The following is a 72,089-nucleotide window of genomic DNA, read 5'->3' on the forward strand; positions in this document are numbered from 1 at the left end:
TATTTATTATTAACCTAATGTTTTCTCTTTCTCCTCACTCATGAATAAGCCTTATTAAGATATGGAAGTAATCATAGTACATTGTAATAAGCCAAGTTAAATATTAGAAAACTATCAAAGATCAAAAAATAAGGTTCCATAATATTAATACCATCTCTTATGAGTGACAAAAAACAATATTTATTAAAGTTATAGCTATTAATGCTAAATACAGTAGAATGGCAGAAAAAATAACGCACCAGACCAAATTGCAGTTTTTGGTTTCAGTCCCTCAATGTTCTGAGCTCAAATCATTCTAGTATCTATCAACAATGTAAATAACAGCCAAGCTCAGTTCAACTGATTAAAACTCCTCCACTTTTGTTCCTCTGCATTAACAAGCTGCATATTACCTTGAAGCAGAGAACAGGCTGAGTACATCATATCTCTCCTGACAGCATTAGTAAAATAAAGCAAGTGAAAGGAAAAGCTGCAACCAAGAATCAAAATCTGGGAATGGTGTTGTCTGGTTGCTCGCACTGATTAAACTAATTGGCTACACTAATGCACATCAAATCAAGCAATTGTTGTGTTTCCTTCTCTTTTTCTTTTGAAAGTAGTCAATAAACCTTAAGTAAATTATACTGAGTTCAGATCCCAAAGGAATTAAAACTGTTTTCCATCACTTCGTGATAAATAGTATAAACATTAGCACATTCTGGGGTGTATGTTTAATTGGCTGTATCCCTTCCATACAAAACAATTGGTTTTGTGTTGCCTTGTCAACAGAAATCAATAATAACAGGGAGGATTTCTAATATATAGATTGTTTCTTTTGGGTTTAATGAGAAAGGAAATCAGTTGTTTTAATTTGTGCTGTTCCAACAAGTCCAACAGGTGGTAGCATGAATAAGTCATAAACTTGTTTTACCAAAATATCACGACACCTGTACTTGAATTTATAATAATGATTTTTTTACACTGTCACAGGCTCAAATTAGAAGGAAAGGGATAGAGTCAACTGAACCTACCCAGGCATATACCTGTTAATTATTCTCATCAACTCTAATTGGGATGAAAGGCAAAGTCAGTTCTAGTAGATTTTGAAATTAGAACATAATAGGATGAAACTATATACTGCAAATGGATTTAGTACAGCACTTAAGCACTTTAAGGACAGCTGATTGCAGAGTTGGATTACCAAAAGCTTACAATTAAACTATGACAATTAGCACATGAAATTTTAGTAATAATTTCTTTCAACATGGCACAAGGTCACCTTTTGTAGGTGAATACCAATTGATTGAAATAACAACACCAGTAATGCTGGTAGTTAGTTTATCAACACAAGAAGGATTAAAACTAAATTGATTCTGGAATTGTTTAAACTGGTGAAACATCCATATTGGTACTGCATCAATTTTCCATCAAGCCTGTAATGAAGTCTTTGTGCAGTTGCTCGCCCTATTATCTTAAAAATAGTTCAATATATTTGATAACTCACTTGTGAATATAATTTACCCAAAAGAAATATAGGATGGTCTAGGTTGGAATACTAATTGGATGATAAAAACTATACATCAAATGTAGGAAAATGAAAGTGATGGTAGTGCATAAAATAAGAAACAAAATATTTCAAAGGATAAGTAGAATCCCAACAATATAAATATTTACACATATAAATAGACAACACAAAATAAAAAGCACTCATGAAATAAACCCAAAAACTACTGAAAGACAAACAGAAAAGCTGGAAATCAAAACATTATCTTCTCACATTAAAGTCTAGCAGGGAATTTAAACAACAAATGTAGACATAAGAATTTCACACATAAAATACAGAGAAACAACCAAAGTAACATATATATGCTGTATAAATAAACAGCAAAAAATTTAAACCCACTGCAATAGAACTAAAAAAAATTAATGGAACTATAAAATGCCTTTACAGAAAAAAATGAAACAACAACACAAGACCTCTCATACCCCATTAGGGTTAAACTGACTAATCAATGGTGGAGGCCTCATAACATACATAAAATCATGCATCCTGTAGATACCACAAACAACCCTTGTTTATTAAGGGGTCAAGACAACAGAATAAAAATGCACGCATCCAAAATAAGACCTCAAAACAAAACACATTAGCATAATAAACATATATACCACCTGCATACTTACCAAACATTTCAGGGAACATACCACAACTACAGCAGTGTAACACACTCCCAATCACTATCATTGGGGAGAATTCAATTCACATAATACCCTGGTACAAAAACAATATAGATAATACAAAAAGTGATATAATGTTGTCAGTACTGGACTCCCTTTACATCCTAAACTATCTATGCCAACACACCGACGCACTTCAATAAGCTGACTACAACTTCACCACAAACATCATCACCTGCACTACACAAAAACACATAGTGAATTTTTTTTTTTTTTCAGTTTTCTTCTGTTTACCTGTCTACCATGATTACAACAAACTCACACACCAAAAAGCAAAAAGAGAAAAAGTAAAAACACCTTTATAAACTTGAAAAAAAAAAAGAAAAGCAAAAGAAAAGTAAAGACCACAGTGGAATTCTATCCACTAATAAACAGAATCAAGGTCTGTAGAACATAAAAAACAACATATCAATCACTGCACTGACAGCTCAACAAATTAATTATAGATGCTTCAGCGAAAAGAAAAGCTTATCTCCCAACCAATTTTAGACACTAAATTACACAACTAATATATAAGGTGCAGGCGTGGCTATGTGACAAGAAGTTTGTTTCCCAACATGGTTTCACTGCACCTTCTACAAGTGTCTCCTACTAAACCCAAGGCCAACCAAAGCCTTGTGAGTGGATTTAGCAAGTAGAAACTAAAAGAAGCCCTATGTGTATATGTATGCTACTGTGCGCTTGACATTGAGTGATTGTTGTAAGTAAGCGATGCCATCATGCAAGTGGTGTACTTCATTCCCAATCTTCTGAGATACGTCTGGTCATGGGGAAATATTATCTTTCTTGGAAACAGGTGAGGGTTGGTAACAGAAAGGGCATCCAGTCATATAAAATCCACATCAATAATTTCCATTCAACCCATGCTATCATAGAAAAGTGGATGATAAAGATTAATGATGATGATGATAATGGTGATGATGATGATGATGATGATGTATAGGTGATGATGAATATAGACAACTTGAAGCAAAAATAAAAATACAGCACGAAAAACCTAAACAAGGAAATGCCAAGCATATGTACCCAGTCAAGCAGTACACTAAACATATATCAAGTAATTAACAGTATAAATAACTCTATTAATGTCCCTATTATATATCACACATCACAGTGACATGTCAAATAACATACCAACACTTCAACAGCAACGCAAATGACTTTGTCAAATATATATATTTTAAAATTAGCCAGTGTGACTAAGAAGTTTGCTTTGCAGTTATGTAGTGTTTCAGGTTCAGTCTCACTACATGTCATCTTGGACAAGTGTCTTTATCTCTAGCCACAGGCTGAGCAATGTCTTGTGACTGAATTTGGTTGATGGAAACTGTGTGAAAGCCTGTTGTGTGTGTGTATATTTCATTCCATAATGGTTACCTCTGAAGAGTACAGGGTTACATAATTGGACTGTTACCTCACACTCCATTGAACCCCTAGCACAAAACCAATTGGTAAGATTGGCCGTAATGGATATATAATACTGTACACTTCAATTAATATATATATATATATATATATATGATGTGGCACTCCGTCGGTTGTGACAATGAGGGTTCCAGTTGCTCTGATCAACAGAATAGCCTTCTTGTGAAATTAATGAGCAAGTGGCTGAGCACTCCACAGACACATGTGCCCTTAACATAGTTCTCGGGGAGATTCAGCATGCTCAGAGTGTGGCAAGGCTGACCCTTTGAAATACAGGTACAACAGAAACAGAAAGAAAGAGTGAGAGAAAGTTGTGGTGAAAAAGTACACCATGGTTCACCACCACCCCCTGCCAGAGCCTTGTGAAACTTTAGGTGTTTTCACTCAATAAACATTCACAACACCTGATATGGGAATCAAAACCATGATCCTATGATTGTGAGTCTGCTGCCCTAACCACTGCACCATTGTGCCTCCACAATGTATATATATATATTTATAAATATTTAGCAGAAACAACAAAATGACTCAAAGGTTTCATGCATTAGTACTTATCAAATGCACAAAACTCTTGGCCCTTGACTCTGTTGTTTCTGCGAAATGTTAATAAAAAAATATACATATACTCATATTTTGAGTTCTACTTGAGAGTGTCTGCACACATGTGTTTGCATATCTTCATAGCTACCCAACCACTTGGCAATCAGTGATGGTTTGTTTACATTCCCCATAACTTAGCAGTCTAATAAAAGAGACAGATAAAATAAATAACGGACTTAAAAAAAAAAATGAACACTGGAGTCAATTTGTTTGATTAAAAGCTTTCAAAGTGTTGCTCTGACATGGCTGTAGTCCAACGACTGAAACAAGTAAAAGATAAAAAGAATAACGATAGAAAAACAAGAAACGTAAACTGCGACATTCACAACTTTCACCTTATGCCATGACCTTGACCACTTTCTACCATGAAGCACCAGAAAAGCAATAAGGAAACCTAAACCTCAAATGCATCAAGACTTGATAAAAACCATATACATATAGGTGCAGGTATGGCAAGAAGTTTGCTTCCTAACCACATGGTACCAGGTTCAGTCCCACAGCATGGTACCTTAGGCAAGTGTCTTCTACTATAGCCTTGGGTTGACCAAAGCCCTGTGAGTGGACTTGGTAGACAGAAACTGAAAGAAGCCCACTGTGTGTATGTGTGTGAGTGAGAGAGAGAGAGTGTGTGTGTGTTTGTGTGTGGGGGGGGGGTGCACACACGCGTGCGCCTTCGTGTTTGGATTTGTCCACTCCCATCACAACCACTGGACAACCAGTGATGGTGTTTTTACATTCCCATAACATATTGGTTTGGCAAAAGAGCAAAAGAGACCAATAGAATTAGTACCAGGCTTAGAAAGATAAATACTAGGGTTGATTTGTTTAACTAAAATTCTTCAAGGCAGTTCCCCAGCATGGCTGTAGTCCAATGACTGGAACAAGTAAAAAGAAAAAGATATAACTATAATATTTAGGGTTTTAAGGGATCACATCACTCACCACCAACTACAAATATTCTTGCTACTACTGCCAAATCTCCAGAATCTGGATATTGGACAAAACCATCATAATTTAAAGCCCAACAAAAATCTCAAGTGAAGTAATATTGCCCAGTCTTATTGCTAACTTATGCATACTAAACAGAAAGAAACAACATTGGTGTACAAACTATATATTAGCTGTATCATGAACCTAGTCATGTTTAGGCACATAATGTCTTCAGACCAAATTATAACAGACTATAAAAGCAACAAAACTGATCCTTCATATAACAAACCCAGACGTTGTTCTCTTCATCACAACACAGATTTAAACTGCTACACCCAGCCATTACACCACTCATAAACCTTGCACACATACACACACACACACTCATGTATGCAAGGAGTTCAACAAAAAACCTCCTACACAAGCCATCCTGACTACCATCAACAGCAGCACTTCTTCTGACACTATCCCCCAACTTATAAAATACTCAACACCTCCACATGAATTACCACAAAATACTGGTTAGTAAACTACGTTGCCAACTGGCAAGAACATGTAATTATGGAACAACAATATATCAAATATTTGCAATATGTCAGATGGAATACCACAAGAATCTGTCTTCTCATCCACTCAGTTTATCTGATACCCACATTATCTTGCACATTATCAAACCATGTACACAGACACAAATGCAAATGATATTTCCATCAAAACTTGCTATCACACAGCAGGCACAAATGCAGATGATATCTCTATCACATCTTGCTGTCACACAGCAGATACAAATGCAGATGATATCTCTATCACAGCTTGCTATCACACAGCAAGCACAGCTGCAGATATCACCACCACAACTTGCTATCACACAACAGGCACAAAAGCAGGTGATATCTCCATCACAACTTGCTATCACACAGCAAGCACAGCTGCAGATATCACCACCACAACTTGCTATCACACAACAGGCACAAAAGCAGATGATATCTCCAACACAACTTGCTATCACACAGCAAGCACAGCTGCAGATATCACCACCATAACTTGCTATCACACAACAGGCACAAAAGCAGATGATATCTCCATCACAACTTGCTCTCACACAGTAGGCACAACTGTAAATGATATCCCCATCACAACTTGTTATCACACAGCAGGCACAAATGCAGACATCGCCATCACAACTTCCAATCATACCACAGGCACAGCTGCACAACCAGTCCAACCTAATGTAAACCACATCTAGAATCATGACTACAAAATAACAGATGCCAAAGCCACTGTAGAACATAAAACACTAATAATTACAATCAACTGTTACAATCAGCAATATAAACATACCCATACACAAAAGATAAATATGCTAGGAATTACACACAATACCCCTATGACATTCACATATCGTATAGCAAACATATTAAAGAAAGCAAAGCAAAATGCAAACATACTTAGAGCACACTCAGAAACTACATTTGGCGCGCGCGCACACACACACACACACAATAATAATAATGATGATAATAATAATAATAATAATAATAATAATAATAATAATAATACATCCCATGCAACTTAGATTATGCTAGTCCTGTCTAGGTTTCCAATCTCTCTACAGCAAATCATAACAAGCTGCAAAGAGGACAAAACTGCACACAGTGTATCATCACAGTTTGCACACAGTCCATATGCACAACAAAACAAAAATACTGAAAATGAAAGAAAAACCTGGACAAACAAGAGGAATAGTTTACTATTGCAACAAGCTCTAAATTTCACAGTTATCAGACACCACCTTAACAAAACAAACACATACATCTATGACAGTGTTTTCCAACCTATTTTCCATGAGGTCCCACTATAATTTTCCAGAAAAAAAGGTATGTCCCACTGGTGAAATATCCTTAAAGAAATATCCGCACTAGGGCATTGGAACAGTGTTATACTGCAACAAACAGTTTTCACATTGTATGCTTGGCTGGATCAATTGGTTTAACTAGGCTGAGTATAGGTGTTGTACGTTTGTTGTGGAAAAAAAGATTTTCACAATTCCATTCCCACTAATAAAAATTTTTTAAACATTTTGGCTTTCACATCCCACCACAATTTTCCCAGGCCCCTACGTTGGGAATCACTGATCTATAACATTCTTTACTTCCATTTTCTCCAGACAAACATAAAAATTACACCATTAAAAGATCAGCATTAAATCCAAACACTGTGCTGGAATGCACAGTAGCAATGGTAAATGCATTTGGACCAAGTTCATATTTCATTTCCATCATTACCATAATAAAACCTATAACTCAATGAGAGAGAGAGAGAGGGAGAGAGACTAAGCTAATGAGGGAGCCTTTATGTGGTTACCTCACAAGAAATAGTAACTCTATGTCAGATTATACCCTATTGCTTTGAATAAGAAAGAACACATTGCACAATATGTCCTAATTTTGTTTAATGCAGACTTAACTGGGAATACATAACTATCAACTATCATTAGTCAGTCTGAGCTTATAATAATGATTTCTAACTTTGTCACAAGGTCATCAATTTTAATGGTATTTCCTCCTCCTCCTCTTCTTCCTTTAATGTCCAATTTCCATTTGGCCTCAGCAGAATTTGAACATTGAATTGAGTGGCTCATAACTAAATATTGCAAGGTTCAGGAAGAGATACTACAAAGTTCATAAGTCAACAATTTCTACTGACTACCGTCATCATTTATTTATCAAAATGAATTTTTTTTGATAAAGTTCAAAGATAAAATTTGTTGGTAAAGATGTTTGGCCTATTGAATATATTCAGTATATAACTGGTACAAATTTAATTGACTCTTGAGGGATGAAAAGTAAAATCAACTTTGACTGGACCTGCACTTAAATGAAAAAGATTGAAAGGCAGTTAACATTTCTATATTTCTATGAACTCACCAATCCCACAAACTTACATATACTGTATACTCTGCTTTGTCCCCGCACCTTTGGAATGGTATAAGGAGGTGATTTAGCTATAAAATCTTTGCCAAATCCAATATAAAATGCAACAAATTTCTTAATTAAATCAAACCAAATAAAATTTGTTATCCCTCCAACAAAAAGTATAAAGACTGTATATGTGCATACAAATTTGTGTAAACACAAAACACACACTAAAAAGAGAATCTTAAAAGAATAGAGAAATTAAGCAGAATTCAAAGACTATGAAAGACTTGAGAGGAAGACTGATGGTAAGCTGTTACCAAGGAGTTCAGAATTATAATTACAAAATAAATCTTAATTTCTTTCTCTTATCGATTGCTCTTCTATATCTCTTTTATACTCCCTCCCTCCATATATATATATACATATAATATACAATGATACATATATATAATTACAAATACATATATACTTTTTTTTAGTATGTCTGTGTGGTTAAAAGTTTATTGTTAGTTTGTTAGTATTTATTATTGAATTCTCTAAGCTTTCTTGCTATTGCTCAAAATTAATATCTACAAAAAGCCAATAAGAGATTATTATTTTATAGTATTTCATGTTAAAATCCATATACAAAAATCACTATTTGAGTCATATATTCTATATTGCCATATACAGACATCCACCGCATTATGCAAGAGTTATTTTCCTGAAATCTTGCTGCAACATAGACTTCAGTAATACAAAATTTCCCATTGACTTTGTAATAAGGAAGTCAATGAGAAAATAAGTTTTGCATTATGGAATTCCACATGATGGTAAAATTTTCAACAACATAATGTTTCCATAATGCATGGAATGCTTGTGAAATATAATTGTATAAAAATAAAATCATGAATACAAAAGCAAATATTAAATGGATAATGATACATAGTTTTACTTTTAAAAGATAACTGAAACTATGAACATTTAGCAAATTATCAATGTAAAATCAGGATATTGGTTAAGAAGCCCAATGATATTCTCTTATTCTTTTGTACATTTCAGCCCTAAGGGTGTGGCCATGCTGGAGCACCACCAGTGGTATATAAGATGATGCTGGAATTATGCTTGTTTGGGATCAATTTTGCTTTAGTTGTTTTTCAAGCAATAAAACAGTTAATGTAATTACTACCAAAAATAATTGATGAGTAATACAAAATCATAATCAAAACAATTCTAACCAATGCTGGTTGTATATATTTAGAGCTTACAAGTAAGAGAGTGGGGAAACCTGTTCCATTATGAAACATCAATCTTGATAGAAACTAATAATTAATAATAAAGAAAAAATTTATACATACATACATACATACATACATACATACATACATATATACACATATATATATATATACACACACACATACACATATATATATATTAAGATAAATATAAGAATTAAAAAAATATTTACAAATATTTTAGTGTTCCATCACAAATATAATTTTCATGATAAGCACTTTTAATCTATTTACTTAAACAGCACTGTTTCACACAAACAGATTATATATAATGCAGTAAATTGTTTTTAAAATACATCTAATTATATAGTACAATTTATTAATTTAAATGAAATCATAACAAAAGAAAGTTTAATAATCTAGAATTAAAAGTGATAAAGGCATTGAATTATTGAAAAGTAGAAATGTTACCAATATCTTTATAAGCATATTCTGACAGACGCATTGCTGATTAAGTAATTTGTGTGAACAGAAGAAAACTCTTAAGACTAGGCTCATCTTATTTCAATACCCTAGAATTATCAGAGCCCATGACTAAAATAGTAAGAGAATAAGAATCAAAATACTTATAGCAGTAATTTACTTTTCTTAGTACAATTACAAGTCATACCCATTACAACCAAAATAGTAGGTGCAAGATTAATTCTGTCAGTACACATACGGATATAACATTAAACAGTCAAAACTTTAATCAGTTTTAATTAGATCCCAAGGGAGTTTTAAAAGAGTAAATATCTAAATTAATTGCATAAAACAACACAATCTCTGTAGGTGTATGAAAAAAGTATGTATAAAGAATATATTCAGGATATGCTACTAATACTTTTCAACAGTATTACTATCTACATCACATTTTCTGCATATTTACAATCTTAGTATACTATCATTTAAATGAATAGAATTTTTTAAAAAATAATGTTGGCATTTTCTTGAAATTATTATATTCAGTATACCATTGTGAAAAATACAGAAAACTTTTGAAATTTTGTAAAAACCAGTTGCATTGATTTTAAGAGCATTTTAAGAGAATCTTGGAGAAATTTCAAGAAGATTCAGAAACAACTGCTACAGCAAAAAAATTATAGGATTATCTTCTGTGTTACTATCATAATAAAGGACATTGATAATAAAATATGTAAGCAATATCTAACATAGATTTTATTGGGGTTTTTTTATACAATTTATCCTAATTTAAGATAGTCATCTAGAACTGAAAATAGAAAATGTAATGCATAATTAAATAACATTTAAATATGTGAGAATGAAACATTTTTGTATATATTAAAGCTGTGCTCATATTTTCCATTTTAAATATTAAATATAAATAAAATGTTAGATCCTACATTCCTTAAACTACCTTAACCACATTCTCTTTAAATGTCTTTAATTACCAAATGAACATCAGTTATCATTTTTTAAATTTTATAATGGTTTACATTGAAATTAATAACATGTCAAGGAAAAAATCACAAAGAATATCCCAGAATGAAATTTCTTTAGATTTCTTCAAATATCTATTTTGTTTTTTGTTATGGCATGCATTTCTTTAAATTGAACAAACAGATAAAAAACATACATAAAATATAATTACTTTCTTTCATTGGCGCATCAGACTTTTGTGAGCCGATCTTTTACTAAAATGACGTAATGTTGTTATTTATCAAACTTACCTCCAGAACATCCCGTAAGCATTAAAGCAACGAAGCAATAATTGCTTATATCATTTGTGGAGCAATAGCATTGTAATCCGAACCATCTGGGTTCAGTCATCGTTGACACCAACACAGTATTCAAAGTCACGACTGAAGATCGTAACCACTGAACAGGTGCCCGAACACAACTCTTGGAATTGCATAATTTGTTATTACAAGCTTGAAAAAAAAAATCATAAGGGACGTAACTCTAGCTAAATACTTAACATTGTGGTCAGTTGATATGCTGCTAATTGAAACAATTTTTTCTATGTAGTCTTCCTATAGCAACTAATTCACTCGAATCTTTTTGTTTTTCTTTTTAATATTTTTCTGTTCTTCAACGTGCTTGATAAACAGTACAAGAAAATAACCTGATTATGTTTTCAATTCAAAGCTATCTTCTAAAGTTTGGAATGTAACAAAATCAATACACAATTAATATGTTAAAAATGGATATAATTAGACACCTCAACCTGTTAGAAGTTTTTTCTCTAAGTCTATTGTGTCTTAATCAATTAAAAGCATTTTTTCATTTATCAATCCCAAAGAATAAATGCATCATCAAAAAAGCAGCAACATCATATATTTACAGGCAAACTCAAATGATTTTACTGAATGTTATAAATTAGCATTCTAAGGTTTATGACATAATCAATCATTGGTAATAGAAGCAGGCATGGCTGTGTGGTTTAGAAGTTCCAAAGCTATGCTTTCAGATTCAGTCCTGCTGTATGACACCTTGAGTAAGTTTTCTTCTACTTATAACCCCAAACCGAGCAAAGCCTTGAGAGTGGATTTGGTAGAAAGAAACTGAAAAGAAGATTATAAGATTGTTGTGTGTGTGTGTGTGTGTGTGTGTGTGTGTGTATTTCTGTCTCCTTGCCTTGACATTGTGTACAAATTGTCAGTAAATATCACTGTCATACAAGCAGTATTATTTGTTTGCAATCTCTTTTGAAAACATGTCTAGACTAGGGGAAAATATTACCTCACTTTGAAACAGATGGGGATTGGCAACAGGAAGAGTATCTGGCCATAGAAAATCTGCCTCAGTGAATTCTACCTGATTCATTCAAGCTTGAAAAAGTAAGTGAAAAAGTAATGGTGGTGGTGGTGGTGGTGGTGGTGGTGGTGGTGGTGGTGGTGGTGGTGGTGGCGGTGGTGGAGGCGGTGGAGGCAGCAGCTGTGGCATGGCGATGGCAGCGGTGACGGTGATGGTGACAGTGACGATGACAATGATGATGATGATGATGATGATAATGGTGATGATGATGATGGTGATGATGATGATGATGACGACGACGACGACGACGAGGAAGAGGAGGATTATGATGATGAGTGATTCTCAACCTCTTGTAGCTCAGTTTCCTCTTTACTGAATGGCATTTTACAAATGCTTCTGTCCCATATTTTGCAAAAATATAACAAAAAAAAAACAACAAAAACGGCAGATTATTTTAATTAGATAGAAACTAATTCTGTGCAGCAATTTATTATCCATATTTTCTAACACTATCCTATCCAACATGTCCCTCTTTTTTGATATCTGCATAGACTATTATAAATGTTTGTGGAATTACTAAAGAAAGCAGAGATTTACATAGTGGAATTATATTGTCCCTTGGCACATTGATCAAGCAGAGGAGCACTCATTGGTTAAACTAGGATTACTGAGATTACTGACCTCGATTTTGCTAATGAAGCAGTTATTCTAGTTGAATCTTTGAATGTCTTAAAGAGTGTTCCCATTTCACTAAACAAAGTGGAACCACTTGACATTAGAGTTTCTTCAGTCAAGACAAAGATCCAATCTATTGCCTGTTCCCTAGCGAACTCTATCTTGTCTGTTTCTGTTGCAGGTGGGAATGTCAAGGCTGCTGATCACTTCACTTATCTTGGCAGTGTGGCTCATAGTAACATTAGCTGTGAGTCAAAAGTCGTAAGAAGACTTGTGTGTGCAGGGGTGGTTGGTACTCTTGTTGTCTGAGCAGGAGGAAAAAGGTTCAGGTCTTCAGGTTTCTCTGGTCTTCCCTGTTTTGCTCTATAATTGTAAGATTTGGGGTCCCTTCAGAGCTGCTGGAACTCCTTTGGTATCAAGACACTTCACAGGATTATGGGCTATCACTGGTTAGATTTTGTATCCAACGAACGACTGTACTCAGAAACTGAGATGTACCCTCTTACTTGTGTAATTTGGAGTGTCATCTCAGATTTTTTTATCATTATACTTGATTTTCTGAATTGGATTCTGTGTACTTTGTTCTCTTCTCTGAGAATCCAGCCAGAGTGACAGCTCATGTTGGTCAACCACATGCCACATAGTCATGGTGGATGAGGAAATATCTTGCAGATATGAGGACTGACTAGAACACTGCTGGGTGTGTTGTCCGGGACAACACAAATAAATATTTACAGACGGTAAATGCAGTGATGCACTACAATGGCACATGCTTCCACACCTGACCTGACCTGACCATGGCACATCATCAGTCGTCTTCCAGTTTACTGTAAAGATATATGGCTTAGTGGTTGGGGCATTCAGTTCATATTCATAAGGTTATAGGTACAATTCTCAATAGTGTATTTTGCTCTTGAGCAAGACACTTTATTTTACATTGTGCCAGTTCACCTAGCCTGCAAAAATGAGTTGCACCTGTATTTTCAAAGGGCCAACCTTGTCACATTCTGTGCCATGCTGAATCTCCCTGAGAACTACATTAAAGATATGCGTGTCTGGGGAGTGCTCAGCTACTAGCACATTAATTTCACAAGCAGGCTGTTCCATTGATTGGATCAAGTGGAACCTTTGTCATTTTAACCAACAGTGTTAGTTTTTTTACAGCTCACTAATAATACTGTATCCTACTGCTACTCTAATACCAACAAGATTTCTTTTTTACCTGTTAAAAATAATTTATTCCTAAGGAAAATCATGGCCTTTCTAAACACCCAGTAACTCCCAGGCATCTCACCACCACCACCACCCCATGAGCTCACAATGTCCCTCTCAGGGTGTGCTACCATCTATATTAAGAACCAGAAGTCTACAGGAACAAAGAAGCAAATCTGGCAAATAATACGGCTGGTTACTGAATATTTTAAGTCATTATAAATGATGGTGAAAATACAAGTATATTCAAAAGGATAGCGTTTAAACCAAGCCATATCAGGCCCATATATTCTACCCATTTTATGTTCAAACCCACCAGATCTGGATTCCCACATCTATCCCACAATGTCATTCTAAAAATAAGCAATCATATCAATGAAATCTTGAAATCACAAGATAATGTGTGATTAATTCAAAGCAATGTAAATAAATAATCATTACATTTGACAGAATAATTATAATGCTAAAAGGTTAGGATTTAACTTAAGCAATATAAAATTATTACACACACACAAAAAAGGTAAAAATTGCAAATGCTTTAGGTTTTGTAAAATATTTTAAGACAGGCCAAATACAGTACTCAGAGACAAATAGTACCCATGAAATCGTTATTTTCTGAAAAAAAAAAAAAAAAGAGGAAATAATGCAAAGTCTAAAAAAATTATTTATTTAACGTTAGAATGGCAAGAGCAGCAGGCTTTAAAGAACATTTATTGAAAATGATAATTCAGTAAGACATTTTCTAGAAGGTAATCTTATATCTTTTAGTTTTTACTTGTTTTAGTTATTAGACTGCAGCCATGCTGGTTCACTGTCTTGAAGTATTTTTAATCAAATGAACTGACCTCAGCCCTTTTTTTAAAGCCTAGTACTTATTCTATCAGTCTCTTTTGCTAAACTGCTAAGTTATGGGAATATAAACACACCAACAAACCAAGCGGTGGTGAGAAACACACACACACACACACACACACACACACACACACACACACACATGATGGGTTTCTTTCAGTTTCTGTCTATCAAATCCACTCACAAGGCTTTGGTCAGCCCAAGGCTATAGTAGATGACACTTGCCCAAGGTGCCATGGAGTGGGGCTGAACCCAGGTAAGTTGAATATTTTTGTATTTTCTTCTAGAGAAAACTCAAATTGCAAAGACATATTGAAATTTATCTTTCAATTAAATGATGAAGTCATTTTCAACAAAAATCTTTATAAATTATTTTGGAAAAAAAAAACAAAAAAAGAAACAGGATACCAGGAATTGAAAAATAAAACAATATTAAAGCAAACAACCCATATCTCAAAAAATTGAATATACTTAATATAAAGAATGCTATTTGATATCTTAATATAAAGAATGATATTTGAAGAATTACAACAAATATCCAGACAAGAGAAGAAATGAAAAATTCTACAAATTAGTAGTAATCATAATAACAAAAGACTTGATGATAACAACAAAATCTTCTTTGAAAACCAGTTTAGGTGCATCTAAAAAATTCTAAAGTGAAAAATTTGCTTTTTTAATATTTACTGACTATATCATGATAAAATATCTTTTGTCTGCTTTTAATGATACTAAATTCCCATTGATTTTCTGAAAGCCACAAAAATATATCCCTCTCTTCAAATATTGCTGCTGGAACAGATAATGTAATATTATTCCATTAAATGAATATTTTTGTGATAAGAATTATTTATGCTGTAGATCAGTGGATGCAATGGAAATGTTTAAAAGGTGTAAGCTAAGTTTTCATCTGTTCAATTATTTAAATAAAAAAAGTATTCCCTTGCCAATTCTCCAAATATAACTTTATAATAAAAGTATTTCTTTCCACCCACAAAGTTGTAAGAGAGGCAGTGGCTGACAGCTTCAAGCATATATTTAGTATATGTCCACCAACAGTGCATATCCAAACTAGACTGAAATTGCGTATATTTAATACTGATCATGTTAAAGATTTGATAAACTTTCTCCTAAAGTCTAAAATAAAATGTAAGAAAAATTTGTATTAAGTAAGCTATATCAATTCTGATGTTCCCTAAGCATTAATATCTGATACTGTCATAAGGCGTCAAATTAGGGTATGGGTATAGTCAATTAAACAGACCCCAATACTTCCCTAGAAGGACAAAAGGCACATTTGACTTCTGCAGGATTTGAATTCAGGAAGAAAAGGACTCACCTAAACATCAACTTTCTTTTCTCTATAATTTCACCCCTCCATTTTTCATACTCATGTAGAAGAGATAGTCATGAAAATTTAGTTATTTTCTTGTGAAATGTTGTTACAATGATGTTGTGGGAAGTCATATAAAAATTTTATAAAGGATTTAAACATTGCTCAAATGTAATGAAAGATCTGGTAAATCAATTGGAGAAAAATGACTGACCAAGTAGTCGTTAATCTGTAGAGTTGCTGTGATGCTTTATAACAATAACCTCTGCTGTACTACTCAATAATGCGTTTTTCCAAGAGTCCTGTATTCTCTCCTCATATCAAATCTGAATGCCAAGTGAGCTACAAATTATCTCATTAAGCTCAAAATATCAGATGAGATTGGTCATTAAATGTGTATTAATTTTGCAAAGTTATATGCTCTATTTAATATGTGAGGAAGTGAAACTTATTTCAAAAGAAAGACTGAAACAGGCCTCCCACTACACATTAAAATCACAGCAGTGTAGTATATATTGTTAATATAAAAGCATAGTTTGCTTCATTATCCAGTTGTGCAGATTACTGTAAAATGCATGTCATTAAAGTGTATTATACTCACAAAAGAGAAAAAGAAATTGTCTGTGTATGCAATACTTACATAGATTATTTACAAACTGATCAATATTTATATATTGATCTCAAGAATATTTGTGAATAATTAAACATTTTCAAGTGTAAGATAAATAAACTTGCTGATTTCTTACCTATAGTAACAGATTCAGTTTTGTTTGTACCCAATTTGCTAGAAAAATTAATATTTCATTCACATCCAGTTCATGAGCCAGTGTTATACAAACAAAGAGTGAACTGATTTTAGAAAAGAAACTAGTTATTCAGTGGCTGGTTTCATAACCAGTTTACATCAAATGTAATTCTAATCCTTGTAAATTAGGATTAGTATGTGTATGAACAAGTTGGCAAATATTTTATGTGAGATTTAAAAACCAAACATACACATAGACAAATTAAAGTATTTAGTTATCATTATGGTATTATCTAGTCACCAGTTTCTTGCGTAACAACCTTGCTTTATGTACATAAACAATAATGCGATGGTTCAATAAATAAGATATTAGGCATGTAAAATATAGATCATTACATTGTAATTCTAACAGATTTCACTGTTGTAGTATATAACAATGATGTTCTATTTCCATAAAACATTTTTGTTGATTGCTAACTTATCCTTTTAGGGTGAATTGAGGAATCCTTATGCATGCACAAGCACACAAACATGCCTATATATTATCTACATGTGTTTGTGTGTGACTCCTATATCTCCCACCATGTGCATCCCCATCCTTGTTTATCAATCACTACATTAACTTTTACCTCCACCTCTTTACTCCCCATCACGCTCCTACAAAAGCATCCATATACCCTCTCACCCCCTCTCATGACCCACTGTCTGTATACTCTCTAATGTTCACCTTCTTGCTCCTTGAAAGTTTACTCTAGAACCCAGTCACTAACTTCTGTTTATCTCCTTCAGTTATTGATCTCTTCTATCATATTTTAGCTTTTCAATACCTGGCATAAAAGCCCCCACAACCCCACCTTCCCCTCCCAAATACTTCCTTTTATTAGTGAGATCTTTTACCGTTTCCTTTTCCTCTGCTCTTATCTGCCTTGTAAGTTACATGGCAACCTCACTAGTGCCAATGACATGAAAGACAAGCACCTAGTATACTCTGTAAAGTGGTTGCTGTCAGGAAGGGCATCAAACCATAGAAACCATCCATGCCAAAGACAATGCTGGAGCTCAACACAACCCTGCAGCTCACTGGTTCTCTGTTAAACCATCCAAACCATGCAAGCATGGAAAAGGGAAGGATAAAATGATCATTATATGAAGCGATATCAAAAAGTTCCCAGACTAGTTCTGTAGCACGCCAACAGATGGCAGCACATGGTTGCATGCACAGTGAGTGCTAGTAGTGTCCTTAATAAGGCAGTGTACTGAGTGACACCATGGTGTTTACTTTGCAAATTGTGAAATTTGTGTTTTTGTGATGTTGTGTATGCTGTGGTCTGTGATTTTGTCATAGACAGGAACAAAGAGCCAACTTGGGAAGTCTGCTACAGAGACATTGAGCTTGCTTCAACAAGCTTCTAACAATGAGGCACTGAGTTGTACGCAATGTTTTGAGTGGCTTGAGTGCTTTAAAAGTGGGAGAATGTCCCTGAAAGACCATGAGCAATCGGGAAGAACTGCCATGAGCATCACTCCCAAAAATGTGGTATTGTGCCTTGAGAATTTGTCGCCCAAGACTTGGCTAACAATAAAGAATTCTACTGTGTTGTTTTGAAGTGTTTGCAGGAGGACATTCAGCAAAAGGGACCATATTTGTGGAGTGCAAAGAATTGGATTCTTCACCGAGCTCTCCTCACTTATGAGTTTCTATCAAAAAACAACATGGTATCACTTCTGCACCCACTCTATTTGCCAGATTTAGCACCAGCAGACTTCCATCTCTTCCTCAAAATGAAAATGCAGCTCAAAGATTGCCGTTTTAATGCTGTTGTCAAGATCCAGAGTGAATCACATAAAGTCTTCAACTCGCTTACAGAAAACAACTTCCAGGCTGGATTCCAAAAGTGGCAGGAATACTGGGACCGGTGTATTTCTGTGAAGGAGTATTTCTGTACAAAGGAAATGATGTTAAAACTTAGCTAAATAAGTTGTTTTTTATTAAAAATAACTAGTCTGGGAACCTTTTGATACCATCTCGTATATATATATATATACATATCAACAGCATCAACATTTTAATATCAACTTTTCTATATGCTTGGGTGAGATAGAGTTTAGTGAGGAAGATTTTCTATACCTACATGCCCTTCCTGTTGCACTCTTCACCTGTTTCTAAGCAAGGTACTACTTTCCCATGATGAGACATGTTTTTGCAGAATACTGGAAATGAATGACATTGGTTGTATGATAGTAAAACTCATTTACAACTGTCATGTGATGTCAACACAAGGAGACACAAACACACACATATATACTACATACACACATACATACATATATATATATATTGGGCTGGCAACTAAATTTCCACTGTTGTTTTTTTATTTAAATTTTTTAAAAGGTTTAATAAATAATAACAACTAATTAATCAATAATGTATTCACTCTTGTAGTTTGCAACTTCTTTCCAACATTCAACAAGATTTTCAATACGTCATTGGTAGAAATCACCCGATTTCGACTCGAAAAATTGATCCAACCAAGCTCTCAATTCTGCATCATTATTGAATGAAACTCCGTGCATAGCATTTGAAAGAGATCGAAAGAGGTGGAAATCCATTGGCGCCAAATCAGGAGAGTACAGCAGGTCTGGTAGCACTGCCCATCCATGTATTTAAATGGCTTCCTTGGTCATATTGGCGAGATGAGGGCAGCTGTTGTCATGCAGCAGAAGAACTCCATGCTGCCGATTATGTCATTCCTCTTGAATAGCTGTGTTGAGTCGTTCCATCTGTTGAACATAGAGTTCCACATTGACTGTTTGGTTCCATTCAAGCACTTCGTAATGGATAATCCCTTCCTAGTCCTACCATATGCACAACATCGTTTTACACAGATGAAGATCTTGTTTCACGCTCATTATCACTTGTTTACTGGGGCTTAGCCATTCCTCACACTGCTTCATATTGATGTACAGGCACCATTTTTCGTTGCCAGTAATGATTCGGTAAAGAAATTGGTAAAGAAATGTGTCCATGAGTTGAGTGGTGATGAGCAAGCAAACCAGCGGAGATTGTGGCTCATTGATTTTTGTTGTTGTCACTTAAAACATGTGAAACCCATGCTCCATACTTCTGAACCTTTCCCACCAAGTGAAGATGCTTCTCTATAGCAGTGTGGGAGCATTCCATTTTCTCTGCCAGTTCCTTTCTTCTTCTCAGCTACTCCCACTCACCCTTATATAATGTGAAGTAACCATATATCTTCACTATAACAAGACACCCAAATCTTATCACTTCTATCATGCTTCAACCCCACAACACCTAATATAATGTTACTTCTCCTCCCTCTTAAGTACTCCCCACTTCATTTAGCTGATGGGGTGGGGTGGGGGGCTTTTTCCTTTTCTTGTTCTTCTGCTGTCTTGCAAGTAACTTGGTGACCTCACAAGTGTTGGCTGTACGAAATAAAGCAACCAGTATGCACTGTAATGGGGTTGGTGTTAGGAAGGGTATCGAACCATAGAAATCAAATGAACTGGAGCCCAATGTAGCTTTGCAGTTTACTGGATCCTGTCAGACCATCCAGCCATTGCTAGCATGCATATTAATTGATAAAAATGATGATGATAATGATGACGATAATGATGATATATATATATATATATATATATATATATATATAAAGTTAATCCAAACAAGAAAGCACAAAAAAACACAACAACGCGAGGACGTGGAACAAATATGGTATTATTGGATGCTCAGGAAAGAAGGAAAGAAGGAAAGAAGGAGGGTTTAAAGTTTCGAGCGGAGCTCTTCGTCGGAAACATAGGAGAAGGAAAGATCCAGAGAAGGTAAGACAGAGGAAAAAAAATCGCCAATACATGTGTGTATATATCTCATATTTTTCCACCCTTATATAAATGTAGGGTAGCTATGTATATTCTCTAAACCAAGATACTTTGTTTATGGCATAAAATCACCTCTCCTTTCAAATACCACCACCACCACCACCATATTTGGTTGTGACGGCTTTTCTCTTTTCTAATTCTTTCCTGTCTTGCAAGTTACTTGGAAATCCCCAACTAACATCCAGTACATACTGTAAAGCGGTTGCTGTTAGGCAGGTACCCAGCTGTAAAAACTATGCCAAAGCTAACATAGAGCATGATGCAGCCCTCTATCTCACTAGATCCTGTCAAACTGATCAAACCATGCCAGCATGGAAAACAGATGTAGAACAATTATCATGATGATATATATATATTCAAGTCTGTGATAAAACATTTCATCATGGGCATCACTTCAGGAAAAGAAAAATATTCTTTGTTGGTGTCAAACAAAATAAATTTAATTCCAGTGGCAAAAGTAAATGATATGTTTTAAACTAAAAGATCATCATATTAGCATGATTACTTGTTTTTTTTTCTGCCCAGCTTTGTTTTTGTGGGTTTTTTTGTTTGTTCATTTTTTTGCTTTTTTATTTTCAAATTTCTATCATGTATTTCACCTAAGTATTTTTTTAACCCTTTAGTGTTCACATTATTCTGCCAAAATTAATCCTTTTTTATCCACATTGTTTTGAACTAATCATGCATTATCTTGTAGTTATGAGATTTTGATGAGGAAGCTGTTAATTTTTAAAACGATATTGTAGGGTTGGTGTGAGAGACCAGATATGGCCAGTTTGAACATAAAACAAGCAGAATACTTTTGGCCGGATATGGCCGGTTTAAATGCTAAAGGGTTAAACATAAGTGCAGGTATGGATGTGTTATAAGATGTTTGCTTCTCAACTACATGGTCTTGGATTCATTCCTCTATCATAGCCTCAAGCTGACCAAAGACTTGTGAGTGGATTTAGTAGACAGAAACTGCAAGAAGCCTGTCACATGTGTGTGTGTGTGTTCCCCACTGCCACTTGACAACTGGTGTTGGTGTGTTTACATCTCTGTAACTTAGCAAAAGAAACTGATAGAATAAGTATCATGCTTTACAAAGAAATAATAAATGCTGTAACTGATTTGTTTGACTAAAATTCTTCAAGGTGGTGCCTTGCATGGCTGCAGTCTAATGAGTGAAAAAGGAAATAAATAATCATATATATACATATACACATTCTTGGTGGTCTGACCCCCATCACCTGCTTGTCATTCCATTTTGGCTCTGTCTTAACATTCCACTCACTTCCTAAGACTATTTTTCAGAGTGTAGTGACAGAAGTTATGGATATAATACAGAATACCAGAAATTGAAGAGGTGTACATAGTAGTTTTGCATATTGTAAGTTTAGCATAGGGAAGTTACTTAAGCATTTCTCAAGGATAGTATTAGTTTTCACAAAAAAATTTCTTCTCTTAACTGGTCTACACATAAACAACAACAACAAAACCAAAAATGAGCATAGGGAACAGGCCCTCTAAAATATACATAGTAATAAAAATCTGTTAGTGGTAATAGATTAGCTGCTGTTAAATGTTTAATGTATTGTGCCTTGCTCTGGTTTTGTTTGATAGTTGTGGCATGCTCATGTTTGATAGTTGTTAGCTCCTCATTTCATAAGACTTCTATTTTTTGGAGAAAGGAGATATTTTGAATGGTTCGCCTTGATTATCTTACAGGCCAATATAACCAGGGTCAGATTGAGACTTAGATGGAGTTTTGGACCAATAGGTTATGGGTACCCTTACAATTTTGCTAATTCAAAATATAAGATAATAATGGGAGCCCCTTATAACTAGAAGCCTCAAGCAGTTTGAAAAGGCCCCAAAACTTAAAAGAACCTCAGCATATTAAGAGGAACTCAGTTAAATTTAATGGCTTTTTAAATTGAATACGGCCCAATTATTTTAAAAACACTCTATTGGATTAAAAAATTCAAAAAGTAAAGCAAAATTACAAATTATTTGATTGCTATACATATAAAAAAAAATTTAACTCCAGGCTTTAGGTTTCTCTGAGTTAAAGGGGTCCCCAATGCTTGGGATTTCCCAAGCTTCAGGGCCCCAGGGCCATGGCCCATATTGACCAATACATAAATCCACTGCTGAATCAGAGAAGTAGAGAGAATTAACTCAGTACTTAATAGGAACATTATTGGCCTAGGATGGATGAAAGACAATGTTGACCTCGTTGAAATATGAAATCTGAATGGAAAAGCAGTAATAAATTTCACAAGCTACCCTCAACTGAAGTTGGATTTTCTCTGTTTTCACTGAAAACTTCTTTTTTTGGTTTGTTTTGCACCACACACTTCAAGATGATGTGAGGGAGGGAAACCTTTCTAAAAAAATTTTTTAATCCATAATTTGTAAACGTTGCCTTCACCTTTCTTGTTTTCTACCTTGTACTTTCATGCCAGCTGCCATTAAAATTTTAGCAGACATCAGAGTTAGCCTGTTGGTGCTTCCTAATTTTTTCCATGTAATCCAAATTTTTAAAGGAAAAACAGCTTTTAATTCATGTTTTTAAACGTTCCCCCCACCCTGACCAAAAAAAAAAAAAAGCAGCAACCACCACTAAATTCTACATTTTGAAACACTTGGAATTCATATTTAAAACAAAACAAAAATTCTTATCACCACTACTCCACTGTATCTACCACAAGTTGATGTGCGAAAAATGAAATTAGAATTTTGAAAGAAGTATCTATAAAACGATAATTCTAGTCATTTAAAATGTAGAAAATATCTTTAATTGAAGAAAAAAGTATAATGGGATCTAAAATATCTCAGCAGCACCTTGCCATAAATAAAACTTCATATATATTTCTGTTTGTCTTTGTCTTGTGTTAGACATAAAAAAATGGTTTGTAGTATTAAATTTCATGGAAATTATGTCAGTAAGGTAGGTATTAATATAGTCTTTTTCTCTTAATTCAATTTTTACATTAAAAAAAAAATGTTTTTACAATATGGCAAAGAAAATATAAAAAGAAAATAATGAAACAAAACAAAAAATTTTAATCAAGAAAGGTACAATGGAGGAAGAGATTCAATTTTTTTTTTTTTTAATGTTTTCCTCTAAAAAAATTGGACTACATGTGTTTCAGAATAAGAAAAAAATTTTTTTTTTTAATGGTGATGATTGTCGTTAAGGTATGATGGGAGGAAGAATATGAAGGTAACGTTTAAAAAATTATGGATAAAATGTATTTTGTTTTAGGAAAGCCCAACCCCTCTCCCCATCATTTTGAAGTGCATAGTGCAAAACAAAATCTATAAATAGATTATGAAAATCCTGGCAAAAACGGAGAAAATCAAACATATGCAGGACAACTATTCCGAAACTCAATCTATAATCTTTTAAATGTTGCTGTCTTCTCCATTCCCTTGTACCTTACCGTGCTAAGGAAAGGATCTCCAAGATGGAAATCAAGTAACAACATAGTGTGTTTCGTGACACCCAACATACTGACATATGAAGGCGAGTACTTTTTTTTGGCTTTTGCTGACAGCCTACAATCACATAGTTAGTATGGATCCTATAAGCTATGCCACTTTCACCACCCTTCTTTTCTAAAATATACTTGAAAATGATTCCCCACTCTCTGTCCTCTATTCCTCCTCAAGTGGGCTGAGAATAGGGCTCGCAAAAAACCGATAATTCCCAAAACCGAGTTCAAGTATAAGTAATTCTCAAAACCGGTTTTCGCGGGTACTACTTAAGAAGAGTGGTCCCGGTGCGCGCACTCGCGCATCCGCGCTAGCTAGTCGTGACTAGTCGATCCTTACTTTGTGTTTTATTTACTTTGTGTAAAAAAATTATTTATTTTGTGTTTTATTTACTTTGCTAGGTAGTTGTTGTAGGATCAACTAGTCACAACTAGCGGGTGCTCGAGTACGCGAGTGCACGCACTGGGATCATTCTTCTTAAATAGTACCCGAATTCTTTAGAGATTTCAAATCCATCTGTTACCATCTTGGGCTCTTCATTCATTTTCTTCATTGCGCTTGTGTATTCACGAATGAGTTCATTACCTTCGTAAGTAGATGGGACAACAGTAACACTTGTTTTTAGGTTCCCTCCTATTTCATTTTCTTTGTGTAATTCTGTTGTGTTCTCAGCATCATGTTAGGAAATAATCTATATGTTTGTTCAGCATACTTCCTTAAATGTTGTTTCGTTAAAAAATAGAAAAGGTCCAGAAATTGACTCACCTTTAAATTTCCTTGGGTTATGTAAATACCTCAAGAGAGTTTCGACATTTCTTCTCTTATTATATCTATGCATAAGTCTTTCACGAAGATTTAGAGCCAAAGGATTGCCGACGATATTAAGTTTATTCAATAAAAATTCTATAGAATATTCCGCTTTCAGTAAACCCGTATCATGAGCGCAAATAGCCTTCAAAATAATTTCTACTGAATGCAGAATTTCATTTAGTAAATTGAGAGATTTCCATTCTTCGTCAGCGACGGCATCTGTGGAAAGTTCTGCTCGTAGAGCATTTGGAATGCAGCTTTTCAATTTCAAAAATCTCTCTATCATATGGAATGTGCTATTCCACCAAGTTCTGCAATCCCGTATAAGTTTATATTCTCTGTTATCAAAGTTCGCTCGTACAAAATCTTGCAAAATTTCATTTATTGTAGGAGATTTACGGAAAAGTTTTGAAATTTTCTTACCTTATTTAAAACTTTGTTAAATTCAGGTTTTAGCTGGGGAAAACAAGCATTTTCGTAAGCCAAATCTGTTTGACAAACTATGTCTTGTTGGCTTATGTCAGCTTCATCATCACTATCGTCTGTTATAGCGATCTCTTCACTTTTTTTGTCAAAAAATTTAGTGTTACTTCCTTGAAATGAATCTGGAACTGGCTATTACATATGCTCAACGAGAAAGATCACCCGACTGAAGACTAACAGCATTCCCTTGACTTGCTATGAATAAACTCAGTTACCAGCAAATTCAAAGAGTCAGCCAGGGGTTAGCGAAGGAGATGACTAGGTGCTGATCTAAGGTTCAAGGGGAAAGAGGGTGAGAATTGATATGTTGCGACATGTTTTAATGAAACAGACAGCACTCTCAACTAAAGGTGACCGACAACAGTTCAGTTAGTTCAGTTTCAACGATATTTCTTGAAAAGAAAAAAATGGAGAAATGTTTTGCAAAAAAAAAAAAAAAAGAAAAGAAACAGCGGATCTTTTCACTTTGACCGGCACATTTAAAAAATAGTTATTTGTAACTAAACACTTTTAAACTTCGTATACTGGTAATTTGTGTTACATAAAACTTCTATTATTGAAAAGATCCGAAACAGCAAGCCTTAAAATCGGTTTTGGCAAATCGGTTTCGGTTTTACTGATCATAATATAAAACCGGCTTCGAGGCCTAGCTGAGAAGAAAAGTTCTGACTCGAAACTTTTCAACTAAGTCCACTATACAACTTTGGGAGTTTAGGGTTGGAGTTAAAGATTTAGGGTTAGAGTTGAGGCCTGGGGTTAGTGTTTAGCATTTGTCTAACCAGTGGATGACCTGGGGTTAATCAAATAGTAACATATTTTTTGTTAACATTTTTCAAAAATTTTTCTAGAACAAGTGAATAACAAAATCAGATTCAGCAAGAAAATTTACATCAATATGCCATATTTGTGTGTGTGTGTGTGTGGGGGGGGGGGCAATACATTACTTGTAACGAAAATTCAAAAACAAAAGTTCAGAGTTTGGGATACATAGTGATTGTAGTTTTAAGCAGACAACAGCTTGACTTGTTACTATGGAAACAGGCACCAATGTGGCTCTGGCTTACAATTGGTTAAAATTACCCAAAATTTGCAAACTTTAAAAGCTATTAACTTTTTGGCTATTAATTTATGCCAAAAATGAATTTCATTTCCATACATCAACACGCAAAATCTGAAATCAGCTGGAACAAAATTGAAGGAATTAAAAAGTGAAAACCAAACAGAAACGATCCAGACCAGATATTGTGATTAAACGAAATAATATTTTTTGTCTTGGTGTCACCAGGAAGATTGACCTGACTAGTTTCAGCATTTATTACTGCTCCATTGAAGATCGATTATTCATTATCCTGACCACAGAGAGAATAGTAGCTGATAGCTATTTATAGGTTCCACAAGCTCAGATGCAACTAGCAGACCAACTAAATTGGTCTGCTGTATTTTGTATAACATTGCATTGGCAATGAATAATTAATAGAAATACTGCACTACATTATTCTTTTACTTGTTTCAGTCATTTGACTGCGGCCATGCTGGAGCACCGCCTTTAGTCGAGCAAATAGACCTCAGGACTTTTTCTTTGTAAGCCTAGTACTTATTCTATCGGTCTCTTTTGCTGAACCACTAAGTTAGGGGGACATAAACACACCAGCATCGGTTGTCAAGCGATGCTGGGGGAGGGGGACACAAACACAGATACACACACACATATATATATACATATACATGTATACGACGGGCTTCTTTTCAGTTTCCGTCTACCACATCCACTCACAAGGCTTTGGTCGGCCCAAGGCTATAGTAGTAGAGACTTGCCCAAGGTGCCACGCAGTGGGACTGAATCCGGAACCATGTGAATGGTAAGCAAGCTACTTACCACACAGCCAAGGATAAACATAACTAAGATAAATTTAAAAGTATGTGTTCTTAGTAAAAAAATATTTTTAACCTCATTAAAGTTACATACTTGAATACAGATCTTCTCTCAGAGGCCAGAAAAACATATTGACCTGACAAGTTTCAGAATTTTTTAATATTTCATTAGAATGATTATATATTTTTCCCAATGTAAAAATGTTCGTCATGTGATAAGCAGGCTTAAATACACTGTACCATGCTCATAAGATGCAATAGACTGAGACCTGCCTATAAGCTTATATAGTTGTCTCTTCATGCAAACAAAGCTCAAATATTCCTTTCCTTAAGTACGTAAATTAACTTCGTGAAATACATAATTTTTCGAAATTATCTCCTTTTTTTCTTCGGGATTTGGTAACAGTCGGGATGTACGCATATGCGGGCATTTTTAAATTTGAGAGAAGGGAGACAACTTCACACACAAATTTGTAATTCTCTCCCTTATACCATAAGCAATGTGCATGCATATGTACGAGTGTCTATTTATCTATCTATCTATCTATACGTGCGTGTGTGTGTGTGTATAGTATAAGAGAGAGAGAGAGAGAGAGAGAGAGGTAGTGAGCTGGTAGAATAATTAGTGCATCAGATTAAACACTTGGCAGCATTTCTTCTGGTTTTCTACATTCTGAGTTCAAATATTACTGAGGTCAACTTTGTTGTTCATCATTTTAGGATTGATAAAATAAGGTACTAAGCAAGTACTGGACTCGATATAATCAATTAGCTTCTTCCCCTTAAAATTACTGGCCTTGAGCCCAAATTTTAAACTCTGTGTGTGTATGGTTCAAAACCAATTAATGATGTATTCTACACAGATGGCTCCCAAACACTATCCAGTTTGAATATCTACAAGGCTGACTGGAAGTCAATTGATAAACGGATACTCCAGCAAAATCGGTTTAAAAGTCACTCTATACAAGACATTGATATGAAACTAAAAGAATTTATGTCAATAATGCAAACCATATGCATTAAACTTGTCCCAGAGAAGAGAGTGACTACATACAAAAAAAACATGATCCTCTGAGATAGTGTTATATCACAATACTACACAGTGGCTGTGTGAGCTATGGAATCTTCGTCGCCACTGTTATGTCGCACGACCTCTACTCAACTCGACTCTGTACTCTCTCTTCTCCCTCGATATCTACATATTGGGCTAGCCTACTTCATCGTCTGCGGGCGTCCACACAACAGATAGTCACTTAAATAGACAGTAAATAGACAAATTAAATCCCTCCACAAAGAGTTACTTGTAGAGATTGAAAATAAAAGGAAAGGACAGAAAGAGAAACAAAGGCAATGGAAAATATAGAAGTCTTCTACAAGTTTGTGAAAGAATCTGCTTCAGTGCACTACAAGATAGGGTCACTGTTTTAAGAACCCAGCTCATTCACAGGAGGGTAGATGAAGTGCTAAATAAATAATCCCAATATGTCTTCACATTTACACAGGGAAACATGCAAATAAGTAAGCCTGAAGTGTTTTTCAACACTGCAGATCTACATGGGTAAGCTGTAATGTCAGCCATTGAGTAGATGAATTCAAACTCAGCAATGGGCCCTGATGGATTTCTAGCTGTTTTTTTAAAAGGTGTGCAAGAAAGTTCTCATGAAATCACTGTAGATACTTTTTCAGAGTTTCCTTGAATATAGCAAATTTCCCAAACTGTTAAAAGAAGGTATCATATGCCCTGTCCATAAAGGAAGAGGCAGAGCAGATGCTGAACATTACAGGCCTATCTCTCTGGCTTCACATGTTAGTGTAGCGTGGCAGTTTCAGCCATTTTGAAATATGACTATAGCGATTTCTAATATCTTCACTATTTGAAAGGCAAGGCAGAAATGATCTCGTTTGAGGTTACAGCCATCTTTGGCCAACTTGTTCCTGTTGTAAACACTAACCTGATTGGTTGACACGTGACGCGATTTGTCTCCACTTATTTTCGCGCCACTGTCCCGAAACAACCAATCACGACCTTTGGTTAAGGTCCCATTTCCTAGGCTCTGTTGAGCCACCTTACTTGTATATAAGGGAGTGTTTTCAGTATACTTGCATCTTTGGTTCCAGTCCTTATAAGGGCTAACCTCTGACCACAGAGCTACTCAACATGTTCCAGTCACAGCAACAGACGATCAGCCACGACGACGCTAATGTACACTCACCACAGAAAGCCTTCTATCTCCGCCGCCGTCATCACCATCATTGTACCAACATCGTCTCCATCTACGAAGATTCAACTTGTACACGACAAGATAAATACAGATTCAACTCATGCTGTTAGTGTGAAAATCTCACCACGGAAAAACAGTTGCAGTATATATATCTGAAAGAATATCTATATCAAGAGAAAAATAACCAATCAAAACATGATATGAAGACGCTATAGTAAACCAAGCGACAGACATAACGTCATCGTCAACATTGTCTCTATCTACGAAGATTTAACTTGTACACAAGATAACTACAGATTCAACTCATGCTGTTAGGTGAAAATCTCACCACGGAAAAACAGTTGCAGTATATATATCTGAAAGAATATCTATATCAAGAGAAAGATAAGCACAACAAGTGATTCAACTAATCTCAGCTCCAAGACACAACATCTTGATATTGAATGCTTACACTTCGTGTACCTCATGAACAGTAAATCAATTTCCATCATTAACTCTATGCTCTGTACCTACTATGTCACACGCTTTCACCCTTATTGTATCTGTCACACACATGAACACACAGACACAAATACATGTTGCATGCACACATGCACTTGCTAGCACTCACAACCTTCTAACCTTAACACCAATTGTAAATAAAATCTTATCTTCTCTCAAACGGTGGAACGGTTTTGTCGTCAATTCACCTATGTTCTTTTTGTACTGCATTGTATTTATGGCTTACAATAATTTGTTAAGAATATGACCACGTGCGATCGTATTCCCTACACAATGCGATCACGTGCGTTCGTATTACTTACATTAGCAAGGTCATGGAACACATTGTCAGAAGGAGGTTGATCACATTCCTGGAATAAAATAATTTGCTCATAAACAACATGACTTCCATCTGGGGAGAAGCTACCTCACACAGCTACCACAGCATTGTGACTGGGTGGTGAAACAACAGCTCAACAACTCAAATGTGGATGTGATATATCTTGACTTTGTCAAAGCCTTTGACAAAGTTGATCATGGGATGATACATCACAGACTACATGAACTTGGTATCATTGGAAAACTGGGAGAGTGGTTGCATGACTTTCTAAACGGCAGAAGTCAGACAGTTGCAGCCAATGGTGCTCTCTCTGGAGAGACATCAATTCATAGCAAAGGTCTTCAAGGAACTGTACTGGGACCATTACTGTTTGTGGTGGCTATCTCATCCATACCCTCAGCCATACAGACAACCACTCTCACCACCTACACTGATGATACAAAAGTATCATAGGCTGTCAAGAACCCTGGTGACATATTAAAACTGCAAAACAACCCGCATGCAATATACAAATGGGCAACTAAAAATAACAATACTGAGAAGTTTCAAGCACTCCACCATTGCTCCCCCCACACACACACACACATGCACGCACGTACAAGTGCGCATGCATGTGCATGCACACACACACACACACACACACATCCTATAAGATACCAGTAAGATGAATACATAGCCATGGCTATGTGGTAAAGAACTTCAATTTGCAAAAGAAAAAAAACTCCTGGAGTAAATATAGAGAAATCCTATGTCACTGAGTACATACATTAACACTAGAAGGAATGTTTGTGGAATATTCCCATCAAAATTTCTACCAGGTGCAAATATAACAGGTCATATATTGTTGTTTGGAACAGATAAGCAAAAGTATGTACCATCATAGAGGTTAGCTGCTTGGCCAATGTGAATATCTGTTTGAAAATTAGAGAGAGACAATTGCTTTAAAACTTCTAGATTCTATACTCTGGTTATAAATTCACATTTACACCAAAAGTGTCAATTTGGTTAAGTTGGGCTTTTCAGACAAAAAAAGAAATCTATCAGCTAACTCAGACATTGCAAATAAAAACATTCTATAAGCAGAATAGTAAAATTTACAAAACTCTCCTCAACTTCAAAATGTGAATTTGTTTTTGTAATCTACATTCCAATGATAGAGCTTTGTATCTTTGTTAGAAACCACTCCTCCCTTACAGGAAAACTTCAAATAATTAAAAATATAAGAGAACACATATATATAGACATTCACATACACACACTTATTTGGTATAATTATCTGCATATCAGAAATTCATCAATAAATTCCAGTAGAATAAAGAGTCAAACTTTTCAGTATATAAAATTGTACTTTATTTTATTGCTTAAACTTTTGCCAAAATAACATTGTCCTTTGAATGTTATATGTTCACTGGGAAACAAGAAACACTTTAGCTGTCCAGAAACTCATAGAACCTCGAAATTTGTCTGATATCTATTGTAATACAGTACAATATATCAAATGTGTTAAGTAGAGTAATATCCTCCATCAGGCTTTCGAGAGTATCCCCGGTTTGTTATTTGAGTATGGTATGATTCTGAAAAACAAAAGATTATAAAAAGAGTCTTAATGATAATAATTATTATTATTTCCCCAGAACTAAAGTGAATTCAAAGCTTATTTGCCATTTGGTAATAAGGAAAGAAAACAAACAACAAATCTCAGTATATCAGCATAACATATTTTTTACTCAATATATTCCTATGAACTGCAGTGGCCTGCACCTTTAGCAAATATCCATAGTGATTGTAGCTTGAATTATTTTTCTTACTTATATTTGGGCATACTATCACAGAAAGTTGCAATGACAATGAATGCTAACTTCCAGTGATCTTTGTATCCAATATCTTTCTCCTTACCCCTGAGTATTGGAACTTTAAAATGTTTTAACTATTTTCAGGTTTGTATATTGTACCAAATATCTGCACTGACAAGGAAGTTAAGTGGTGACCACACTTCTCTCTTGTGTACTGCCTTTAATATCTCTTGGCACTCACACACAACTAACAAGATCTTATATGGGCATCTTCCAAAGATCTCAACTGTCATAAGAAAATATTGTCTGGTTCTTGCTGGACATGTAATGAAATACAGTGGAGCTGTTGCAAGAATTCTATTATGGTTCCCCAATGTCACTCATAGACGTGATTACACAAACCTGACCCCTAAGAAAATCATTGAGGAAGACGTTGGACTATATGACAGTGTCTTTATGAACATAATGCAAGACTGTGATACATGGAAGAACTTCATAATGTCACCAATTGGTGTTGGATGATTAAAAAAAAAATTATGTCAATGTATGCAATAAATATTATTTTTAGTTAGCATAATGAAAAACAAAATGATTAAGAGAAATCATTAATATTTCATTTTTGCAGAAAAAATACAAGAGAGATATATACTGTTTTTTCAGATAGTGACACTTATTGATTTATGCGAAAATTTTATAGATTTAAAAGCATTTTCTTGCTTAGCTGTAGGTCAAGCCTGACTGGACATGCCTATGATTAAACTGTCACCATACCACCATTTTTTTGTATATCCAAGACTACAGTGTCCAGTATGTCCTCCCTATTTTTAAAACAATAGGATGTGATTTGAGGGCGACTTATCTTCTATTTCTAGCAAGTTGAGTGATCAAGTAGACATTGCATTGTTGTCTCAATAGATTTTTTTTTTTGACAGAGCGGGCATGAGCAACCTTCTACAAAAAGCTAGCTGTATGAAATATGACTCATCATCAGGCAGGCTGCACTACTAAAATATCTTAAAATAATTTTTCATTGGTGTGCCATTCTGAAATACCCGCAGGCTACAGTTTGCCCATGACTGGCTTACAGAGATTAAACATATGCATCATCTGGATAAATGCTTCAAATGGCTGTTAAGACAGCAAAATAGACCATAAAGAGCTTTTGAAAGTCACTCTATATATTTGTTCAGTTAAAGAATATATTTTTTTTTAAATAAAGTTCCTATTACATTCAGAACAAAATCAATACATTTTCAGTGGCTGGGGAATTATTAGATAACCATTTCTTTAGTTGTAAAACCTGAAATAGTTAAGATTTTAATAGCTTTTAAATCATACTTATTGACAACAATATCCAGGACACATATAGAGCTGGGTTCCTGGCTTGCCCAAACCATGTCAGCATGGAAAATGGATGCTTAATATCAATAATAATAATAATAATGATAATGATAACAACAACAACAACAACAACAACGATGATGACACTGGAAGTACTTAAAACAGCTCAAAATTTCAATCTTTAAAGAATGATATTGGATATTACAAGTATGAAGGAAGGCATAAAGTGACAGAATCATTAGTGTGTTGGATAAAATGCTCAGTGGAATTTTGGGGGCTATTGAGACCAACTTTGCTTTTCATCCTTTCAGAATCAATAAAATAAGTACTATTCAAGTACTGGGGATCTACATAATTGACTACCCTGACCACAAATTTCAGGCCTTGTGCCTATATTGGAATGAAATATCTTTTATTTTTTACTTGTTTCAGTCATTAGACTGCAGCCATGTAGGGTCACCACCTTCAAGAATCTGTAGTCAAATGAATCAACCCTAGTACTTGATTTTTTTTTTAAAGTCTGGCACTTATTCTATCGGTATGTTTTGCCAAACAACTAAGTTACAGGGATGTAAACACACCAAAACATATTCTAGAGATGCCAGGGTTCAAACTCAGAGCCTTTTGCATGCAAAAGACTATACTATGTGGAAGACTTCAAATAAGTTTATTTCCATGTAAACTGTACTATGTAGAAAACTGCAAATAAATTTATTTCCATGCTAAGATTTGTGGCTCAAACCAACCAATGACAGCTTAAACTAGATTTATGATTTACTAGAGATCTTCTCGGTACTGGTTCCAGTATACAAAACATTCTACTTATTAAATTGCTGGAAGGCATAGGGTCTAGGGATTAGGATATTGCACTCACAGTCACAAAATCATAGTTTTGATTCCTGGACTGGATAACGTATTGTGCTGTTGAGCAAAATGCTTCATTTTACATTGGCCCAGTCCACTCAGCTGTAAATGTGTGTAACCCTGCAATGGACTGACTTCACATTCAGGGGGAATACTATGATCTCAGTCATTTATGCACCATGGAAACTGGGTAACTGTCTCTATGAGTCCTAGAACAGTACTTACTCATTAAGTTTTTTAAAAAATGTCATTAACCTTTAAAAGATTTGATTTCTTAAATAATAAATAAATAAAGAATGAATGATTGAAAGAAAGAAAGAACATGTAGTTGTAAGTCATCTTAGATGAACACAAAATGATAATACTAAGCTTAATTACATACATTGAATTAATCCAAATCTGTTTTTACAAAGTGAACACAAAATCAATATAAAAATAAAGAGCTCCCCCACTAAACACACAGTCTACACCTATTTATTTCAACATAGCAAATATCTGTCAGTAAAAAAAAAAATTAAGTAATTCAATCTAATTTACAGAATGTCTTAAAGAATAATTTATTTCTTTACATACAAGTAACATTAGAACAACTATCAAAGTAGTACAGATTTTCTTATGTGTGTGTAAACATTCATATAATGTGTGAATATGGAAATAAATATTTTCATGTGTATGTGTGTGTGTAAATATATATGCATGTATATCTGTATATGTATGTATATCTGTATATGTATGTTTCGGTTTTGGATTTGGTTTGCAAGATTCTTTATATGAGTTCGTGTGTTGAAGCATATTCTGTTGTCATTCTCTTTTAGCGCCTTATTATTTAACACACTTATTATTTAAATAATAAGGCACTAAAAAAGAATGACTCTCCCCAGACACAACAGAATATGTATGTATATCAGTATATGTATATGTATAAATGTGTATATGGAAGAAGTGGTATCAAAAAAGTTCCCAGATTAGTTATGCTTAAAGTTTTAACCTCTTCTCCTTCAAAATAGTCACCTTACACAACAATACACCAGTCCCAGTGTGGCTGCCACTTTTGGAATTCAGCCTGGAAGTTGTTTTCAATAAGAGAGTCAAGAATCTTCTGTGATTCACTTTGGATCTTGACAACAGTGTTAAAACAGTGACCTTTGAGCTGCCTTTCCATCTTGGGGAAAAGATGGAAGTCCACTGATGGTAAACCTGGTGAATAGGGTGGGTGCGTAAGCAATACCATGTTGTTTTGGGGGAGAAACTCCATGAGTGAGGAGAGCTCAGTGACAGGGTGCATTGTCATCGTGAAGAATCCAATTCTTCATGTTCCACAGATCTGGTTACTTTTGCCAAATGTCCCCTCTCAAACACTTCAAAATATTGCAGTAAAATTCTTGATTGGCAGTTTGGCCGGGGGACGGGACAGGGGTGACTTCTCAAAGCACAATACCACAGATTTCAAAAAAAGGCAATAAGCATGCTCTTGATTGAGCAGCAGCTCTATCATGCCCTCTTCGGTCATGGAGATGAAGGGCTCTTCCAGTGTGACAACTGCTGCTTCTTGTAGACCCAACTCTCGTCACCAGTGATGATCCTCAACATGAAGGATGGGTCATCAGTGGCATGCTGACATAGATATTGACAAACATTGACACAATATTCTTTCTGCTCAGTGGTCAGCAGGTGGGCGACAAACTTGGCAGAAACATGCCACATGTTCACTTCAGATGTTAAGATTGCCTGCATGGACTCATATGACAGATCAACATCAGCAATGTTGTTGATTGTCCTCTGACGATCCTCATGCACAAGCTGATGAATTTTCTCCACATTTCTAGGGTTGACACTCATGGCAGGTCTTCCAGATCACTCATCGACCTCCAGGGATGTTCTGCTTTTGAAGCAACTGTGCCACTAGAAGCATTGCATAAGACCCATTGCCTAGTCCCTGTAAGCTCAATGTCTCTAAAGCAGACTTCCCAAGTTTAATGCAAAATTTCAAGTGGCTCTTTGTTTCAAGTTCCTGTCCATGACAAAATCGCAGACTACAGCATACACATGATCACAGAAGAATAAATTCTACAACTTGCAAAATAAACATAGCTATGTCACTCGGCACACTGCCTCATGAAAGTCACTGCTAGCTCTCACTGCACATGCAACTGTGTGCTGCCATCTGTTGGTGTGCAACAGAATTACTCTGGGGACTTTTTGATACCACCTCTGTATATATGTATGTGTGTGTGTGTGTATATATGTATGTGTATGTGTGTGTGTGTATATATATATATGTATGTATATGTGTATATGTATATATATGTATGTGTGTCTCTGTGTGTGTGTATATGCATATGTATACACACACACACACAGCTAGCTTTAGAACAAATTGTATATATGAATGCAAAAAAGGCAAGCAAACACAACAAAGAGAAATTAAATAGATATGGAAAAGACATATACATACCTTAAATTTTTTTATATATACATACTTATTTGATATTTGTGTGTGTTACCAAACCAATCAGTTATATATATATATATATATATATATATATATATATCTTATATGTGTGTGTATATGTATGTGTGTAAATGTATATATATATATATATATAATATATATATATATATATATATATGTATGTATGTATGTATGTATGTATGTATGTATGTATGTATGTATGTATGTATGTATGTAGTATGTATGTATGTATGTATGAATGTATGTATGTATCAGGAATTTTTGTGCAGGATGTGTGTTCTGCTTATATATATATATATATATACACATACATACATACATACATACATACATACATACATACATACATACATACATACATACATACATATATACATACATACATACATACATAAATACATACATACATACATACATACATACATACATACATACATACATACATATATACATAATTTTATCTTTTAACTATATATATATATATACACACACACAAATGCCTATGTATGTTTGATTAGAGCATATATTTGTGCATATATATATTTGCATATTTGTAAGCATCTTTTTGCATGACTATACATGTGAATGTTTGAAAATATTGATAATATATATAATAAAATGTATAAAACATTATGTATATATACATACCTGATACAACATTAATAAGTTGTAGAAAGCCAAAAATGTGCATAAGAAAGATGGTAAACACAATAATAACTTTTTATATAAAATAATACTTATGAGTAATAATGAAAGATATAAAGAGACATGCAAAAATTGGAAAACGTGGATAAATGATATCTCTGAATTTTGACACTCAAACTTGTGATATAATAAATGTAGAACAAATAGTGATATGACTAAGGATGGTTATAATGAAGTTGGTGATAATACCAGAAAGGAACTTCACATTCTGTTGCCTGATGTGGCTTATTAGGAGAATAATAAAAAGTTTAATAGTAACCCATTATAGTAGAAATATGTTGTTTGGTATTTAGCTTTGTTTTGAATTGATATTTTGAATGGGCCAAGAAAGAAGAAAGGTGATATCAAATTTAGATCAAAAAATTTCCTTTGAGAAATAATTTATGTATTTTGTAAGAATTTTAATAAAGAAAAACATAAGCTGGTCCTCAAAAGTGTTGTGGTAAGTATCCCTGCCTGACATGCAGGAGACCAGGGTTCAATTCCCCATCAGGGAGACTCATTATTCTTTCCCTTTTATAGGTGCATGTGTGGTTGTATGGTAAGAAGCTTGTTTCCCAATCACATGGTTCCAGGTTCCATCCCACTGTGTGGCACCTTGGGTAAGTGTTTTCTACTGTAGCCTTGAGCCAACCAAAGATTTGTGAGTGGATTTGGTAGACAGAAACTGAAAGAAGCCTGTTGTATATTCTCTTTTATATATATTCTACTTATTATACAACATTACTCTTTTATGTACACTCTTTTATGTACATTGCTTTATGTACACTGATTTGTTCTGCTTTTTATATTTAACCCTACAGTCTCTTATGTGGTGGTTTAATAAAGTATGTGATTGAGTATTATCTGGTAATTGATATTTGATTTAGATGTATTTCTCCATTTTCTTATCTTGTATATATATATATATATATATATATATATATATATATATCTGTGTGTCTTTGTCTATATTTTTTCCCACTCCACCACTTGACAAATGGTGTTGGTGTGTTTACATTCCCATAAGTTAGTGGTTTGACAAACAAACCCCAACAGAATAAGTACCAGGCATTAAAAAATAAGTACTGGTGTCGATTCATTCAACTAAAAATTCTTCAAGGTGGTACTTCAGCACGGCCACAGTCAAGTGACCTAAACAAATATAAGATAGATAAGCATTCATGTTTCACTAAATAGCTTCTGTCCAGCCTGTTCACTCTTTGTTCCTCTCAATAAATTCCATCTTTGATTAAAAGGAACTACTTCATTACATTTATTTTTCCATAATTTTCTTAATATCAGTACTTTTCCTTTTCATTTCCTTTCTATCATATGGCTTTATGTCACCTGAGATTTATATTTTCAATTAAAAATTGGCTTTTTCTGCTGCCTGGGTGTTTCTCTCTCAACAACCACAAGCAGAGATAGGCGTTAAAATCAGTGCAAGCTTTTCAAATACTTGTAGCCTAATGGTTACAATAAATTATTTTATAGACTATACTAATATAATGGAAACTAAGCAGAGATAATAATTTTGAGTAATGCTATTAACCTTTAGCACACTGTGGGGGCATCATGTCATTGTATGAGTTTTCTCTCTTGTAGTAACAGGGCAGTGACAGGGGAAACAATTCTAGAGAAAATGCAGTGTGCTAAAGGTTAATATAAATATTATTTTCTTATACTCGTTGTATACTATATATAAACTTCGTGCATTTAAAATAAGACCCAACTGTTGTTCACTTTAGATATTTTGATATTATTGCTGCACTCTGAAATTTTAATATAAATTACAAACCATATCATTAATATAAATGTAAATATTAATACTGAAAATAGTATATATCTTATATATACAAAGTAAAGTTATCTTTCTTTTTTCATCATTAGGATTATTTATAAAGTAATCGTGTATGTGAAGTTGCTTTCAAAATTTATGAAACAAAAAAAGATGCAGAAATTCAGTGTGCTTATATAAAATATTGTTGATACAGACTACTATTTCTCTTTTGACATTTTGACGTCCTTAATAAATTTGGGCTTCCGTCCAAAGATACAGCCTGAGCCACATTTGGGCTGAGGTCCTAATAGTAGATAGACAAACACATCGTATTCAAAAAAATTATTAAAATAAAACAAGAATAATCAGAATAATTATAGAAATTACAAAAAATGTTGCATCTTTTGGTTTGTTGCTAATACTTGCTCTCATTTAACTGTGACAGTTTTCTTATATTTCCAAGAAACATTAGCTTATTTAAACAAGGAATAACCAGAGAGAGAAAAAAATGTAATTTAGTTTGTGAATGTGATGTTTTAATCCTTTGCTCATTAAATTCAATTAACCGTTTTGTAGCAGACAAACTGAAACTGCTTCTTTGTAACTGATCAAAATAAATGTTGAACTGATTATTTCTAAGTTTGAAAATTTCCTTAAAATCTTTTGATAATGGGCAATGCTAGAGCAAGAGGAAGATGAACTGAGCAAAATGAAATTCCAGTTTGTAAAGTATATGAAACCAAGAACTGGACAAGTTGAAATTTAAATCAAATTTCTATTTCAAATTCAGACCTTGCATATAGCAGATTATCTTGCAGGAATTCTCAGTTATACTCCACATTGTTCAAAGTCTCTATTTTCTGCGTAATATAAACCTTCTAAACAATTGAGTGACAATTAAGCTAGGAGTAATCAAGAATGCAAACCTTCATCCAGAATAAACATTTTATTCTTTACTGTTGCATCCTCTGTGTTGTTGTTTTACCTCGGTATAAATATGTGAATTTATGCATCTTATATTTGAAAGCTTGCATCACAAAGAAACCTTAATGCATTGCACAGCTTTATGTATTGCAAACCTTTATACATTACAATCTCTCCAGTCTTCCAAACTACAGCTAATCATTCTGGTCCCTTGCTAGAAGGCTTTCTACCAGCTATACAAAATCATTCTACCTGCCTTACTTTAACTATGAAGGCACCATTAGCAGTATTCCCATAAAGAAAACCTCCATAGTCATTATCTTCTATGCATCAAGCCTCACACTGCATACAGGAGGCAAAACCTGACACTGCATACAAGAGGCAAAACCCTCTTCACCAATTCACCAGTTTCATTAATATGTAATGAAACACATATAAAAGCATTCCCAGGCACTTCAACCTCAGAAAGCCACTAACCTTGATAGTATTCCTTCCATTATCCTCAAATGATACTAAATAAAACTGCTTTCTCTGCCAAACTAATCAATTGCTTTTACTCAACATATTATAATGTGCTCTCTTTCTAAAAAGAGTAAGCTATCTGATTCTGCCAAATATTGATCTATTACTTTCACTTCCAACTTTTCAAAGGTGATAGAGGTAATCATCAACAACCGTGTCTGACAACCTGATTCCTTCTGCCTCCTCCATGACCACCAGTAAGGCTTCTATGAAACTTTATCAACTGGAGATCTTCTCTCGTATGTTATTCATAGAAACAATGGCATTGCTAAGTTTATCCTTCCTAAGTTTAGCCATAAAATACTTCAGTTCCCAACAGTATTTAACTTTCTAGAAAGATCAAAAGCGTCAACAATAAACTTCAACTTCTAACTTACAGACATGTTCATGTCTGCCTAGTGTGACAAGGAATTCAGAAATTCCCTCAGGTGTTTTTATAAGCACAAATCTCTGCTTAAATCAGTCTGCAGCCCTAAATTCCCCAGCAAAAGCTTCTGACAAGTGAATGTCCTTACATGTAGTATTTAAATCTTGTCAGCACTTGTCAGCCCCACCAGAAGTTTGAGCTCCTTGTTTCCAAGCATTTTGGAGAGTTTGCTTCTTTTGGTGGTATATATAATCTATTACCTGGTCTAATACTACCACCTGTGGCCCTTAGATTCCTTTTATGGAGTCTGTGATGTAGATAACTCATGAGTTATGCCCTCTGAATAGCTATGGGAAGGTTACGAGTACTACCATTCTGCCTCTTGATAAGGCATATTTTTTTTTAATGTCTTCCAGTGGGATGTTATAAGCTGTGTTGAGTTTCTGTTTCAGATTCTCGCATTCTCCTAGAGAATTATCTCGAGGGTAGTCATGTCTGTGGCATGCTTACCCCCTTGTATGTTAATTTCATGAGCAGGCTGTGCTGTTGATGAAATCAACTGGAACCCTTGTCATCATAACTGATGGAGTGTCAGTTTAGTTATTACTAAACAAGAAGAATATATGCACTCTCCAACGAAACAAAAAAAAGTTCCTGCCCCTTCATTTCAATTCCTGTACATAGAGCATATAAATTGCACTAAATCATTTCTGCACAACACATTGCCATACATCACCTGCCAAAGCTTTCCCATGTGGTCCATGAAACATTTTAAATTAATACTTATTCATAACAACACTAAGAGATAACCAGTTTAAAATGAGGAAAACCAGAAAAGGCTTAAACCAACTCAAAAGTAAAATTCTCATTTTATTTTCTCTTCATAGTTTATAAGAGAATGTAATAACAATATGTAGAATTTAATTTATTTTATTTGATAATCAAGAGTAATTTACACCCTTCTTTAAAGCAATAAGGCCTCCATTATTTTCCAGATTGAGTAAGCCTGTTCTGTATTTAACATTTCTATCACCTTTGCTGCTGTAATCTTTATAGTATCTCCATTAAAACTAATTACTACCAACTAATGAATAATTAATCTTAACCAGTGTACAGCAGCAACAACAACAGCAACAACAAAATTACTTAATCCAAACTAGCAAGTATAATAAGGTAGTGTTAACATTTCATGCATGAAACATAAAAAGCTAATAACTAACCAGAAATAAATATATAATGAGAAGATAAAGATATTAGTCAATAAGTAATATTTTCCTTATTACATCAAAGTTAGTGGACAGAAAGAATCATTAAAGTGTTGGGAAAATGCCTGGCTGTATTACTTTACATTCCAAGTGCAGATCTCTCTGAGGTCAATTTCATCTTTCAGCCCTTCAGGTTTAACAAAATAAAGCACAAATCAAGTACTGGGGTTGAGGTATCAACTAACACCCTCACCTCAAAATTGTTGGATTCAAACCAAGTGAAATCATAGTTGCGGCCAGTGCCAGTGACTGTGCTGGTGACATGTAAAAGATGCCTATGCCAGTGACTGGTAAGAGGCACCCATGCTGATGACACATAAATGGCACCTGTACCTGTGACACGTAAAAGGCACCCACACCAGTGACACTTACAAGACACCCACTACATTCTTGGAGTGGTTGGCATTAGGAAGAGCATCTAGTTGTAGAAACTAAGCCAAATCAGACTGGTGCCTGGTACAGCTCTCTAGCTTACCAGTTCCAGTCAAACCATCTAATCCATACCAGCATGGAAAACAGATGCTAAACTATGATGATGCCTAAATTAGAAACAATTATTAGGCCAAATATAGAAAAAAGACAGGTTTTGATATTATTTTAACTTCCTAAGTAAAGTGTAGCCTTCCTGTACTTACAATCAGTGTGAGACTTAATTCATGGCCCAGTTTAACACCACCAACTGACTTTTGAGGTACCTTTAGCAGATAAGCATTTGGACCAGATTTCTAGTTTGTGAATAACCCACAAGTTGCAACTTATTTCTTCTTTGTCTCTGACTAGTCTCATAAGTCCTGCAATAAGAATATGCATGCTGCTCCTCTTCTTCTTATTAAGTCATAAATTAAGTTTAAAAAAAAATACAGCATTTAATAATTAATTTTGATCCAAAGTAGTTGAAATAAAGTAAGGAAACATAGATAAATACTGACCAATGGCTAATTTGACACTGTTGAAATCTTCCATCTTTTCTGAGGGTATAATATTTAAAGGATGATCCATATGCAGTGGTTTTTTCTCAGGTATTTTTTCACGATTAACTAATTTCCGACTGGATATTAATTAAAAACGATTGGTATTATAAGACTAATGTACATTTCATTATATAATTGCACAATTCATTATATCTAAAGATCATGACAAATTTTTTATGGAAAAGACAGGTAAAAATTACTTAATTGGTAATAGTGATGTTAACAGTTTAACTGTTCATGCAGTTTAGGTTACTTTTTCTAATGAGTTGTAGTGCACCTGAGCACTGTATACAATAAGTTCATTACATATTATATTATTATATAAATAGATTCATAATGGCAATAGAGTTAGTAGTAGTAATAGATTTTTGATAAATGTTTACTTAAAATGAGACTTGAAAAGAAACTTGACAGTGCATACACAAGGATGCTTTGTACAGTTCTCACTCTTTCTTAACAACAACTGACAAAGCAGTGACTGTATAGTAGTTTTCCTACTATCAACTTGATAATCAGAGAACATGTTATGCAGGAAACTACTGGAGAAGCAAGGATGTAGTGTTCAGTGATCTCTTTCCCTGGAAACCCATGCATGGACATACAGGTAACAGCAGACCAAGAAGTGCATATATCGATCAACTTGTGGAAGACACTGGATATCAGGTTGAGTATATGAAGACTGACATGAAAGATCAAAACATCTGGTGAAGAAGAGTAGCATTGGTTTGGGCAAGTCACTCAACTGAATAGATACATATCATCTATCTACATCACATGTCCACACCAGAGAAGTTATTTATCTACATTGGCTGATATTTTAATTCTGGGCCATTCTCTAAACTCATTTGCACTTAGCCTTTCATGTAAGTTAATATTACACATCCAACAGATTATATTCATCTTATGTTTAAGATTTATTGCAGAACAAACCCTAAATATAATCAGGGCATATTAGAGATAGATAAGAGCTCAAAAAATATGTGTTTATATGGGTACAATGGATATGTAGTGATACCATCATGGAAATCTTCAGCACGCATGCACAGAGTTGGATTCTTCCGGGAGGCCTGCCGGAAGCTCCCTCATGCGCATGTGCAGAAAACTAGCAGCAGCAAAATTTCCCTCGTATCGTCCTCTCAAATGCTGGCAGCCGAACAGGACAGTCGTGTTTTAGCAGCTCTCTCAAGCTGCTACCTCACGGTGTTTCTCCACTATGCTTGAACAGACAGGATTTGGTTCACTCCACTTGACTACTGCGACGAGCTCCTAGGCTGCCCATTCGCCCTGGAAGAAGAATGTATATATTGCAAATCCAGAAATAAAATATTTATGCTGTTGAAGTTAATCGGAAGTCTTGACTCTTTCCTTCGATTAATATTTTAATGTAAAGGATGTGAGCTGCACCCATCCAGTGCGGGGACCTCTCATCTTGTTACAGATACAAAGTGATGCAGTAAAATCTTAATTACATCAAGAGAGAAGCAGGATGTCAGATACACTACATGTAAAATAAAAAAAAGAAAGTGGGCACTTGTAAAACGAGGCTCATAAACTATGATTAATTGTTTTGTTTACCTAGGTCATATAATTAATAGGGAGGTAGTTGTAGTAATATAATAGCTACAAGTATATAAAAATGATTAAAGTTATTGTCAACTAGGTTGACTTAATCTGTCATCTGATTCAACACCACCTCCTGGCTGAGTGCTTTAGCAGGCTCTGGCTCTACTGCAAGTATTCAGGCCAGGTCCCTGGCTTGAGGGGAACTCTATCCCTTCCTTCCTCTGTCCAATTTTGGGAGGCCCTGTGATTGAAAGATGGAAGAAAAGAAATATTGTTTCCCTCTGCTTACAAAAGAAGCAAACAGTGTGAAGCAATTGATGCTGCATAGATACTGAATGTGGAATATCTGCATAAACCAGAAAGAAATGAGAAAAGCGTGATCTGTTGGTTGTGTGAGGTTAATCTTCATGAGAAGCAAAGCCCAAGTGAGTTGAAAACAACAGTCAGTATAGACATACAACTTTGCTACTATGGATATGTGATATGAATAGGCACAAATATTAAGATTCGGAGTTTGACATATAACTGTACAAAAGATCAAGATAAATGGTGATATTCTTTCCAGCAGACCCATCCAACTCACATGACACTGATTAGTGGGGTAGCATTCATCACTATGAAATACAACTTCACAAAATTAAAAAAATATACAAAAATATATCTATATGCAATATAAAAAGATTCATAGAATTACTGTTCACAACACAATTATTCACACATATGAGTACATATATATATTATATATATTATCCAAAATGTATAGTATTAAATATCCATCATGGATGATCTTACTAATCAGTTTCACGTAAAGAATGCAAGGGAATGTTGGTAACAGTTTGATTATATAACTTTACACTTATCAGAGTTAGCCAAAATGGAAGGGAATATGACATGCCATATTCCCTTCCATATTGGTTAACTCTGATGAGTGTAAAGTTATATAATCAGACTGTTACCTAACATTCCATTGTATTCTTTACGCAAAACTGATTTCTAAGATCAGCCATGATGGATATTTAATACTATTCATTTCAAATAATATATCCCCTTTACTGACATATGTACAAGTGCATCTTTACCCTGACTTATGGTCTCTTAGATGACTCTCTCTCTCTCTCTCTACATATATATATATATATATATACAAATTGAGATAGGGGTTGTAAATGCAACCCTCCATGGGATAACATATATCCAATATACTGCTAGTGAAGTACCCAACAAAGTTAATACATAAATGTTAATGATTGCAATGTAATCAATTCATTTACTGTATTATATGGGCAAAGGTAAAATGATTTACCACAAATTACTAATACAAGATAAGAAAATGAAGAAATACATCTGAATCAAATATCAATTACCAGATAATACTCAATCACATACTTTATTAAACCACCACGTAAGAGACTGTAGGGTTAGATATAAAAAGCAGAACAAATCAGTGTACATAAAGGAATGTACATAAAAAAGTGTACATTAAAAAAAAAGTAATGTTGTATAATAAGTATTTATATTTACTTATATTTATATTCTCTTTTATATATATTCTACTTATTATACAACATTACTTTTTTTAATTTTTTTTTTATGTACATTCCTTTATGTACACTGATTTGTTCTGCTTTTTATATCTAACCCTACAGTCTCTTATGTGGTGGTTTAATAAAGTATGTGTTTGAGTATTATCTGCTAATTGATATTTGATTTAGATGTATTTCTCCATTTTCTTATCTTGTATATATATATATATATATATATATATATATAATGTTCCATTTCACTAACACAATCTGGAATCTATTGAATCACTGAATGAGCTGACTGAAATTTTTTTTTTTTTTTTGCTTTACCAGCTGTCCATCCCTTTATCATAGATTGTGTCCAATCTTGTATGTTAGAATTATTAATTATATAACCAGATATTCTGCTCTCCATCATAAACATAGGGCCATGAACAACAGTACTCTTTCCTTTAATTTTAACATTAAAAAAATAGTTGAATGGATAAAGTATTCAGCTCAAAAGTTTTGAGTTCTAACCTACTGCAAGTATTTCAGTAGAGCATTTACAATTGAGGTAATATTACAGGTCAGTTGACAGAAGTGTAAGAATATCAAATGAAATGCCATGCAGTATTCAGTTATAGCCCTTCACTTTCTGAGTTCAAATGCTGCTGAAGTCAAATTTGCCTTTCCTTCTTCTGATGTCAGTATCATCAGTACCAATCAATTGTTGATGAAGAGGTGAGAAAGGATCTTCAGATGTTGGGCCTCTCAGAGGAAATGACAATGGACTAAGACTTCTGGTGGTTTGCAATACTTGAGAAGACATGCCAAGCTAAATAAAATCATAGCTATCCATGCATACAGACATGTCCCCAACATCCTATTCTCTGTCAAGAGATCCTAGTTTTGTGGGTTCGTGCCACATAAAGGCACCTGTGCCAGTACTATGTAGAAGTGCCCTTGCCAGTGCCACGTAAAAGCGTCTGTGCTGGTGCCATGTAAAAGCATCCAGTACACTCTGTAAAGTGGTTGGCATTAAGAAAAGCATCCAGCCATAGAAACCATGCCAAATTGAGTCTGGGCAACTATCCAGCTGGCTAACTCCTGTAAAACTGTCCAACCCATGCCAGCATGGAGAACAGACATTAAATGATGATGATGATTACGATGAAACATATATTCAATACATATATTCAATATTAACACATATACACGCCGGGCGAAATGCGTAGCCATATTTCGTCTGCTGTTATGCTCTGAGTTCAAATTCCGCTGAGGTCGACTTTGCCTTTCATCCTTTCAGGGTCGATAAATTAAGTACTAGTTACACACTGGGGTCGATGTAATCAACTTAATCCGTTTGTCTGTCCTTGTTTGTCCCCTCTCTGTTTAGTCCCTTGTGGGTAGTAAAGAAATAAATATATATTAAGAAATATACATAGACATATATACCTATGCTCATCAGTTATAGTTTCCACCTGCAACAAAGTGTCAGCTTTGGTACTGAAAAGATCCTTATCTTGTTCATAGACTGATTTAAGAATAAAATCCAGGCTGTCATTTGGAGCCAAGGGGTCGTGATAGAAAAATAGCCGCCGAGAGTTTTGTAATGTCCGTTTGTTATGCAAATTATTCCAAGGGTCAGCTTGTTGGGAAATATGGTATGGTTCATGTTGAAGACATACCTGAAAATTTGGAAAGATAAATAAGTAAGTATGACTGTGTAAGTTAAGAAGGATGTAAGTGTGTGGTAGACAAGTGCTAAAGTGTGTGTGTGAATGGGTGGATAGACAAAAAGTGGAATGAAGTGTATATGTAGACATTTATCAGGGTGTATTTGTGTGGAGGATTAGGTTTGGCTGTGTGATAAGAACTTTACATGCCAACAAAATGGTTCCAGGTTCAGCCCCACTGCCCACAGCATAGCACCATGAGGAAGTGTGTTCTACAATAGACCTGGGCCAACCAAAAACTTGTGAGTGGATTTCATAGCCAGAAGCTGAAAGAAGCTTATTATACACTAGCAGAATTGCCCGGCGTTGAATTGCTTGAAAGTACTGTTAATGATTGCACTGAATTATGATGATTATTCAGGCAAATATTGATATAAGTTTACGGTGGGAGATAAGGACTTAACGATCAAACGTGTGCCATTGCATTGCTTTCGGGGAACCAAATTTCTGATGAGCATTATAGGGGTACCAACTTTAAGTTTGAGAAAGTGTGGTGGTAGTCCGGGGTGCTCAAAGGAATTGAGTACCTCTATTGGATAGTTGATGACGTCCTCTGGGTCAGGAGTTGTATCGATAGACTGATATACATAGACTTCCCCAGGAATGAGTTTTAGCATTTCATCATTAATATGGTGAACAGTTTTATTCCTCGGGGTCAGTATAGCCTTTTTGCCAATCCAATCCATATTCTGATAATTAGCTTGTAGATCTGGGAACACTGCATCTCTGAGATCAGAAGGCGTCTTAACAATGGTACAAATGGAATCGATGGCAATATTACCATTTTCATCCCCTGGTATTTTGCCTTCGCCAAGTGCAAGGAGGGTGTGAGGAAATGCTGCTGATGTGATATTACGTCGCATATGAGCACGCACATTGGTGTGAAGTTTGAGAGTTACTTCCCTTTATTTAAAGAAATATGCATTAAAATGGCAAAAAATGATGGTAAATTATTTGTAAAATCGTAGACTCATCGTAGACATGCGCTAATACCCAGAAGGGCTCGATATAAATCACGACTATAAGATACCCGGTTTTGGTTAAACTGCATCGCAAAATGTGGGAGTAGTTAGGAATCTAAATCGGAGTAGACAGACACACAACCTTTCTTTTATATATAAATATTTTCGTCCTAAAATACTTTGTATGGATTGAATGGTTACCTCTATGGAAATATATAAACGCACATTATACATACATGTGTGTATAGATGAATATATAAATACATTTAAATATCTATATACACTTTTGGGCGATCTTTGTGCTACTTAGAGATAACTTTAGATCTTATTTGCGTCCTAAAAAACTTTGTGCGGAGTGAATGGTTACGTCTTTGGAAATATATACACACACATTATACATACATCTGTGTATAGATGAATATATAAATACATTTAAATATCTATATACACTTTTGGGCGATCTTTCTGCTACTTGGATATACTTTAGATCTTATATTCGTCCTAAAAAACTTTGTATGAATTGAAAAAGAAAATGAATTGAAATTTTTAAGAAAGGAATTTGTTTACATACATGTGTCAAATGGCAAATGTTTGTGCAGTTGTCCGAAATGGAACCAGGGTAAATGTGTGGAACTGATGTATTATAATGAATATTCCTTCTTGTTGTGAATATTAATTTGATTAATATGAACTGAAAACCAGTGGTGTAGCACATAAGACCATAGGTGATCTAGCAAAAAGGATGACCAGTCTGACTGGCTCATCCCTGTCACACACTCACACACATGCACACACACACACGCACCCTCACACATACACTCACACACACGCACACACACACACACGTTAGCTTACAATTTTATTTATATATTTGCGTGTCTATGTGTGTAAAGAGGAAGTGGGAGTAATATGCAGAGTGAAAGAGTGAAATGGTAAAATATTTAGTTTTCTCAAATTTTTTCTGAAATGGGGGTGAAATTGAAAGAAATTTTGTATGCCATGACCGAATGGAAGTACTTTGAAAAATCATAGGTAAACTCTAATTGAAGAAATTGTGTGAGGAGTAAATCGTTATGTATTTATTTGTTTCTGTTTGCTGTGTTGTTTTTTTTTAGTAGTGGTTTAAGGTACACTTCTCTCGTTTTATATAAATACTTTCACTTTAATCGTTGCACACTTGCAAAGAGAAAGGAGGAGAAATTAGAGTGATAGCATGAGTGAAGCATTTCGCTCCGTTTGTGTGTGTGTGTGTTGTAGCCCACACTAAGAAAAGCACTTCACTTACACACCACAATGTGAGTTTTCTCGAAATTTTGCTTAATTGGGGGTGAAATTTGAAAAACTGTACCTGGCACGACCCGATGTATTCTACTCTTAAAAATGCTAGGTAAATTGTAATTGAAGAAATCCTATATTGTAGATTTCTATAAGAGACAAAGGGAGGCAGATAAAATCTGCCTTTTATAATAAGAGATGTGTGTGTGTGTGTGCATGCACATGCATGCGTGTGTGTGTGTGTGTACGTGTGTCTGTACAAATGTATCTGCTGTGTGTCTTTTGTGTTTGTCCCCCATCACTATTTTACAACCAGTGTTTCGGTCACCATAACATTTTACAATTTTAGAGGTGCAGGTGAAAAACGCATTTGGCCAAATTTGGAACAATACTTTAGACAGGGCCATTAGAACAAAGAAACAGGCTTGGGAGGCCTGGAAGAGTTGGGGTAGCACAAGAATGTATCAGATAGCCAAAAGGGAAGCTAGGAGACAGGCATATATATAGCCAAGGGTGTAGCAGAAAAGAAGAAGTTTGCCAATGTTCAGCAACGTGAAGATCAAAGAACTGAAGTATTTTGGATTGCAAGACAGTGTGTGAGAGAAAACCGTGATGTCATAGGAGAGAAATGTGTCTGCATGGATGATAGTGCCCTAGCATTTCATGATTCTGCAAAGAAAGAGGCTTGGAGATGCCATATTGAAAGACTGCTGAATGTGGAGAATGAATGGAGGAGGTGAGTCTGCCAAAGGTTGACCCAATTGAGGGACCAGCTACCAAAATCAACAGTACCCTGGTAGATTAAGCAATTAAAGATATAAAGACAGGGAAAGCACCTGACCGATTAGGAATCACTGCTGAGATGATTAAAATATCAGGCGGTGTGGGTTATAGTCTTGTCACCTGCATCGTAAATCAGGTAGTTCATGAAAGATTCATACCTAATCAACTGCTACAAGGGCAAAGGTAATGTTTTAGATAGAAATAACTACAGGGGTATCAAATTATTGAATCAGGTGATGAAAGTTACAGAGAGGGTCACAGCCCAACTAATTAGGAAGAGAGTTAGCCTAGATGAGATGCAGTTAGGTTTTGTGTCGTGCAGAAGCACCACTTATGCTATATTTCTGGTAAGGCAATTGCAGGAGAAATATCTAACCAAAGATAAACCTCTGTACTTGGCTTTTGTTGACATGGAGAAAGCCTTTGACTTTGTACCCTGATCCCTTATCTGGTGGTCAATGCAGAAACTGGGGATAGACGAGTGGTTGGTAAGAGCTGTACAAGCTCTGTACAGGGATGCTGTCAGTAAGGTGAGGGTTGGCAATGAGTATAGGAAATAATTCCGAGTAGAAGTAGGGGTTCACCAAAAATCAGTCCTCAGCCTCCTATTATTCATTATAGTCCTCCAGGCAATAACAGAGGAATTCAAGAAATTATTTCCTCGATTTTTTTTTCTCAGCTGACACACAGACCTACACACACACACACACACACACACACACACACACACACACACACACACACACACACACACATTAACATAAGTTGGCCACAGCATGGTCACAGCCTCAGGGCTGAAACATATAAAAGAATAAAAGAATAAGCGATTCGTGAAAAGAAAAGAAAAACGATGTGTACTTAGGCACAGTGAGTGTGTTTGACTGTTCGTGGGTATGAAAGACAATGGGTATGTGTATGTTTGTGTGTACGCCCGTGTTACACTGTTCAACCGGGGGGAAAATTAAAGCGATAAAAAAGTTTTTACAGAAATTGGATAAAATAGAACGATTTTCATTTTCACTTTTGTGAGACCATCTCTCGTGTATCTGAATGAATGCATATATAAGTTCTGAATATTTTTCTTAATTCAATTTAATATCTGCCGCTTAGTTTGTGTTTTTATTTATTCACAGCACGTGCCAAACCCAAACGTATGTGTGTCTGTGTCTGTATATGTGTGTGTGTGTGTGTGTGTGTGTGTATGTGTGTGCGTGCGTGCGTGCGTGCGTGTGTGTGTGCGTGTGTGTGTGTGTTGCAGGAACCTGTGCAATTGAGTGCACGCGCGCCTGCGTGTGAAAGAAGTACGTTTGCATTTGTGTCTACTGCTGTTTGGAATGTAAATATTTCTTCGTGATTTATCGGTAGCCAAGCTGATTTTCATTGTGTTTTTAATCGAACATTTCTCAAAGCTGCTAATTAACGACTTGCTGAAACTTATCTAAAATCTATACATTCCTATACACACAATCAGAAATTATTATAAATGTTAAAAGGCAATAACAAGAATAAACAAAATTATCAAACCTGTTCTTTTTTTATTCCAGATAATTCTTCATCATTAGCTTGTCGAGGGAAAGGGAAGGGATCGCGTCCTCTTTTGAATGATGACATGATTGATTTATCAACGTTACCCTAAAATACTATAACTTTGGTATTTTTACTTATATTTTCATTTGTGACATACATATATATTAACTCGATTCTTTCGTCGAAAGTAAAAATAAGAAGTGGTTTACATGATTAGGTAATATATTACTTCTAACAACACATTTTCTATGTGAGTCCTTCTTCCCACTTTTTGTGTCTAGGCATTTTGAGCTGGACGCTCCTGAAGTTAGTTTCTAAGGACAACCGAAGTGGGACAACAAACAATATAGTAACGTTTCCTTGGTGAATGCTGTAAACAATCTAGTTGATATTTGAGTTGAAAAAGTTGGTTGCTAAAAAGTCAGCTGCCTGACTTGAATAGTTTATAAGTAATTCTTAACAGATTTCTGTTGCATAAACAGAACTTGAAACAATTCACGCGCGCGCGCACACACGCACACACACATACAGACACACACACCATACCTGACACATCAATATTTATGACAAGCTTACTAGTTGAATAATTGCTCATAAAATGATCACTTGTGGTTTTTTCGTTTTACTATTAGCATTTTTGAAACTTTTATTGATTTGCACTCTTAGAGGAAACTTTCTTTTTTCGTTACTCATGTTTACAAGTGTGGCTGTAAAGTTTTAAGTCTCAAAATCTTCCAGTCCATAGTCAAGGGTATTGTCGAGTTTTCATTTTCTACTGAAAAACAAGAATTAAAAAAAAAATTAATGCCTTATAATGGGGACCCGACGTGGAACACAGACACTGTGTTCCACGTCGGGTCACCATTATAGACGATTAGGTTGTGGAGCCATCTAACGTGACTCTACTCAGAAGGCTGTAAAATCATTTGACAAGAACACGGTATAAAGAAATACATGGAACAAGGTGGTAACTTTAAATACCTTTAATGTGGACCTCACACACACACAGACACACACACACACGCACGCACACACACACACACACACACACACACACACACACACACACACACACCACACACACACACACACACACATGCAAGCTGAATGATAAATGGAAATGGCTGATGAACATTTATTCATATATCTACATGCATCTGCGTGGGTTGTATGTTTGCTGTCAACCATGGTGAGGTAGCTCACGAATAACGATATGTTAGAACCTGTGCAGTGTTGTTGGTGCTGTGTAGAGTTGACGACGTTGGTGAGAGACATGATGGATGGTGGCGACGAAGATGAAGGTTGCTGTATTGCTGTTGGATGAGGGTTGTCTGGCGTCGTCGCTGGAACTGGCTGTCATGTGGTCAGTGGTTAGACCTTAGAAGGTCTGAAACCAGCAGTATTTTATTAATTTGGCCATGAAAGCTGTACATAGAGGGGACAGCACAAGGTGGGGACAAAAAACAAAACGAATGGAAAGGTTGCATAAAATATAATGAAAGATGAAATGAAGCCGTTCGGCCCCACCTCCGAGCGACTTCATTTCCTTCTCGCTCTCGTGTTTCTCTTTATTCTTCGCGGGTGATGGAGGACAGTCCGCTCTAATGTGGCCTGAAAAGCCACATTTATAGCACCGCGGGATCCTTCCTTCTACTCTGAGTGTTACCTCTCCGACCGTGATGGTCTCGACCATGTTTTCGATGTCTTCCGCGGCCGCCTGTAGTATCATGTTCAGGTTTTGTCCCTGCCAGTTCCTGTGGAGTGTTTTGGTGACCTGAAGGACTACTGTCTTCTTCATGCCCAGCAGTATCGCAGCTACTAGCCAGCCACATCAATTTCTGGGGATGTCTCTTCTACCCTAACCCTGGAAGCACGTCTCCCAAGGTATACGGGTAGAAGCACCACTTCATCTGTTTTAACGGTGTTGCTGAGTGCAGCCTGGCAGTAGCTACCTCCCGAAACTGCACCTCCACTGTTCCAAACTTTTTTTTCTCTGGCAAGGTAGGAAATCCCTTGCCAGATTGTAAGTTTAACGTAGTTTAATTTTTCGAATTTTAACCAATCCTATGCCCTCTATTGAGCTAAAATCATTTGCTGCGTCTAAAACAGACAACATCCTGTCACTAACCCTAACCCTAAATTTTAGCCTTTCGTTTTGTTTTTCTTAATTGTTAAATTAATTTAAGGATAACAATTAAGAAAAAAAAAACGAAAGGCTAAAACGAAAGCAAAAACTCAAAACAAAAACAAAACGAATGATTTTAGACACACGCGTAACAATTAGATTAATTTAACAATTAAGAAAAAAAAAAACGAAAGGCTAAAATTTAGGGTTAGGGTTAGGGTTAGTGACAGGATGATGTCTCGGTTTTAGACGCAGCAAATGATTTTAGCTCAATAGAGGGAATAGGATTGGTTAAAATTCGAAAAATTAAACTACGTTAAACTTACAAAATTACAATTTTCTCAAGAAAGCCAAGAGAAAAAAATGTTTTATTTTGACACGTTCTACCAGTATACGAAGTTTAAGTGTTTAGTTAACTAGAAATTGTGTTGAAAACTGCCGTTCAAAAGGAAAAGATCCTATTATTTTGTTTATAGTATTTAAATAAAATGTGAATTCTTTTTCCATTCACTTTTCTTTTTCTAAGCTAAAATTGTGACTTTTTCTCCTGTGACTATATACGGACATCCTGTTGATAAGCTGTTTTGACTTCGTTGGCATTCCGTCTCACCGAAGTATCAGACGAAACCTGTATGCTCAGCCGTTCAAGTGGTTTAATCACACGGTTACCTGGGTAATGCTGTTAATACTTTGGGGTGCCTAACAGAGTTTACAGGCGAATGCCAGTATCTCCTGGTGCGATGTATGATCGAAGGGTAGTGGAAGCACGAGGTTAAGTGGTTGGAGTACTCGGTTCAAGACCGTAAAGCGTCGTGGCAATGCGTCGTGTCCTTGAGCAAGACACTTTATTTCACGCTGTTCCAGTCCATTCAGCTGCAAAGAATAAGTTGTACTTGTATTTCAGCGGGTCAGCCTTGTCACATTTTGTATCACGCTAAATCTCTCTGAGAATTACATTACGGATACGCGTGTCAGTGGAGCGCTTAGCACGTTAATTTCACAAACTGGCTCTTCCGTTCATCGGATCAGCTAGAATCTTCGTAGTAGTAACCGACGGATGAGTGCCAAGATAGTGTCAGTTCCATTTTATTTTATTTATTTTCTGATTACATTACTTTTTTTTTTACCATTTACCTTTGCAAATTGTATTGTTTTCCAATAAAGTAGTCATAAAAAACAAATTGTAAATGACCGTATGTGTATGCATGTGTGCATGCGTAATACGTGCCTCTGTGGTGTGTGTATGTATGTATGTATGTGTATATATATATATATATATATATATCCGGTACTTACGGTACCTATACCGAAGGATCGCCATATATATATATATACTTATATATATTACTAATTTTTCTTTTCTCGCTCACTAAGAACAAACTTTCCACACGTCGTTTTCTTTCCTACTTTCATTAAGAGTACTTAAAATAATCAGCAATATTATTTAATATCTAAACACTCTACAAGGCATAAATAAATAGTTCATAGATAAAATAGGGAAACACGGTACAACAAATTAGTTGAAAAAAAATACCTCATGAAATAAATGAATAAATATTTACGTAAAATATATTTCAAATTATGAAATCTTTATATATAAAAGTGAGGTTGTGTGCTGTCTGTCTCCTACGATTTAGATTCCTAACTACTCTCACATTTTGCGGTGCAGTTTAACCAAAACCGGGTATCTTATAGTCGTGATTCATATCGAGCCCTTCTGGGTATTAGCGCGCGTCTACGATGAGTCTACGATTTAAAAAAAAAATTACCATCAATTTTCCCCATTTTTAATGCATTTTTGGCATATATAACTCTCTAAAAATTTATTATTAAATCTCAGAACGCAAAAAGCTACAGTAACACCCCCCCCCCACTTTGTGGTTAGCCATATTGAGATGGCTATTATACTTTACATCTCTAAAAATGCTTATATAGTTATTTCCCTTACAAACCCGAGTTACGCCGGGCGATACTGCTAGTTATATCTATAATACTAGCAGAGATACCCGGCCTTGCTCGGGATTAAAATGACATGGTTTTTTTTTTTGTTTTACTTGTTTCAGTCATGTGACTGCGGCCATGCTGGAAAAAAATCAACTACAGGATTTATTCTTTGTAAGCCTAGTACTTATTCTAACAGTGTATTTTGCCGAACTGCAAATCTATGGGAATGTTAAAACCGCAACATCAGTTGTCAATCAATGGTGGGGGCTATAAACACACACAAACACAAATATACATATATATATGACAGACTACCTTCAGTTTCCGAGTACAAAACCCACTCACAAAACTGAGGCTATAATATATATGTACATGAGTGTTTATAAATAAATATATATGTATATATATATATTATATATATATATATATATATATAATATATATATATATATTATATATATATATATATATATGTATATATATGTAATGTATATATATATATATATATATATATATATATATATATATTTGTGAAGGCGCGTGGCTCAGTGGTTAGAGCGTCGAGCTTACGATCGTGAGGTTGTGAGCTCGAATCCCGGACCAGGCTGCGTGCTGTGTTCTTGAGCAAGACACTTTATTTCACGTTGCTCCAGTTCACTCAGCTGAGTTGCGACGTCACAGGTGCTAAGCTGTATCGGCCCTTGCCTTTCCCTTGGACAACATCGGTGACGTGGAGAGGGGAGGCCGGTATGCATGGACGACTGCTGGTCTTCCATGAAACAACCTTGCCCAGACTTGTGCCTCAGAGAGTAACTCTCTAGGTGCAAACCCATGGTCAGTGTCTGACCGAAGGGGGTCACTACTATATATATATATATATATATATATATATATATAAAGAGTTATTTCCCTTGCAATTGTTTAATATGTTTAGATTAAACTGCTGGAGTGAGTCACGTCCCTTGTATTAAAGACTTTTGTTACCTGAAACATAAGGGGTCGGTTTATCGATTTTTTTAAATGGCTTTGCGGGGTGACTGGGGAAATGTAAAGATGTGCTCGACCACCCTTGGACGGTTTTGAATGACCATAGAAAGTGCGAGCCCTCTAACTGAAAAATTGTGGATTTGTATAAAGGATACACACACAGACATTTTGCTGCTTATAAGAGATGATACACACACACATGTATGTATGTATGTATGTATGTATGCATGTATGTATGTATGTATGTATGCATGTATGTATGTATGTATGTATGCATGTATGTATGTATGTATGTATGTATGTATGTATGTATGTATGTATGTACACACACGAGTGTGCCTCCTACCGACTTTGTTTTCTCATAATTTACAGAAAAATGAATATTTTTAATGAAATCAAGAAATAACTTTCAGATGGTGTATATTACGAATATATCGGAGATTTAATGTTAAAAATAAATGGTGGACGAATACACATATATACAACATTTTTTTTTTTTCAAGTTTCATTTTATAGACATGTGTCAGCACGTATGTGTGTGCGACTACAAAGTTTTTATTTTTTTTCAGTGTTAAATTTCGAGATAATCTGAAAACATTTGTAGAAAATTTCATAGAAAAGTATCCATAATTCTGAAAGTTGTGGGGAAACAACGTCGTTGGGGGCGGGGGTACATTTGTATAGGTATGCTTATGTATGTATGTATGTATGTGTGTATGTGTGTGTGTGTGTGTGTGTGTGTGTGTGTGTGTGTATGTGTGTGTGTGTGTGTATGTATGTATGTATGTATACATACTACCACCGAAGGAAGACATTACTTTATTAACAGGGAGGGGCGTCAAATCAAGTTTAGGCATATTTTAGAAGTTTCTAAATCTTGACTTCGTTTCCTGGCGACTTACACAGGTGGTGTAACAGAGTTGCTATGGAGGTGTTCGTTATTCTAACAATATACTCATAAGTAAACTTTTAAGCTTTTTAAATTATAAGACTTTTTCTCTGCAATCTACGATTCCTTTTTGAATGAATTTGATTCCAGCCTAAATGTAGAACAAAAATGTACCAGCAAAAGTTAGTCATGTATTCATTAATTCACAAAGGTAAACTTTATATTTTTTTTTATTTTGAATTAGATTATTCGGCATACCTACACAATTGTGTCCTACCGACTTTGTTTCATGGCCACTTTTAGAAAATTGATATTATTTTGGCAATGGAATTTTCTACAAACACCTTTCAAATGGTATATTAATCCGATAACGTCGAAAATTTAATACATTAAAAAAAAAAAAAGAATAAGACACAATAAAAAGAAAAAATAATGGTCGCGCATATATACTGATGCATCAATATATCTTACAAACCGAAACTTCCAATTCTGAATAAAATTGTGTTGAATATTAGTATGTATATGTGCGCGCTTACCTTTTTTTTTTTCTTTTTTTTTTTTTTGCATTAAATACCGATATGGTCGTAATCTAAACGTCTGAAGGATACTTTTTTAATCTTTCATTTGTTTCAGTCATTTGACTGCGGTCTTGAAGGACTTAGTCGAACAAATCGACCTCAGTACTCATTTTTTGCTAAAATTCTGGTACATATAGGCGCAGGAGTGGCTGTGTGGTAAGTAGCTTGCTTACCAACCACATGGTACCGGGTTCAGTCCCACTGCGTGGCATCTTGGGCAAGTGTCTTCTACTATAGCCTCGGGCCGACCAAATCCTTGTGAGTGGATTTGGTAGACGGAAACTGAAAGAAGCCCGTCGTATATATGTATATATATGTGTGTGTGTCTGTGTTTGTCCCCCTAGCATTGGTTGACAACCGATGATGGTATGTTTCGTTTCTCTATTAGTAATTTTACTCGCGTATCTATCTTAAAATGAGCTGCTTGGCGGAGGTCTGCGGAGGATGACATGACAAGCCTTGACTATTGGGATCGGCTCAAAAATCTCAGGCTTTGATCCCTCCACCGCCGCTGTGAAACTAGCTTGCTCTTGTCATTGATTATTATAACTGCTTCAGATGATTCCTGTTTTTAGAGTGTTTTTTTTTTTTAATCATATAGCTGTGATTTTTTAAAACTCCGCCAAAGAGGTTATGTTTTTGCCGGCGCTGGTTTGGAAAATTGGGCGATTTTTAGCATGCGTGTATATGGGTGGAAATGCGCTCTCCGAGTGCTTTTCTAGTTTGCTTTTGTTTTGGACTGAAAATTTTTTGTATTTTAATTTGCTTGAATAAACTTCTTCGCATACAAAAGCCGAGACAACTATACTTCATAGTTGTTATTTTGAAGTGCCTGCCTTCTGATATTCATGAGTCCATTGAATAAATATTCAACCCTATCAAATATTGGCCAGTTCCAGCCTTAAATAAATTTAACTTGTACTTTTAAAGATGTTCTTTAGGATAAAGTAAAATACAGCTATAAATAAAAGGTGCGTAGATTATGAATTTTGATTGAAGAGATGAGGCCATGAAACAAAAAGTTGCTAGGGGCCTCTAAAAGTCATGCGACGGCCCTAATTAAAAAATATCTTTTTTTCTGAAAGTTATGAGGGATCTTTTCACTTTGACCAGCAGATTTTTAAAATAATTTCTTTGTAACTAAACACTTTAAAACTTCGTATACTGGTAGTGTGTTAGATAAAACAACTTTTTCTCTTGGCTTTCTTGAGAAAATTCTGTAGTTTGTAAGCTATTTGCTATTTCATTTCTTGTATTTCGGCAATTTCAACCAATCAATGACGTCTGTTGAGGTGAATACAATTTCTGCTGTAGTTTGTCAACAACATTTTCTGGTGGTGTCATATCAATGTGTCACTGTTATTTATGACATATTTCATATCAGTTACCTTCGTATGAATAAAAGATTATCATTATTAAACTTTTATTAATAAACACATATTCTAAGTTCACAACATATGCAGTTTTAATTTTGCTCTCTGTTGCACAGATACACCCATTACATATTACATATTCGTTTAAGAAACAGATTGGGTTTATTTACATTTCTGAAGAAAAAAATATACCCTTCCCCCACCCCGAACCCTAACCCTAAAACAGATTCAAATGCAACAGATCGATACTAGGGTCATAATTATGGGTGGATACTAAAGAGGGAACGGTTTTATTATCCAACTCTGTTTACGAGTGACCCCTCAGTTTATGGCCACAGGGTATTTTTTTTCTCATAAATAACAGTGACAAATTCATATGACACCTCCAGAAAATGTTGTTGACAAACTACGGCAGAAATTGTATTCGCCTCAATAGACGTCATTGATTGGTTGAAATTGCCGAAATGCAAGAAACGAAACAACAAATACGCACTTCGATCAGAACTCCGTCAAAACGTTATGTCAATTGAAGTTGAGCTGTAATTTTGCCCTTGCACACAGCAAGAAATAACATAATTCGCGCGCAAAAGAAGTTATTTTTACCAGGTTTAGTCATTTTTGTGATAACATAGTCTCTCGGTACATTTTTGTGATAACATAGTCTCTCGGTACATTCTAATGAAAAAAGTGAAAGAAAGAGATAATGCTACTTTCTCTTTGGAAGAGAAATTAATTTTAGTGTTGATAGAAAAAAAAACAGGAAAAAACCCAGAAGCAGTCAGGTGGAGCGGGAGAATGTGCTTTTTGAGCAAAATCCTAGTCTCCTATATCGAAAACATAGGAATCCGAAGAAATTTTGGAAAAAAAAAGGAGTATAGGCGCAGGAGTGGCTGTGTGGTAAGTAGCTTGCTAACCAACCACATGGTTCCGGGTTCAGTCCCACTGCGTGGCATCTTGGGCAAGTGTCTTCTGCTATAGCCTCGGGCCGACCAATGCCTTGTGAGTGGATTTGGTAGGCGGAAACTGAAAGAAGCCTGTCGTATATATGTATATATATATATATATATATATATATATATATATATGTATGTGTGTGTATCTGTGTTTGTCCCCCTAGCATTGCTTGACAACTGATGCTGATGTGTTTACGTCCCCGTCACTTAGCGGTTCGGCAAAAGCGACCGATAGAATAAGTACTGGGCTTACAAAGAATAAGTCCCGGGGTCGATTTGCTCGACTAAAGGCGGTGCTCCAGCATGGCCGCAGTCAAATGACTGAAACAAGTAAAAGACTAAAAGAGAGAGTTGGAGGCGCAACTGTTAAAATAACACGTTTTCAAAATTTTAATCTTCCCTTCCGCACCCCATTTTTTACATTTTTAACTTTTTACGATTTCTTTTTGTTTTTTGTAATTCACCTAGAAAAATACAGAGATTACGAATCTTTAAGAATTTTTTTAAAGACTCTTTCTTAAAGAAATCCTCAAATCCCTTCTCCAGCCTCCGCATATCACCTCCCCACTTTCAAAAAGCTAAAAATCCGAAAGTGAAACGTTCGGAGTTTTTAGCTTTTTCAAGGCTAAAAAATTAAAAGCAAAAATTCGAAAAAAGTTAAAATTGAGAAATTGAGTTGGGGAGGGGGGAAATTAAAATTTTGAAAACGTGATTTTTGGTTAAAATCGCATTCTTTTATATCGAAAACAGAAATCCGAAGAAATTTTGGAAGAAAAAAAAGTCGGAAATGGGTGGTGTGCACGCGATTTACCTTTACCGGTTAAGTCCTCTCTGATAGCAGAGTTCCACAGCCTACAGAGCTGAGAATACGATCGTTCATTGAGTTTAATACATACCACTTGTCAATAAATTTACTGGCGAGCAGCAACTCCTTTCTCCAAGTGAAATGAAGGCTTGCTCGATGAGTAAAATGTCTATCCTCTATCCCACACAACACAACCTCTTTTGCAATAACCGCTAGATCAGGGGTCGGCAAACCGGGGTAAATTACTCGAAGTGGGGTAAAAATGAAATTTTGTTGGGTAATGAGGATTCATTAGACATAGGTAAAATTATATTAAAAAAAAAAACATGTTCTTTGTTACAACTGTAATTCTTCTGAAAGTCAAAAAGTTGCTGCCTTTTACAACAACCAACCTTTGCAAACAAAGATTTTCCACTCTAGCGAACATAAAAACAGCAGAGTAATCGATTAGACACCGAAGATTGTATCCAAATTAATCTAGCATCAAAATGTCCCAATTTTAATATAATTGTAACAAAAATGAAACATCATTTCTCCAAAACCTGAAGTGAAAAAGTTTCTAGAGAAATCCTTTTGTTTCATAATGAGGATATTCATTTATTTTATCGCATTTGTTTTATACTTTTTATATTTGTAATTGCATTCTCGATATAAATAGATTCAACAAACCTTTTGAATTCAAAGAATTTATGATTTTATTCCTTTCAAATCAATCGGGTAACGTCGGCGTAAATATATTTTGGGGAAATTGGTTAAAAAAAGTTCCCTAACCCTTGCACTAGATAAACCCTTCCTCACTAAAAATAGGTAGCGGGGAGATCATAATGTGTTAGATCAATATCCAGATCTTCCCCCAATACAATACAGTAAGAAAGAGTAAAGTAATTTCTTAACTTATTTAAATTTTCTTTATTCGCTCGACAATATTTTTTGTGTAGCCAACCTATTACAATGGTCTCTCAAGTGGGAACAAGCAGAGTTGGTGTGAAATTAGTTGATGATCTTAACTTTGTTTGTAGGTTAGATATAAAATACGATGAAAATAGACAATGTAAAGCAAGAGTGCACACCGTGCTGGAAAATGATAATTTATCTGTATGTAAAACATTCGGCGAGCATTGCCATCCTTCTCATCCTTCAAAACCGAAAGTTTACATTGCAAGAACGAAATTGAAATCATTAGCCACTAATTCACAAAATTCTGCACAGTCGTTAATTGAAGAAATTTCATCTAGTTTAGATGATAATGCATTGTCACTGAATCCAACGTCATATTAGAGGTTGGAGGCAAAAGAAAAGCCAAGCTATCCCGATCTCAATTGGAAGAAGTGGGTATATAATACCTGAAGAATATAGATTTCTTGAAAATTGTGAGAAGTTTTTATTATACGATAGTGGTGAAGATAATCCGGAGAGAATTTTAGTGTATGGGACACAAGCTGGTTTAGATGACCTTGAGAATAATAAGGATTGGGCTTGTGATGGAACTTTTAAATGCAGCCCAGATGTATATTAGTTGTTCACGTTACATATTGTCGTATGAAATATTAGCATACCACGTCTCTTTGTTTTGCTACCTAGTAAATCGCAAGTAACATACAAAAGGCTGGTCCAAAGCTGGCTGCTCGAATACTGGAGGTCATCTACCTGGTGAATTATGCGCCAATTGGTTTCTTTGAGGTGACAAAGGGTCACCTTTTAGAACATCTGAGTAAGCCATATCACGCCATAGCTTCACGTTGAACGGTCGAGTTATATATCAATCACTGTGGTGGCTCACTCATGGTACCTGAGTATCTCACTACCTGAGTATCTAGCAGTCAGGGTTCGAATACCTGCTACAGATTATTTGCTTGAAGTATTGTATTAATATGTAGTCCAAATTCCACCGAGGTCGACTTTACCGTTCATTCTTTAAGAGAAGCTTGACTTGGGTAAACACCCCCTCCATCTTGGAACCATCTGAGTTGTCCAGGTGCGATGGGAAAAGTCCTGACGGCCTCATCCTGTGCCCCTGGTCGAGAGATATATACCTTGTCTGGGTCGTCACATTCAGCGACTTCTTTGCTTCTTCTCACATCCTGGATGCTGCGGCCAGGACGAGACCCACAGCTTCTGCGGCCGAGCGGAACAAATTCCTGAAGTACCGCGATCTGTCAGCCAACTACATTTTTCATCCTGTGGCGTTCGAGACGTTTGGTGGGGTCGGACCACTGACTGCAAGATTCCTGTCTTCACTGGCAGCTCGCCTAGCAGAGGTAACTGGTGAAGCTCGTGAGGACGCTTGGTTGTTCCAGCGCATCAGCCTCGCCATCACCCGCAGCATCGCTGCAAGCGTGCTGGCGTACCTCAATAGTCATTAGAGAGATTTTCCAGCGCCCCTAAGGTGGTGAATTGTTTTTGTTATTTTTTTTTTTTTGTGTTTCTTATTTTGTAATTTTTTTCAATTGTGTTCTGTTTCGTCCATTTTTCTAATTTAATTTTTTCTGTTTTTTCTTTCTAATTTATGTCATATTTTTTCTATAATTTATGTCATATGTTTATGAATAAAATACAATGTTTTATTGTTGTAAATTACAAAAAAATGTAAATTAGTCTTCCAAAACAGTTAACTTTGAATAAAAGTTCACTTCATTTGTTAAAAATGAAGAGTACCAGTTGAACACAAGGGTTAAGGTAATTGACTTATCCGCTTCTCCGAAATTGCTGGCCTTGTGCCAAAATTTGAAACCAACATATAGATTATACCTACATGTTTAGTACAATTTACACAAATGGTGTTTGTTCATATGGACTAAAAAAAATTAGAGAATATTATGAGATATTATCAGTTTTATAGCAGCTTTGTGGTATATAGGGATTTAATCGTGTGCTATTCATAAAGAAAATAAGACTGTTTCTTCGGTAAATATAGAGATTATCTTGAATACTTGTGCACTAGGTAGATCTGTTCATATTGAAGGATGATTTCAAAATCTCCCAAGAAATAATGGCCAAATCTCACTCATAACACCTAGTTATAAAAAAGACACATCTGATGAAATAGTCCTGATACCCATAAAAAGATGGTTTTAATATATTTGATCATAAGTGTTCGAGCAGGATTTACCTGGAGCCTGTCGATTCTCTGATGATGGATACATCGTGTCCATCTGTTATTCAAATAAAAAACCGACGTCAATATGGTTTTGTATCATCTGGGGACTTCGAAACCAAACATTGAATGTCCAAACTCTATGTTGTCCATGATACTGATTTCCTTATCTCAAGAATCTTTGAATTTAATCTTTTATAATTCACCTCCCCCCAAAGCAGTCAAAATGAGGTTACTTTTTGCCCTTTGGCGAAAGGATACCTCATTTTTTTTTCTCTAAAGGTCATTGAACCTCTGAGACGATAATTATTTTTGCATGAGTTGTTTGAAAATCGTGAATACACTGTAGACCATTTTTCCTGACCTTTTTGTTTCTCTGTATACTTTCCTTTACTTATTTCACCATCCCGATTTTTCTTCCCATGAGATAAGAAAAAAGTAATCTTGTATATAACACAGTTCCTTATATAACATTGACAGCCATATATTCACTTAGCATTGGCTTCCTTAAATCAACATTAAGGAAAACAAATATAATGAAAGCAGTTCGAAAAATGATAAAGAATTTTTCACACAAAAATTCAATTTCCCCCTTGAAAATCCCAAATTTCTTTCTGGAATCCTGAAATCTACACCCGAATGGAAATTTTCTTCTGCAGTTTTAGACTGAGCTGAATACTCCCGAGCTAAGCTGAGATTTACTTAAACTGACAAACGAAACAGTATTTGAGATAACAGATTGTCTACAAGTTTATATGGGTGGTAATCAGTTTGAACTTGATATCTACTTTCTTCCCCTGTTTTTTAAATTTTTTTTTTATAGGACTGATGTCATGTTGTATTAGGCATAGTAAGTGGAATATATTGTCACTGAACACAATACGACTATATGGATTCAAATCCCAACTGGCGACTGCCGCGTCTTAATAACAGAGAGCTGACGCTGGATTCTTACGAAGGGGCGAACATAGTTCCAAGTCAAAGTTCATACAGATACATTGCATAATGTAGTCTACATGCACTAAGTCCGTATAAAAGTCAAGTTGATCACTCACTGTTGGAATGTCTTTGATTAAAGGTCTGCTCAATCAAGGATCAACATTGACTTCGCTAATCTTTTTTTTTATACTTTTTAATAGTTGAGCAGATGATAACATACATAATTATACGTAACAACTGACATAATTAAACTTTGGCGTACATTTCAGAAATAAAGCTGTACAATTTAGGGGTTGGTTTTTGTTTTAGAACGTACAAAACACATTTCTGTGACGTTGTCACAATGTGAAAATCGCGAATATTTTAGACAACGCTGTAAATGAAAGACGAGTTGTAATGTGTTAACTACAATAACTATGTATATATCTCTCAAAAATCATAACCACAGAATACGACCAACATCCTCTAACATCATCATTTCACACAGATAATTTTTGCTTTAAAGTATTCTTCAAATACTAAATATTTCATTGAATGTTAATCAGACATCTTTCACAAGAAGGGAATTTATATCTTAGGCCCTTATGTTGACTGACGATGCACAGTTTCAAGTTTATAAGTGATACATTCTTAAGAGGGAGTACATACATTGTTGTAGGTACGTCTCTTTTTACCTTACGCTTATTGTTGTTTAACTTTGATCATAGGTTTGCTTGAGCTAACCCATAATTAAAGACATTGTTATGATAATCCTATCTTTTTATGTACAGGGATAACCTATAGTACGCAGCCTCAACAGTTTGTAGACATCAAAACAACAGTACTCAACTTTTAACTACCAGGCTGGCCATCATATATATATAGTATGATAATATATATCTAAAAGAAAAAAAATAAATAAATAAAATGTAATTAGTCATTCTTTTACATTTTCCAGTTGAAGAAATGTTCAATAAGCCTATCAAACAGCCATTTTAGATATGAAAAAATAGTAGTTTTATTGCTAGATATAAAATAACTGGTTGCATACTTGTAAATATAATAAGGATGTGGCCATGAAAATTACACTGCCATATTAATAAATAATGTCAATCAACTTCATAATATATAGACTATTCTGTCAGTTATTATAGACTTCAGTTCCTAGCCTGAAGCCCGACACGAGTGAGCAGACCCGTGAGCAAAAGCGTTCCAATCATGACCATCCATTATTACCCCGGATATAGCGTACCAGGATGATATATCCTATGTGCTAAAACTCTTTTTAAGGCGACAAGGTGTTGTTTTGAGGGCGATTTGACTGTTATTTCGACCAGAAAGATAGCCACATGCTCACTTCATAAATATTCTATTTAAAGGGATCTCGTTTAGGGTTAGGGGTAGGGGAAAGGGTATCTTTTTTTCTTCAGAAATAACATCGCCGAAATGTAAATAAACCCAATCTGTTTCTTAAACGAGGGACATATACAGCACAGAATGTTTTCACCTCAATAGACGTCATTGATTGGTTGAAATTGCAGAAATTGAAGAAAAAAACAACAACAAATATCTTACAAACTATAGAATTTTCTCAATAAAGCCAAGAGAAAAAGATGTTTTATAAACACATTCTACCAGTATACGAAGTTTAAAAGTGTTTAGTTACGTGGAAATTATTTTAAAAAACTGCCGTTCAAACCGAAAAGATCCAAATTTATTCCTATATAGGAAATTACGAAATTCTGATTCGGTAAAATAGTTTGAAAAATGAGATGGAAATGGTGAATTTTTATTTATTCATTCATTTATTTATTATTTACTAAAGGTTTTGGCGGAGGTGAAGAATACGTACATCACCCGTTTTCGGCGTAATAAAAATCCTGACCCTAATCCTAAACCCTAACCCTAAACACCGCTATGATGAATTTTTAGTATATCACTGTGGCTAATGGTGGACCCTAAAGTCCTCAACGCCTTTTGGTTGGAACTGGCATACTACCACTAGCGTAGCAAGAGTGTGTGTCCCCGGACCCCACAAAAAACATATTGCTTACAGCAGACCCAAAAGTGCCGCTTTTGTAGAGTAGAGGGCCCCACTGACATTTCTCTAATTGAGCCCCATATTTCCTTGCGCTGTCCTGACCCTACGCAAGCCCATTTTAAAACCTTTGGGAATAGGTGGTTCATATTAGTCAGGCCTCTATCCTGTGGCCAGTTAACATGAGAGATTAAGTACAGTAGCACCCAGGTGTTTACTCTAAAATGATTAAAAGCATAATAGTCGTTACAGTACCGACCTTTTAACAAGTATTGTGTATCTATGATAGCATTATCGGCGAAAGTAAAGAATACATTCATCCGGTGTTTAGGATTAGGGCTAGGGTTTAGGGGTTGGGTTTAGGGTTTTTGTTACGCTGAAAACAGGTGGTGTACGTATTCTTTACCTCCGCCGCATTATCCAATGTATGTTTTCTTTCTTCTTTAAGGTGTCAAAGTGTGATTTGGTTGCTATTTCTAGCCAATCAAGTAACCTCGTAGAGACTTCCCTCTTTGGTTCAAATAGACTGAAGCGTGATGGTAGTCTGTTTCAATGGAGTCTCAAATTTCTAGTTAATTAATTTTATACATTAGTCTGTCTTTTACTTGTTTCAGTCATTTGACTGCGGCCATACTGGGGCACCGCCTGGAAGGGTTTTAGTCGAGCAAATTGACCTCAGGACTTATTTTTTCTAAGCCTTGTACTTTATTCTGTCGATCTCTTTTACTGAAAGTTAAGGGGACGTAAACATACCACCACTGGTTGTCAAGCGATGGACACACACACACACACAAGTTAAAAACATAGTAAATGCCCAGACGAACGGAAAACAGATACAGAAGGTCCCCAATTCCTTATCAGTTAGCCAGTGGGTCAAACGCAGTTTTGTACCTTTAACGATAATATTGCTGCAGGGAATATGGGAGCAAGAACAGACAAACAATACAAGTGATACAGAAGTGGACATACGAAAATTAATAAATGTAATTCAAGACGAGGAAGGCGAAGTGTAGATAATGCTAAGAAGGAAATCGTAAAGGACTGGAAATAAGGGCAACAGACAGTGAAATAGGTTGATGTGGAAACCAGAGAAATTATGACCAATTGCTTCAACAGCTGATGTAAAAAGGGAGAAAGGGAAAAAGGCTGACACCACAGGTTATGTGTCAGTAGCGAGCAGAGGAGAAAGAGAATGAGAGAAAAGGAGAAAGAAGAAAGGCTAGAAATAGAAGTTGCATGAATATATAAACGACTTAATTGTAAATAAAACCAAGGGTGTGTTGCGTTCTGTTAATAAATACCGTATTTTGTGGCATATAAGACGCAAGTTTTTTTCATTTTCAAAATTTGACCCTCAAATTTACTCTGTCCTGCATGGACACACAGCTTTGGACCTTGTTTAACAATATAAACAACTCAAACAACTTCCAAATGAATATAATGGTATATTACGCTGCAGACGATATGTACAGACATTGTACACGCTATGTGTACTCATTCCATATCCCCACCCAGTACTGGGGTCCATGGTTCTCCATGGCGCTTTGTTGAATATGTCTGGAGAGACACTGCTCAATGCACTTACCAGTAATTATGTTTATTTTCTGCTTAATCTCAGCACTACACACTAGCTTTTCTCTTTCCTTAATCATTGTGGTTTTATTCATAGTTAACACTGGGGGCAATACTTATGAGTAAAATGGGCTCATAATACCGTAATCAAAGTTTGCCCACTGTAACATGTACTTACCATCTTTGCTTACCAAACCAAAACAATGGAAGTGACACTGCCACCGAGCGACTTGGAAACTAACATGCGCCTTCAGTTGCTTACAACTGTACTGGAAACCAGACATCTTTCTGTATGATAATTTTTGAAACTACCAGAATGCCATAATAAGTTAAACATGGAATGTTCCATAAATGACTGATAATTTGTTAAACTACTGGCTGTTGTGAGGCAAACCACTCATTATCATAGCTGTTTACAGATTTCAAAAGCGTAACCATTATTATATATCCTGTATCAAGTAACAGTATTGTATAAATAAAACAAATCTTCAATGAAGCACAAAATACTTCAATTCTATCTAACACTTAAAACAAACAACAGAACAATTATCTCTACATTATAACCATCTCACAGACATTCTTTGTTTTGTTTTGGTAGTACTGACTGAGTCTGGCACCAACAAAGTGCATGTGCAGTTGCAGTGAGCAGCCAACCAAAACCAACGACATCAACGGTTTGAACATGGACCTCCTTGGGGTAGCACATTGAATTCCCTATCTGTTCAATCAGAATTACAGTAAATATCAGTAACATATAGTGGGGCAAATATTATCATTCAGTGAAATGAACAAACATTTATAGATTACCATATGGTAATAGTGTATAACAGTACTTTTTGCCCCACTTTATGATACTAATATTCACTTTTTTTAATTTTCAGAATATCAGTACCCTTATAGAATGGAGTTGCAGAAAAGGTATAGTTACACTATCGGATACAAATTGCAAGTGATAGCATATGCCAAGGAACATGGTAACAGAGTGGCTGCTAGACATTTTGCATCACCTCCAGTGGAGAGAATAGTATGGATGTGAAAACAGGAGGATGAACTGCAACAGGCTGAAAAATGGAAACATAACCTGCGGAAACCAAATGCAAAATAGCCTGAACTTGAAAATGAGTTGAAAACCTGGGTTGCAGATAACCGGAACAAAGGTATAGTTGTGTCAACTAAAGCCATAATTTTTCAAGCTAAAGTTATGGCAGCCACAAGAGGTCATGATTTCAGTGGCTGTGCAAGCTGGTCTTTTTGTTTCATGAAAAGAAACAGATTGACTATGTTTATAAAAAGGATAGCACAGAAAATGCCAGAAGAATATGAAAACAAGATACTGGAATTTCACCAATTTGTGATATGTACAACATAACGCTGCAGATATGGACGAGGTGCTACTGATATTTGATATTCCCTCAAACAGGACTGTAGATGCTAAAGGTAGCAAAACAGTTTCTGTTAAAACAACAGAACATGAAAAACACACTACACCATAGTATTGGCTTGTTGTGCAGATGGCATGAAACTACTACCACTTATAATATTTAAAAGAAAAACACTTCCAAAGGACTGCTTTCCATCAGGAGTTGTTATTCACGTTTACCTTAAGGGGTGGACGGACGAATATGGTATAAAGTTATGGTTAGATAAAGTATGGTCAGTACATCCTGGTGCTTTACGCAAAACACCATCCCTTCTTGTCTGGAACCAATTTCATGTACACACAACTGAGAGTATAGTAAGGAGGCTAAAGAACTTAAACACTGAAATAACTGTCATACCTGGTGGATTGACTTCCCAATTACAACCTCTTGATGTTTCATTAAACAAGCCTTTCAAGGACCAGATTAGAAAGGAGTAGGATAACTGGATGCAGGTCCCGCAACATGAACTGGCATCAACAGGCAATATGAAGAGGCCTATATTTTCCCAGGTAGCCCATTGAGTGAAAAATTCGTGGGAAGCAGTAAAAACCGAAACAATTATGAAAGGCTTCAAAAAAATGTATCA

General features: G+C 35.3%; 3 protein-coding genes across 7 annotated transcripts in view; 1 reads left to right on the top strand and 2 right to left on the bottom strand.

The window, feature by feature from the left end:
* The window catches only part of LOC115209122 (myeloid leukemia factor 1), an 81,812-nt gene extending 64,799 nt beyond the window's left edge, over window positions 1-17,013 (bottom strand). The window contains exons 1-2 of one of the 4 annotated variants that reach the window (XM_029777263.2): window positions 11,035-11,220; window positions 2,161-2,248 (exon numbers count right to left, since the gene is read on the bottom strand). Coding sequence is in view for 2 of the 4 variants with exons in the window: in XM_029777262.2 (XP_029633122.1) it covers window positions 11,035-11,045 (11 nt within the window). In the remaining 2 variants the exon portion in view is untranslated. Of the gene's footprint in view, window positions 1-2,160; window positions 2,249-11,034; window positions 11,222-16,139; window positions 16,163-16,879 lie in introns of those variants that run through there. The other 3 variants (XM_036501314.1, XM_036501313.1, XM_029777262.2) reach the window with 3 other exon arrangements.
* Window positions 17,014-31,805: 14,792 nt separating this feature from the next.
* On the bottom strand, window positions 31,806-53,245 carry LOC115209956 (uncharacterized protein C1orf194 homolog). 2 transcript variants are annotated; one of them, XM_036501316.1, is made up of 5 exons: window positions 52,804-53,245; window positions 47,979-48,211; window positions 43,414-43,532; window positions 39,623-39,710; window positions 31,806-32,042 (listed from the first exon to the last, which is right to left on the bottom strand). In XM_036501316.1, exons 1-4 carry the CDS (start codon window positions 52,888-52,890, stop codon window positions 39,625-39,627), a joined length of 525 nt encoding a protein of 174 aa, XP_036357209.1. In that variant the 5' UTR covers window positions 52,891-53,245; the 3' UTR covers window positions 31,806-32,042; window positions 39,623-39,624. The 2 variants fall into 2 exon arrangements, with proteins under 2 accessions (XP_036357209.1, XP_029634458.1); XM_029778598.2 differs by lacking the exon at window positions 39,623-39,710 and having other exon boundaries at window positions 52,804-53,237.
* Window positions 53,246-66,861: 13,616 nt separating this feature from the next.
* LOC115209530 overlaps window positions 66,862-72,089 on the top strand; it is a 158,214-nt gene continuing 152,986 nt past the window's right edge. The window contains exon 1 of the mRNA XM_036501317.1: window positions 66,862-67,151. The gene's annotated coding sequence lies outside the window, so the exon portion shown is untranslated. The remainder of the gene's footprint in view (window positions 67,152-72,089) is intronic.

Source organism: Octopus sinensis, linkage group LG3 (genome assembly GCF_006345805.1).
Source record: "Octopus sinensis linkage group LG3, ASM634580v1, whole genome shotgun sequence".
Taxonomy (NCBI): domain Eukaryota; kingdom Metazoa; phylum Mollusca; class Cephalopoda; order Octopoda; family Octopodidae; genus Octopus; species Octopus sinensis.

Bases quoted from the DNA above. Each gene is read 5' to 3' on its own strand.
- LOC115209956 (XM_036501316.1), bottom strand. From the start codon at position 52,890: ATGTCATCATTCAAAAGAGGACGCGATCCCTTCCCTTTCCCTCGACAA. The intron at 48,212-52,803 runs GTTTGATAATTT...CCAAATTTTCAG, and splicing joins CTGGAATAAAAAAAGAACAG to GTATGTCTTCAACATGAACC. The intron at 43,533-47,978 runs GTATATATGTCT...ATTAATATCCAG, and splicing joins ACTATAACTGATGAGCATAG to TCGGAAATTAGTTAATCGTG.